Source organism: Solanum dulcamara, chromosome 7, assembly GCF_947179165.1.
Source record: "Solanum dulcamara chromosome 7, daSolDulc1.2, whole genome shotgun sequence".
Lineage (NCBI taxonomy): Eukaryota > Viridiplantae > Streptophyta > Magnoliopsida > Solanales > Solanaceae > Solanum > Solanum dulcamara.
This window is the reverse complement of record NC_077243.1, coordinates 14,770,368-14,838,319: the sequence shown is the minus strand read 5'-3', so window position 1 is coordinate 14,838,319 and position 67,952 is coordinate 14,770,368. Positions and strand designations below refer to the sequence as shown.

Here is a 67,952-nt window from a genome sequence, read left to right as displayed (position 1 = left end):
TTATAAAAAAAAACACTAAGAAATCAGATTAAAATAAATACAACAACAACAACCCAGTGAAATCCCACATCGTGGGGTCTGGGGAGGGTAGAGTGTACGCAGACCTGACTCCTACCAATGTAGGACGGCTGTTTCCGAAAGACCCTCGGCTCAATCAGATTAAAATAAATAAAGGATCAAATTTTCATAAACCCGATCAATTATCAAAAACAATATGCGAAATCAACCCCTAGAATCTGAAAGTCATAGTACCAAAATTTTAAATAGTCAAGAATGGGGATGCATCCTCGAAAACTAGAAATCATAAACTAATAGTCTAAAGTGTTTGTGTCCATATAGATGGACAAGGTAATAGAGAATCCATGGTAGGCTGAAAGAGTAGATCACCCTTGGATTCTAATGACCACGCGCCTCTCAACTGAGATCTCGTATCAGCCGCTTGAATATGTTTTGTGCTTAATAAAAAAAACAAGTGCAGAATCAGTACAGTGTACTAGTAGAATTACACGACCAGTTCTAAAACATGAATGTAAACAAGTAAGCACTCAATAGTAAAACAAGCCAACACGTATATCAATAATCACAATTTAATACAGATTCCCATCACAATATCTTGAATCAGACAATGCATGAAATATATCTCACATGATCATAAAATGCACATACTCGATCCTGTCATTGAACCCACACACAAATTGTTAGTGTATTAGTGTGGTACCCGAGCCAATTATATGGATATTTGTATCATGAGTTGTACCTGACCCAACCAACAATCACAAACACATACACATACATAATCACATTCACAATGAACAACCACACTTGAAGCCACAAGTAAAATAAATAGGTTCATTGCATGAGATTATCAACAAGGTGTCGTTTCATTTTCCTATAATCAACATGGTTTCATTTCATATTCCTCTCTTATATTTTCCCTACATGCATTACACAAGTAATACTAATAAGTAGTTAACACACAAATCTTGTTCTTGGCCTAAAACAATAACAATCAATGATAATGGCCTAATTAAATCTGGATTATACTCAAATCCTACCCCCAGGCCAATTCATAATCATTCTACCTAAATCAGGATTTTTTCCACCATCGAATCAAGTCACCCCCCCCCCCCCAAGAGTGTTATTCTAGATTCTTAGGCTTAATAATCAATTTGAAAGATTGAGGAGTAATGAACTTATTTTTATCAAAGAATTTGGTGGAAAAACGGATGGAAACTGCCCTAAATCGCCCTCTCAATTATAAGAACGGAGTTGCAAAAAATAAGATGTTTTTGAGATTTTTCTAAATAAAATCCGACGTTCCTCGCTGTGGTGATCCTACCCGTAGCGGCCTACCCCGCTATAGTGCTTGATTACCCGGTATAGCACCTAAATAATTGTCCCGCTATAGCAGGATGACACCCCCTATAGCGGCTTGCATGGGATCAGAGACTCGTAAACATCTCCAAAAGCCCCCATTTTGCAATATACCTTCAACCCTTGATGTTTCAAATCAATCCTTTCACGACAAGTTCGATTCCGGAAGTTTGCTCACCCAATTTGATTCTGAAAGGCCCTTTGAACTCCTTAATGTCTCAACTATTAGAAAATCCAACTCAAGCTTAAACATCATCACCAATCCATTCCAGGATTACCTTAGACCTCATCTTATTCAAATTGCGTTTGAGACTAGCCTAACCTAGAATTTTTAAGTCACTGTCCAAATATTTTTTGGCCTAATTCTTTCACCATTGGTCTACCATAACGACCGCAACAGGCTGTTACAAAATTGTAGAGTTAAAAATATAAACATCACTAAATTAAGCTATGAGCCTCTAAAAGTTAAATGCTAAATACAAAAGTATCTTTTTGATATTCCATAATACAAATAAAATCGAAAATAAATAAATAAATAAAAATAGAAATATCCTATCGAGAAAGGAGAGGGGAGTTGCACTAAAGTTAGGCTAAGTAGTGGTGTCTGAAATGTGATTTGTATCAAAGAAAATGAAAGTATATCCTAGCGGGCTAAGTATCATAGATAAAATACTAGTAAATTGGGATATTGATTGATAAAGGACTTTTGAGCTTTTAATATAAGTTTCAAATCTCAAGTCTTGATGAATAACTTGGTAGGAGGGACATTTTTTAAATTAGTACTAATGATAAAAATCGCCAATTTTTTTTTTTTTTACAAAAACTCCTCGCTCATCTACCATTTCAAATAATTAACAAAATCAATATATAATAATAAAGAAGGAACATAAATAAGGTGATGCGATATTTTTCTATGACCACTATTTTTATTTATCTATTTTCTCCTTTTTTTTGACATTTTTTTCATTTCTTCAATTATTTTATTTTGTAAAATCATCTTCTTAACTCATAGTTCTGTAATAAATAATTTTTACTCTTAACTAATATTAATAATAACTTTCAATTATTTAATGTATAAATTTGTAACACCTTAAAATTATATTAGTAGATATTTATTTTGAAGTAGGCCGAAGAAATATTGGGGAGAGGTGATCAGACAGGACATGACGCATTTACGACTTACCGAGGACATGACCTTAGATAGGAGAGTGTGGAGGACACATATCAGGGTAGAAGGCTAGTACATAGTGGCAGTATCCCCCCTTATCCGTAGGCGTATTAACGCACTATGATTTCTTGTACTCTGATTTATGTTATTTATAATATGTATGTTATGTTATCTTATGTTATTTATGGTAATTATGCTATTATTTGACGATATCTACTGTTTTTTTGATGTTTTGACTATACTATTGTTTGCAACTCTTCTGTTATCTACTCTCCTACTATTAATATTCTTGTCTGACCTTTTTTTCCTATGCTTCTATTGAGCCGAGGGTCTTTCGAAAACAGCCGTCCTACATTGGTAGGAGTCAGGTCTGCGTACACTTTACCCTCCCCAGACCCCACGATGTGGGATTTCACTGGGTTGTTGTTGTTGTACTATAATTGCCTTCTTTGTTAGAGTTTTAATATATATTCATATATTCTTTCACCTTCAATTTTTATAATTCTTAATTAAGTTTATTAATGTGGAAATAAAAATAAAGGAGGAACATAAACAAGGTAATATGGCACATCTCTATGACCTCCATTCTTATTTATCTATTTTCTCCTTCTTCTTTTTTTCATTTCTTCCATTATTTTATTTTGTAAAATCATCTCCTTAACTGGTAGTTCTTTAATAAATAATTTTTACTCTTAATTAATATTAATAATAACTTTCAAACTTTTCATATTCATAACTTTCAATTATTTAATGTATAAATTTGTAACACCTTAAAATCATATTAGTAGATATTTATTTTGAAGAATATTCACCTCTCACTCTAATTGCCTTCTTTATTGGGGTTTTAATATATATATTCATGTATTCTTCCACCTTTAATTTTTATAATTCTTGATTAACTTTATTAATGTGGAAATAATGTGTTAAAAATGGAAGATAAATTTATTTTTTTATTTTATTTTTTATAATTAAAAAATATTTGTTCAATTCATCAACTTTTCATCTTTCAATATAACTCTTCTTTATTAGATATTTTAATATATATTCGTGTATTCTTCCACCTTCAATCTTTATAATTCTTAATTATTTTTATTAATGTGGAGTAATGATATGTTAAAAGATGGGAGATAAAAAGACAAAAATTAACATATATATATTTCACTACCAAACTATTGCATACATGAATCACCATTTTAGTTTTAGTTGTGCTTAGGAAATGCTCCAACATAATTTTACTGTATTTTTTTAATAGTAGCAATTTATCTAATGAGATCATGTATTGATGAATATTTATCTTGATTACACTTACTTATATGTGTTTTATTCTTAGTAAAAAAATAATTATAGGCTTAGATTTCTTTTCTTATTGGTAGAAAATTTATATTTTTACATTTCATTGTTATTTATTGCTTATCATTTGCTAAATTTTTGTGATTCATACTATGCCATCTATATCGAGAAGCTTGATACATACAACAGATTTCTTCTAAGGTGATTTTGTGCACTCAATTTTTAAATTCATAAAAATAAATTATGCTCCTATTTTATTTCGTATAATTTTCTTAGATTAAATTTGTTCAAGAATATAATTAGTGATTGATACCGTGTAACATTGAAAACTATTTTGAAGTTTATAACTCAAAAATATAGGCGAAAGTTAATTTCATAACAAAAAATTAAAAAGAAAATAAAAAATAAAAGTCTACTATTACCAAAAAAAACCTTTTGTATTGGTTCATAAAACTAATAACAAACATTATACATTATATATGTTAGTGCATTTGAAATAGTTTCAGTAAGTAAGTGTAATCTTTAGATTTTTTATTAGTAAAGCTATCATTCAAGTAAATTAGTAACTTCTTTCTATATTAATGGTTGTTAGAAGTTGGATAATTTATTTCTTTTTTATCAAGTGCTTAAAAATGTAGATAATATCTTTTGTTTGGAAAAAAAGAAGAAGAAGAAAGTGCATTATCCATAAAAGTAGGAGTGTTCCATTTTATATTGATTTTATATAATAAATGACTCAATATTATTAATTGATGATCCATCAATTATTTTTATTTTCAAAAATATAGGCGAAAGTTAATTTCATAAGAAGAAAATAAAAAATCTACTATTACAAAAGAATTATTTGTATTGGTTGATAAAATTAATAACATACATTATACATTATATATGTTAGAGCATTTAAAATAATTGTTGTGAGTAGTGCAAGAGTCAAACTATTCACCAAGTAATTGTAATCTTTTGAGTTTTTATTAATAAAGATATTACTCAAGTTAATTCGTAACTTCTTTTTATATTAATAGTAGTTAGAAATTGAATAGTTCATTTCCTTTTTGCTTATAAACATAGATAATATCTTTTGTTTGGAAAAAAAATAAAAAAAATGCATTATCCATAAAAGTGGAAATGTTCCATTTTATGTTTATTCTATATAATAGATGACTCAATATTATTAATTGACTGTCTACCAATTAATTTTTCTTTTCCTATATTTTTTTTATCATCTATATTGTATATACACATAAAATTAAGCATATACAACATAATATGGTACTTTTCTATAACAAACATTCGTAATTTTTTTCTCATTTTCTACTGACATTTTCACTATTATTTTTATTTAATTACTTTAAAGAATCTAATATCCATTATTTATAAAAAAACAAATCAACTAAACAATCAAAAAGACACTACTAAAATTTATTACCATCTCTCTCACTCTCTCTCTCTTTATATAAAGTTGAAGGTAGACAAGATGAACAATTTGATGTGACACTTTTTATGACCAATATTTTTATTTATCTTCATATTTTTTTGGTCTTTTCTTCCTATTTCTTCCATTTACTTATTTTGTTAAAAATAATTATGTCATTTTTAATACCCATAACTAACACATAAATGTTAGAATTAAAGAGAAATAAATAATTATTTAAGAGAAAAAACAACTCTAGGCTCTAAAGCCTCTAACCAAAATAAAATTTGTCGCTTTATTTATAAAAAAAATCATTCTAAACTATTGTTATACCACGCAAAGCGCGGACAAATTTCTTGGTATTTAATAGTTTTGATTGTTTTAATTAAACAACCTGAGGATGTCTAAAATGTCTCTTTGGGTATTTGTCTAAAAAGTTAGATATCAATTTGTGATTGTTTAAATATTTTTTGATTATTTTTCGATGATCTGCAAATTTTTCTCACAATATTTGTCTGATAAATGTTTGATTACCATAACCATCAATATTCAAATTATTATTATTTTTGAAAAAATAGCAACAATTTTTTTACAAAACATATACAACCTCAAATAATAAATTCCATAAAATTAAGGATTGTTGTCTTCTCTTTCACATACACACTAGCCGTTGTTGTTAGGGTGAAAAAATCAAATCCAATTCGCCTAAGTTTGGATTGGTTATTCATTCATTTGCTCAATTCATTTCAACCCATAAAAAATTGGGTTGATATGTAACCTGAATTGACTTATGAGAAATTTTGTTAAAATATTTTTAATTTTTTTTTCAATTTGATATGTTATATATAGTCATAATAAAGAAAATAATAATTTTATTAGGTACTAAAATAGTTTAAAAGAACAAATAAAATAATTAAACTTGGTAAAAATTGGATTGAGTTGGGTCTTGACCCATTATATAACTCATTACCTAATCCATTTTGACACAAATTAATTTGAATTGAATTAGGTCTTGACTCAATTATTGTCTTAACCTATTATGACCCGTTCAAACTTGACCCAACTCGCTCAATTGCGACCTATAGTTGTTGTCCTCCATCCCAGTTGTATCCGTTGCTTTTTTCTTTTCCAGAGTTTTCCTCCCCTCAAAGTTTTCTCCCATGGCTTCAAATATTTCTTCTCTCCATGTGTAACTTGTATATCACTGTATTTTATGGTACATAATATATACGCTTGATATACATATGATATTCCATGGCATACACAATACATCTAACACATGCCTACAATATATAGTGATATACACAATTGTATGTCGTTGTACGTATAAAAACATCAAAGATAATTTAAGTTTTAGAGATGTTCCTTAAAAGTTTATATTTTACCAAACCTTAAGTTAACACTACAATTTCAATTTAATGTATAATTATATCATATTTAGTTTCTTGATGTACAAAATTTATTGACTAGTTGAAGCGTCTTGAAAAAAAAAAACTCGATTTACATACATAGATAATTTTAAGGCCAAACACATAACGGGACCTTCAACTTGCCATAATTTTTCATTTTGACATCTAAATTATGGCTTGTTCCAAGTAAACACTTCGCACAAATAAGTAATGTGGCAGTGTGTGCGCATCACATTTTTTTTAAGAGAGTGAAAGCCAAAAAAAGTATTTTTTTTTTTACAATCCTGTTTTATTTCTTCTTTTATCTCTTGCCATCATCAATATCACCAGTCACCACTCTTAGCCCGCGAGACCAGGCCTGTTGGAGTAAAAAAATAATAGAAAAGGATCTAAAATGTCCTCGAACTATTGAAAATTGTACAAAAATGTCCCTTATCCATCTATTGAGCCTAAAATGCCTTTGACATCCACCTTTAGGTCCAAAAATGACATTTTCTTTAACGGAAAAGAGCATAAGGGACATTTTTGTACCATTTCCAATAGTTCGAGGGCATTTTAGGCCCTTTTCCATAATTAAAATTCTGTTAAATAAATTTTGATTTATAATTAATTTTAAATAATTAAATTGTAACTAATAGATGACTGCCACGTGTTTAAAAAAATTATTCAAATTATTTAATTAAAATTCTATTAAATAAATTTTAATTTATAATTAATTTTAAATAATTAAATTATAACCAATCCACATTTAAACTTTAAAAAGTGCAATCCCTAGATGCAGTAAATGTTCAATATGTAGTGGCATATTGATGGACATTATATCATTTCACCGTAATTATTGGTAATTGATGAACAGCACTAATTTTAATATTAAATGTTAGTATTTTTTTAGACTCTCAAGGGATTAGTCATATTATGCTTCTATTTGGGAAAGTTTGTGATAATATTTGGACGTCAATGATTAGTCAATACATTGAATCATTCATAATTTAATTAGCTAAGGTCTCTGAAGGATGCATCAGCAACTACTCGCAAGGGTATTAGGTACAATAACAATAATAATAAAAAATTATTCAAAACGTACTCATGTTAAATTAATAAATGAATGACATGTTTTTAATCTTGTCCCCCCCTCCCCACCAATCCCCCATCCTGAAATACTTTTTATATTTCTTTTTATGAGAGTCAAATTATATAAATCTTGACCAATATTTTAAGATATATTTTTTCCATTCATTTTTTCTTATTTATTATATATTAAATGTATATTTTTATTTTTAGCCGATCAAGAGAAAATTAATATTGAAGAGGCTAGATGTATTATACAAATTAAAAGAAGCTAGAATAGTTTAGAACTTTTTTTTTCTTCTTGGTGAACGATATTATGTGGGGTGTAATTAGGATATATACATGTGATGCCATGAGAGTTGAACATCAGTCTGGGTGGCCTGCAAGGTCCACACCAACTGCTGTAGCACATAATGTCAACACTAAACCTGAGGCAGAGCTTCACACACAAAAACCCAATGACATAACATTTACTCTTTAATCATGAGCTTTTTGTCCCACAAGGGGTAGAGTCAAATATTAATTATATATATGGAAATTTCTTTTAAAAAAATATAAGAATATCACACATAGGATTCGAAAGTGCAACATGAAATAACTTTGAGCTTAGGAATAAATTCAATGAAAATTTAAGTTTCTGTTCGCAGAAATATATTATGTACCGTAATTATTTTTTTCACTAAGTTGTAGAACCATACTCATATTTCTAAATTGTTCAAATTTTCACTAAGTTGTAGAATCATACTCATATTTCTAAATTGTTCAAATATACGCTTGATATATTGAGAAAGTGCGAAATATAAGATTTGAAAGGTGTATTCAAGATGTTTGTGAGTGGAAATAAATAATTTAAGTTGGATTTAAAACGTTAATGAAATGTGATTATTTTTTTTGGTGCATTAATGCTATAGTTTGTGGTAGCACTAAAACCAATCTAAATAAATATAATCTGCTGGATTGAAAAATGTTCAACACTAGAATTAGTGCAAGTTGTTAATGACATTCCAACAACCGCCCGACGACTCACTCTACAAATTGTTATATTCCGGTTTTCTTAGTCAAATTTCATAAACGGAGAAATTTTTATATTTTCCAGTGGAGTACAAAATCAGAGTACAAAATTACGAGAATTCTAGTCTTTAAAATCTATATATAATAGAAGAGGCAAAAGTACCATGTGTCAACGTCATAATTATTCTTAAATTTTTTGTTTTTTTAAAAAAGCAATTAAATATATATAATTAAAAACTGATTAACAAAAAAATTGAAAATTTAACAATTCTAAAAATTTGTGTGAAGTTATCATATTTTTAATCTGAAACCGATTAACAAAAAAAAATAATACAATAAAAATGCCAATTGACAAAAAAAAAACGACAACTTTAAAGTTGAAAATTTAACAATTCTAATTTTTTTTGTGGGAAGTTATCATAATTTTAATCTGAAACTGGTTAACAGAAAAATAATACAATAAAAAAGGTCAATTGACAAAAAAAAATCGACAATTTTAAAATTAAAAATTTAACAATTCTAAATTTTTTTGTGGAAAGTTATCATATTTTTAAATAACAAATTTATCAGTTTTTAAAAAATAAACTTCATGTTCCTATCCCTAACTTACAAACTCACGTTATATTCTAATTTGAATTCAAAATTTAACCATAGCAGTTCAAACGGCCACTAACCCACATTTAATTATTTTTTTATTTTGACGTTTAAGGATTAAAGTTGTAAACTTTTCAATGTATCCAGATAATTAAAAGGTTCTTGGTGAGTAAATTTGTTGTTTTTGCTTTGTTTATGATTATCATATTTTGATTTTATATTTCGCAAAATTGATACATTAAGATGCGGGGAAGAAGGATTCTCATAATGTCTTCAGTGATGATACAATGTCTCTATTGTTATTCTATAATTTGTAGTAGTAACATAATCAAATTTGAAAACTTTTCTTCAATATTGCATAAATATTGATATCTAAAGCAGTGCTTAATCAGTTTATGCACTCCAAAAAAATCACAAGTTAATTATGATATTCTCCTCAAAATGTCGCATATTTCAATTGATATAATATTACTTGCCCTGATCTTTATCCTTAATTGTTAGCTGATTTCCAAATTAATTTCAGTGTGTTTGATTTGTTATTTAAGACAATTTTAATTTCAATTTAAAGTCGTTTGTAAGATTTATTAAAAAAAAAAATTGAACAAGTTAATTGACATGGACTTTGTCATTGCAAATCATGCCTCATTTTATGTGTTAAATCAATTTTGTATTTGTTCCATGTTATAAAAAATAGAGACTTATGTTGAAGAAGTTATGGCATAAAGAGAATGTTTGTGCACTTGAAGGTTTAGATGAAATAAATCTTTTAGGTAAATTTTATTTTTCGTGTCATATTTATTTTTATATAAAGAAGAGATAAATATTTCCTCGTGTCATCATCATACAAAAATAATACATTTTTTTATATCTCAGGATTGTATGTTATTTTCATTTAATTTTCGTGAAGTTAATCTAATACTTGCTTATTTTACTATTTTTCGGTTAATTTTTCACTCAATCATATATATTAACATGTTCTTTATTATTGAATTGTTGGTCATATCTTCATATATGTTAAAATGCTTATATGTGCAATTGAGAAAATTAAGTTATTATGATTTTACTAATTACTAATATAATAGTATAAATAAATGTGTAATATTATTTATTGTCCTAATTTATGCATATTACACCTCTTTCTTATATGTTTTTGGTAATAAACAGATAAGGTGGCTTTGTGTGAGAAAATATTACAATTAGAATATGAATAAAAAAATGAATTAAGACGTAAAAAGGAGAAATTAAAAAATGTCTAATCAATTAGTGATTAAAAATGATATTTTCTTACAAAAAGAGAGATGATAAATAAGAAGTCATGATATACAACTATTATACATAATGCACGTATTTCCTTGGGAAAAATTTCTCAATGAAAGAGTGCGTGATAGTCATGAATACTTATAAATAGTTTTTGATTTCTTAGTACTTATATATGTTTATCAACTTTGGTTAATTGAGATTTCTGTTGTGAAAGTGACATGCTAAATTTAGAGCCAAAAATATCGAGGTGCTGCTCAAGTTTTCTTGCTAATGTAATGAAAAGCTGTTAGAATACAATCCCGACTAGAGGATTGAAATCGACGGAGTAATATTTATGATAGAGACTATTGATACTTCAAAAGGAGGAGAAATCATTTCCAATGTAATCATCAAAACGATTAAATTAAGTATTTGAACAATTCTATTTAGAAACCATGTTGCATGCATTTTTCTCTTGATTAACTTTTGCGTTTACTCTTTTCTAATTTTTTTTATTTCTACACAGTATTTGTTTTTATGTTAGAGTCTAAAATATTAATTTAGTTGGACCAATATATTGTGTACGAAGTCCTAACATTGTGACTAATTTTATTGTACAAAAAAATAATTTGAAACAAAAGTACTTTTAGATTTTTTACATCATACATCTTATAATATATTATTTTTTTATAAAAATTTCCTCACATTTCACGCGAATACATATACTAATATAAGTAAATAATCACAAAAAATTTAGTCTCCCAATAATAAAAAGTAAGATGAATATAATAAAATGTTAACATAACGTTAAATATAATAAAATAAATTATCATCATATAATGACAACACTTTAAATTACGAAACTTCAACTAACTCAACAAACAGAGAAGCAAATCATAGAACTTTACTATTTTTGTTGTGAAAAAGAAAGATGCAAATCAAGAGTTGCACTGTTTTCCGATGTCTTTTCGTGAAACACTAGTACATTTTTTATTCACCACACAAATATCCTCCTATGAGATCCAAACTCTTCCATTTTAGTTTAGTTGTTTTTTCTTCACATGGTTGAGGAGGCACGATCCGGAGCTGAGAATTACACCCTAAATCTTATTCTTAACCATCAAGATTATCATTATATGAATTTTTGCTTTAGCAAGTTTAGTTGTACACTCTTGCCCCCCTCCTAAATCTGTCCCTGCCAACATGGGTCCCGACTATTTTTGTCACCACATCTCTTATATCAAAGATACATAACAATAAACTTAAAATAATTATATTTAAAATTCATATTTGATGTGTTACGGACCATGTAGGCCCACTTGATATTAATTATTAATTATTAATTATTCAGGGGCCAGAAGTCTCATGGGTTAGGACCCCACCTCGACAGGTTGGTATTACTTCAATATGGACAAGGCGCATTTATTTAGTTGCGTTTAGCCGTTGAAACCCTCTCTATCCTATAATTAAAATTTAAATGATTGTAAAAACGATTACTCCATTCATCTTTTTTTTTTTTTAATAGACTAGCCCCTACGCTAAGAACAAAACAACACACTATTCTTCTCACATAATTATTTAAAAAATAATGGGCAAACCCTCAAGCAAAGTAGAAGTACAGCAGAATCCAACATGTTAGAATGAGTGAACTTGTGGTATTCATTTTTTTTTGTGGCGTAGTTAGAGAGAGCACATTTTCATTACTGTACTTTTGATAAAGAATGACGGTGAGATTCGATCTCATAACCTTTTACCTGTTGAAAGGTGAATCAGCCAAATAGACTCTTTCTTCTCTGAAAATGAAATGAACATGTACATGAAGTATAAACTTTTTTCTTTTCTTATTGATTTGAAGAAATTGAATCATCATCCACAGTGATGCACATTACAAGGTTCAAAGTACAAATTTGTATATCGGAAAATTAAACAAAAAAATAAAATAAAATAGGAAGTGCCTCAACTAGGTATAACTTAAGAGTAAAATAGTTTGTATGTATATTACTAGAAGTATACAAGGAAAGAAGAAGAAGAATCTTGAATAACAGGGGAACGAAGGCTCTGTAAAAACAGAGGAACCTGTAAACGCCTTGGGAGAAACAGTTGCTCTCTCATTCTTGATATCACAATTCCATATTCTTCAAGTAATTCAACCATTTTCCCCACTTTTATCATCTCTTTTATAGCTCTTTCTTCTTGATTGGGAAATTGGAAAGAAGGTTGCTCTCAAATATCACAATGTTAGTTGAGAAACCAATTTGCCTGAAACAATAACCAGAAAATGAAAAAAAAGGAGAAGCGGGTGGATACTAATGATAGCTATAGCCCATTATATATATATACACATAATTATACCCTAAGTTTTTTGACTTATTATTATTATATGTTTTTTTTAATTTGCTTTGGGTTAGGTATTTTTGTTATTGTTACTAATCTTTTCTATATTATTCATAGCATCATTTTTTCATTAATGTATTGAATTTTCAAATTTGTTTTAAATATTTTTTTGAGCTGAGCATTTATAAGAAATAATTTCTTTTTTCTTTATCAGGTATGAATAAATTATAATTATATTCAATGCGTTGTTATTATTATGGTTAAATTTTTGACTTATTTTGGTGATAATTTGACAATACTCCATGTGGACTCAGCCCCGTAATGATGTTGGTATTATTGAAAAGTTGAAACTCTTACAAAATTTATAATGATTTGGTTTCTGAATAAAGGTTGGTGGCTTTGTTACGCGTTAGATTTAGATGAAATACACATCATTAGCCCTGAAAAGTGAAAAGAGTTACTGTACTTTTATTTAATTTGGAGATGGAAGCTGAAGTTGCGTGAAATATCAGATAAGTAGACTTGTTTTACATATGTAATCCATCTTTTTAGTTTTCATCAAAAAGACAAATTTCTAGATTGTTGTGTTACTTTCTTATTTAGAGTCGAACAAAATGTGAATGAGAACACTAGATAATTCTTTTAGGTGATGTGAAAATAATATTATAATAAAAGAACAGGGTCAATAGAACCTAGATTTATGCAGAGCCAATCTTGTACTGATTTGGTTTTTTCTTATTTTAAAATTAAAAAAAATTAAGAATTTGACCTTTCTTGATCATTTTGGTTTTGCTTAATGGACACAAAAATAGTGTTTTAAGCCACAAAAGAAAGAAAATAGATAATCACCATTAAAAAAGATTTGAGGGTAAGACGATAAATAGAATAAAAATGTGAATTACCATATGTAGATCTATTTAGTGATTCTCCGCTTTGTAATAAATAATCCCCTTCTTCATTTTTTTTTATCCCAGTTAATTTTATTTATTTATTTTTCAAAAAGGGAGATCGATTTAGTGATAGGAATTCTTATATATTCTAAATAATTATATGAGCTTAGATAAAAGAATAATATAAAGATATTGCTCATGCGAAATGAGGGTTATATATTTATATATGGATGTGACAACTCATCATATAGACATAAAGAGATTTCAAACAAATGTTACCTACTCAACCTACTAATAATACTACTAGTCTAGTCTTTTTCAACTAAAAAAAATCTATATTTCCAACATAATTCTTAAAAACATTTAATGACATTATTAAAAATCTTCTTAAAGATGAAATAAATCGAGATAGAAAATTTGTGATTAAAAAAAAGTAGTACTTAACAATTTTTTGGTTGGCCAAATCCTAGCCAGTTAAACCACTCATATCTTGATAAAGTCATAATGCCAGGACTTCCAGAAATCGTTTACAAGTTTACCAACTCTTTTTAGGTCTCTTTAATCTTCTATTTTCCATTTCAAATTCCTTAATAGAGTAAATTTTTGTCATATAATTGAAATATTATCGTTGTCAGGAAATTATTATGAGTATTAAAAAACATTTCTATAACAAAAAAATGTAATTGATCAGCGACTATATGTTCATACATTTACCTAAAATATGAAACTCAAATTTCATTTTGATTAAAGTAATTTCGCCTTCAAGATATACTTAACTACTATTATTGGGTCAATTAATTAAGACGTGGTTTTCTTGACTTAAATAGTGTTTGCTGTCGCTATCGTTTGTTGCTTATGAGCTACGCAATGAAATATATGAGCAGTCAATTTTCTTAACCAAATTGTTAAATTTTATATTATGATAAATCTTTTTGTTGATCAAGATGGAATGGAACTTCTACCGTTTTAGAGTAAATTTTAGTAATTAATACTCCTAAGTCCTGTGTGACATTTCAGTATCCTCTGAGTTCCACTTTCTTTTTAATTATTCTTGCAACTAACTTAGGTTTTTTCATGATAAAATGAGTTGGGATCGAATTCAAGTTCAATGTTTAAGAATTAATTGAATGCATTAAATTTGGTACAAAGTGATCATCTCAATTAATTAGGTCATAAATTTATATATACATGTAAATAAATATTGGGAACCGCAACACAACATTCCAGTTTAGACTCATGTTTTATGAAAAAACAATTTGAGATAAAAGAATTGACTAGAGCATGTCGGCACGTCCTTAGTTTTTGTGTGATAAAAAAAGAAAAAAATGATATCGTCCAAATGGGTAACAACGTAATATACATACACCCAGAAATATATATTTGTAACTCCTTCACTGATAAAATAGAAAAGCCGATACAATTAATGAAGATAAACAACAGTAATATAATAATTAATTACTATCATTATGGTGTTAAAGAACAATAGAAATTATTCTTAAAGATTGTGTTGTATAGGGAGGGTCAGTAGTGGCAGTGTGATGCGAGTTCTGTCTTAATCCACAACATTTCGATTAACCATGCCTCGCCTCACATAGCATTTTCATCCGCATTTACTCACCAGACCACACTAATTTATTTTTTTCTTTTCAATTTGTCCATTTTTATTAAATTTAAATTTGTCCTGCTCCATAGTCGTACCGTCCCATTGACATTCTTAGTGTTGCTGAAAATATATGGGAGGGCAACACACCACAAGTACACTCTTTAAAACGATGATTCGTACCCTTAGCTGATATTATTGAAGCAATATAAGGGTTTGGCGTGTCCACCTAAGGAGCACAAAAAAAGAGAAAAATAATTTATCAACTAATTAAGGTGAGGTCCTTACTATTAAGTATATAGAGGATAATTGAGTTAGAGTCGAGCTGAGCTGTCAATTCTATTAGGATGCATACAACCGTCACATAGTTAGTGATTGTTAGTAGATATTTTTCTGTTAATTAGTTAAAGAAAGTTAGTTAGGCACTAGTATAAGTACACTGTAATGTACAAGATTAATTCCAGTTTTTCTCTTTTTCAAGTCAAGGAAAATTCCTAATTCTCTCTGTTTCATATATGAAATTGTGTGAGTTTTAGATATTCTGAGATGGTATCAGAGCCAAACTGATTGAATCTAGGAATTCTTCTAGTGAATTCATCAAAGTATTGATAGATTCATAAAGCGATATACGTGATTCTGAAATCAACTTCAATGGCGGCTAGAAATGATCATAATCATCCTCTATTTTTGTCTTCTTTAGATGTTATTGGTGCTGTGCAAATTGAGATTCAATTAGTAGGCATGAAGAATTATACACTTTGCAGCCGAGTGATGTGCTTGAATCTGTTAACGAGGAACAAATTGGGTTTCATGGATGGTACAATAAAGCGAGATGATTTTACAGCTGAATCTGAGAAGAAGAACTGATATCGATGTAATGCGATGGTGATTTCGTAGATCGTAAACAATGTAAGTATGGAACTAGTCAGCGGCATACTTTTATGTTCTAATGCTAGCTTAGTTTAGAATGATTTGAAGGAGCGATTTGACAAGGTCAATATGTCAAGGATTTATCATCTCCATAAAGCAATTGCAATGTTGACACATGTTTTTCCCCTGTTATTTTGTATTACTCGAAGTTAAAGAATCTATGGGATGAATTTGATTCAATTACACTACCTCCTTGCTGTGACTGTCCAACGTCAAAGGATTATGCTGATGGTTTGCTGAGACAACGACTTCTACAATTTCTCACGAGACTTAACGATGGCTATAGTCAGGCTCATAGCCAAATCCTCATGATGAATTCTATTTTGACTGTAAATCAATGTTAGGCAATGATCATCCAAGATGAGAGTCAGAAAGTTTTATCTAGAGAACAACTTGGTGACAGCAGTTCAATTGACCACACAACCTATTTTCCAACAAAATTGAAGGTACAAATAATATGGATCATACAACATTGTTCTCTAGTAGAGTTAGAGGTGGTTATATAGGAAATACAGATGGAAACTATGCAGATGGATCTGATAATTATGGAGGAGGAGGATCTGGTAGCTCAAGAGCAAGCACTTCCCAACGACCTAGAAGGAATTCACCTCCCTATTGCGATGTGTGCAATATGAGATGGCACACTAAGAAGACTTGTTTCAAGATAATGCAATGCAACTATTGTAATATGAAAGGTCATATTAGGGATGCTTGCTATAAACTCATAGGATACCCTGATGATTACAAAGGAAAGAAGAAAGTGGCAGCTGCACATGTTCAATACAATAAAACTTCTTCATCCTATCCTATGTTGTAACCATACTTCACAATGGATCAATAAAATCATATACTGAGGTTGTTAAACAAATCATTGATAAATGAAGCATCTGCAAATATGGCAGGTATTTTTGCTAATATTATTCCACCTAGTTTGACTCAAGCACATCCACAGTGGATAGTTAATAGTGGAGATACTAATCACATGGTGAGTAATAGTTCTTTGTTTAATACTAGTGTAACAGTTCCTACACCAGGAAGAGTTCAATACCTAATGGTGACTTAGCTGTGATCACTTAATTTGGTTATTGCCAGTTAGAAGGAGGTGATGTAGTTAAAGATGTATTGTGTGTGTCTGAATTCAAATTCAATCTTTTGTTTGTAGCAAAATTGATAAAAGAGTTGCAGTGTTGTGCTTTATATGTCCCTGATTTCTTCATTATTCAAGACCTGTTCAATGGAAAGGTGAAGGGGATTGATGAATAACAAGATGACTTGTATATATTGAATATTTGAAGGGGATTGCTGAATAACAAGATGACTTGTATATATTGAATATCAAGATTAAGGATAAAACTATAAAAATAAGAGCTCTAAGTGTAGCAGGATGCATTGAAGAAGCTGAAATATGGCACAAGAGGCTAGGACATGTTCCTATGGCTGTAATAAAGAAAATTAGATATACTAAAAAATAAACATTCTCTTACTTTGAAGCATTGTTATGTGTGTCCAATTGCAAGACAAACTAAACTTCCTTTTCCTAATAATGATAGTAGAGCATCTCACTATTTTTACTTGATTCATATGGATATATGGGGACCTTATAAAATTGTTGCATATAATAACATGAGATTTTTTCTTACCTTGATTGATGATCATTCTAGATGGACTTGGACTTCTTTGATGCAAATCAAATCTGATATCTGATGTATGATCTTTGCTTAAGAATTTTCTAATCATGATAAAGAATCAATTTAGAAGGGGAGTGATGGTGCTCAAGTCTGATAATCGTGGAAAATTCTTCAATGCACAATGTAGAGAGTTATTTACTCATTATGGTATTGTCCATCAAAGCTCATACCCACACACTGCACAATAGAATGGAGTGGTAGAGAGAAAGCACAGACACATCCTTGAAACTGACAGGACAATCAGATTTTAAGGACATTTACCTGCTAAATTTTGGGGAAAGTTCATTACTGCAGCTGTATATCTACTCTCTTAGGAAATAAAACTCCATTCGTTATGATGTATCTAAGACAAGTAGATCTATCACATATGAAGGTCGTTGGTTGTTTATGTTATGCAACCAATTTGATTAAAAGAGATAAGTTTGGAGCTAAATCAATCAAAGCTGTCATGATAGGATATAATAGAATATTTTTTTATTAGTAGATATGTTTGTTTTTATGAACACATGTTTTCTTTTTACTCATGTCCTGTTGGTACTTTGAATAGTGATGCTTTTGTGACTCCGCATGTTCAATCTATTCCACATGTGAAGAGGTTACAATAGTAGTACCTCAAGTGATGGACACTGTAGGTGTAGAAGAGAACAACACACTTGTGTTAAATGAACTAATTTCAGCTGAAGAACCAACTATTATGGAGACAAGTTCACCTAATCATGTTGCCTAACTACCTGAAAGGAGAACTTTAGCAAGTACTAGCAGACCGCCCATCTGGCAGAAGGACTATATCACCAAGTCAAGTTCTAAATACATACATTATTGTCTATACCCTATTGCAAATAATGTTGATTACACCAACTTGAAAATCCCCTATCAGAATTTTATAGCTCAGATATCTGTAGAAACTGGGCCAAAGTCTTATCAACAAGCGATTTTGAAAGCAAGATGGGTTGCAGTAATGAAGTCTGAAATTAATGCTCTAGAAAGCAATGAGAATTGGAAGATAGTTTCCTTGCCACCTGGGGAAAAGGCCATTGATTGAAAATGGGTCTTCAAGATAAAATATAAAGCTGATGGTGAGCTAGAAAGTTTTAAATCTAGATTAATGGCAAAGGGGTATAATCAGAGAGAGGGTCATGATTATCAAGAGACTTTCTCTCTTATTGTCAAAATGGTAATAGTGAGAACTGTAATTTCCTTGGCTGCAACTAACAGGATAGTGCCAAACAAGTGTTGAAAAATAACTTCAAAATCAAAGATCTAGGAGATCTCAGGTATTTCCTTCGTATCGAATTTGCAAGGAGTTCGGAAGGCATACTCATGCACCAAAGGGAGTATGCTATGGAGCTCAAATCAGACTCTGGATTGAGTGGTTCAAAGCCTAGTGTTACACCAGTGGAGTTTAATCACAAGTTAGCTACATCAGACTATGATGATCATTTCAAGATTAATCATGACACTGCTTTATTGGATCCAGGAGGCTATCAAAACTTACTGGGAGACTATTGTACCTTACAATTACTAAGTCTGATATTGCTTCTACTATGTAGAATTTAAGTCAATTCATGCATGCTCCCAAACTGTCTCACATGGAAACAACTCTTAGAGTGGTGAGATATATCAAACAAGCACTTGGTTTTGGAGTTTTGTTGTCTGCTAAGCAATCTACTTCTATTTAGAAATTTTGTGATGATGACTGGGGATCTTGTATCAATACAAGAAAGTCCATCACTGGATATATGGTAACATTTGGTGATTCATTTATTTTTTCGAAGTCCAAAAAATAGGCTACGGTCTCTAGAAGTTCAGTAGAGGCTGAATATATGAGTCTGACATCCATCATAACTGAAATTGTTTAGTTAATTGGATTGTTCAAAGAATTGAATGTTGAGGTACAGATATCAGTAAGGTTACATTGTGATAGTACTCTGCAGATTGCAACCAACCCAGTATTCCACGAGAGAACCAAATATATCGACATTGATTGTCATTTCATTCGAGAGAAAATACAGAATAGACTTGTGGACACTGTACATCTGTCTACAGCTGAACAACCTGTAGATATACTTACCAAAGGCCTGAGTAAATTGCAACATTTTCATTTGGTTTCCAAGCTAGGGATTAAGAACATCTCCATACTACCTAGCTTGAAGGGGGTTATTAAGCATATAAAGGATAAGTGAATTAGAGTCGAGCTGAGCTGTCAAGTCTGTTATGACGCCTACAACTGTCACATAGTTAGTGGTAGTTAGTAGATATTTTTCTGTTAGGTAGTTAAAGGAAGTTAGTTAGGCATTAATATAAATACGCTACAATGTACAGGATCAATTCCAGTTTTTCTCTTCTTCAATTTGAGGAAAATTCTCAATTCTCTTTGTTTCATATATGAAATTGTGTAAGCTGAAGATATTCTGAGACTTACTACATATTAACAGCCCTATTATTTTATATATAAATTATCATGATTATATGACCAGTCAAAAAATTCTTTAAGTTCATTACTACAATTGTATAAGATGTCAAAGTAATTACATTTTATATTATCAGTGTAGTTTAAAAGTTAATTATAGTTTTTACTAAATTAACAATTCCTAATACATGTTATAACAATTCCCTTATTATTATTATATGCTATATGATTACATGAATATTTTTACAGGAACTCTTAAATATAAGACAACTTATGACCTCCACTAATATAAGAGGCTGGGCCAAACATAAAACAATGGAGTAACGTCTATGAAAAATTAAATTTTCAAAATAGGATAAGTAGATAATCTAAAATACAAACACAGTGATTGATTTTAGAACATTTGAAAAATTACATATTTATCTAAAACAGATTACTTATTATTTAGTCGTATTATGGTTTAATTTTGACCAAGAGCGCGAGCTATGGGGTGGGATAGATAATCTAAACGCTTGAATTGTATGTCAAAGTCGATACCGACATATTCCTAACTCGAAAACTATAAGCGCCATTTTTAAAAAAACAAAAGAAAGGCCACGCAAGTCACTGTCTAGAATTTGTTAGCGTGACATTTAATTTAATTTATGGTACCTCTCATGTCGAATGAATAGTACCTCAATCCTAGGCGTGAAAATGCATCAATCACCGCCTTTAGCTTTCTCAACCGCCTTTAACAAAAGACCATTGTGTCGTGGCTACGTATATAGTCACTGGTTCAAAATTTTAGTTCTATGAATTCAAGATTTGAGTTTAAATTGTTGAGTCAATAACCTTGTTAGAATTATCGGTTCATAATTCAATATTTTAAATGATTTCATATAATAAATCCAAATCTACGCTAAAAGATAGAAGAAATAACCTAAATAATTGCCTACTCAATTATTGCTTAAATAAAAAAAATAGCTAGCAAATGTATAATTAATATAGAATTCATGTATACGGTTTGAAAAAATAAATGATATATTCAACCGGCTAAAAGTTATACGCTTTTATGTACGTGCAAATTGGTACCCATATTGTGAATCGTCCCTCATTGACTACAATGACAATGAGTAATGGTAATGAATTTATAGATTAAGATAAATTAGGTTTGATCTATAATGATTGCTATTAAAGCTAGTTCCTCGAAGCTTAATGTCTTGATTTAAAAAATAAAATGACTTATTTTTTGTTTTCATAACAAATAATTTTCTCGTGGGGCATAAATTTATATATCGATGTCATAATATCTTACAAGTTATGCCTAAACATGACTTCAATTTCGAAAAGAATCACAAGTTTGATTGCTTAAGGGTACAATTAAAGATTGGACCCTTTGAAAAACAAATTTAAAAACCAGATCATTAGAAGGGTGAAAGGTATAATTTTATGGTAAAACTTTATAACGATCATAGGCATAATCAAACATAAACGAAGTATTTATCCCTCGAAAAAGCAAAGATAGGAAGCAATTGAAGATGGGGATAATTAATCGCCGGCATAAGTGGCAGCTATATAATACAAAGTTACAATCATGCTCATATTTAGGCCTTATGTTTTAATTAGAATGAATATGATCTTGTGAAGGCCTTTTTCAAAGCTAATTTCCAGCTTAGAGATCGAGCCCTAATGAGAGCTAAAGGTGGTGCTCTGGGCCTAATTCGATAACGAGATGCTGGTGGTGAATCTGTTTCTGATTCTTGCATGTTGTTGTCTTCTGCATTCCAAAAACGAGCGGCTTTTCGTTTGCTCCTAACTGTGGCTAACACATCATACTTGTTGCATATTCCCCATACCGTCACCTTTTGTTCTTCAAAATCTACATTCACTGAATATATCCCTTCAATATTCACATAAAATTATAGGTATTAATACAAGTTTTCAACGGATAAATTGATTTCGTATGACAATGATTGCATAGATTTTTGTCAAAAATTTTAACTCGAAGAAAGAAAAAACAGTAAGTATTGGATTAAAAACTTACGTAAATGTATTCTTTGGTCATCTAGTTTTAAAACATGACCCGAGTATACACTTTGATTGTATGTATATGTAGAATAAAATATATATTACCTATACACTGTGTAAACTACATGGCCCAAACTACAGTGACAAACACAGAAATTATAGACAGATCCTATAATGTAAGCCCATTTTTCTAGGCCCTAGCTTGTTGGGCTTATTTGCTTAAATCTACTGTCTGTTGACTTGAGCATTATCGTCTTGGCCCGTGCACTTGGGGAAGGCTTCATTGCACATTGTAAACGGAGTAACAGACACTTAAAAATAGGAAAAATTAGGCGATATGACAAACATTACTATTATATTATGTATTTAGAGTATAATTTTAAAATAATTACGGTTCGAAACAAACATATCTATTTACGCGGTATGACAAATCTCGCTTGCAAGATATACAAATATATATGTATATCAATTACCATTAAACAATTTTTCTGACAAATATACATATACAATTTGACATATATAAATATACAATTCGCCTCTCTCCTCCCTCTCTCGATGTCACTCGCCTCTGTCCTCTCTCTCAATCTCGCTTGCCAGATATACAAATACATATTTATACCAGTGTTTGTATATTTCACTATATAAATAATTCGTAGGTCTAACGTTTATATAATTCGCTACAGCGTTTATATAAGGACAAATTTATGTTTGTCATTATAAGTAATTAGAAAAACTATATCCATATGGAGAATTATGCTTAAAAGGTTTGCCATATTTGAAAATCCTCCTTAAAATTACACAACTTAGACCTCTACAAAAAAAAATGATGACACTATAAGATCATTAAAATTTATTTTATGAATTTCAATACACATGCTAAAGCACATAATTTACCTTTGATATGGGAAAGTGCCTTGTTAACTTTTCTCTCACAACCATAAGAGTATAGAGGCACCATCATTTCCACATACTGAGGTTCTACATTAATATTTCTGCCTGCCGGAACTATTTGCATGTTCGCCATATATATATATATATATATATATATATATATCCCCAAATTTGAACCTTCAACGCGCAACTATCTACTTAATAAGAGTTGTGTCACCTTAAGTTGAGTTACGTTATATATATAGGTAGTGCTTAGCATATTGAGTATTATTATTATGACATTGATGACGATCTAAAATCAAAAGAAGCAGACAAGATACAAAAGTTTCTTTCTAAAAAGTTGGATGAAATTAAAGAGCTAGCTAGCACCCCTTTTTTACTTTTCGCTTTCAATTTCTTAATTCATGATCTATTATGTACAAATTAATAAAACCTACTATTTCTTAACATTTTGCTTGCTGCTGAAAAAGTCATATAAATTGTACGTAGCATCTAGAGGCTTCTACTAATGTGGGTTCTCTGAATCGAGTATTTAAAAAAGAGAGGTGGGATTATGACTAGGACGAGTGTAAAAAGACCAGTCTCATCATTCAAACGAGAAAGGTTTTTCTTCACAACCCATGTGCCCTGCATTGCTTAGCTTGTAAGTTGCCTTTTATAAATGCTAAGGATTGGATATTGTTAAGGATTTCAACTGTTTTTACAAACTTTAACTACCAAAGTTATTATTAATTTCTTCATACTTCCTAGTTTAGATTGGATCATGCACAATAATTAATTGTATTGGTGCAATGTGAAGTTAGAATAGTTGGACTGAAATTTTATCTATACTACAACAAACATGCATGTGGTTGGAATCTGATGTGATGCAGATTCACAATTTAAATTTTATGGGTTCCATCTCATTGTTACTAATATTGATTTCATCATATTTTTAAGATTATCAGTTTATATTTACTTTTTGGTTAGTACCATTTTAATGGATTTATGCACAAAAGTCTATGTATGCTCAACATTGAAAATACTAAGTTCATATGAACTCTATATTAAACGGTAGGTCTGCCCCTGGTTGGAGCAAAGGCAGACTTAGAATGTGTAATTATTGGATTCTTTCAAACTAGGTAATTCTGGTTCATTACGATGACATATACTAAAATTTCACTAAATAAAATATTTAAGTAATTTTAAATTTAATAAGTTAAATGCATTATTTTCTGAATTCAAAGCTCTCCATCCGCCTTCAAATTAAAGGTAATTGAGCGGCAGCCTAAAGTATTGGAAATTTGAAGGAATATGTTTTCTGTAGTTTCAAAAAGTGATAAACCTAAAAGAATTGGCGTAGTTCCTTTTACTATCATGGGAAAGGTGGTTGCGCTTTTGCGTAGCTCATGGCCTTATATGACGCCAAAGTTAGCTTATCCTATATATAAAATATATTCCTCAGTGATTCTAAAGCTTAAGGAATAAGGCTGCACTTACACTTTACACTGACCCCGTTCTCAATTTCTATGTAAGAATATGTTTTTACTGACTTATTTTTAGTGCTTTTAAACATTACTAATATAATGTCATAAAAATAAAGTAAAAGTCATAAATTAATATACGACTCATATTAGTAAAATTTGTTCTTAAGGTCACATGTACGACACCAGCTAAGGCCAGATTTTATCCCCCCAAAAAAGGGCGTATGTGCACTTCCAAGTTCCACCCTCATCCTTCATCCACACATCACCCTCCCCAAACTCCTCTAATTACATTAGGTCTGTTATTATTGTAATTGGAATTAAACAGCAAAAAGATACTAGCATGCAGCAGCTACCATAGACAGAATGCAAACATGGGCATACGACAAAACTGAAGCCTATTATGATTTATGAGAAATGAGAAACTGCTTGTTTTAAAGTAGCAGTAACATTTGATCAGAAACATAACAGGACAATTAACCCCTGCATAATTAATTTAGAATAAATGACAAAGAGGGTGTATAGTGACAAGATTTTGAGTTAATAAAGTATGTTTTTCTTTTAATGAAATAAGAGCTGATCGACTTCTCATAGATTTCCTTCACTTGATCGATCCCCCTATCATCATCTTGATCAGCAATAATTGTACCTGCTGATTGTGACCCTAATTACTTCTAGCTTTTCCTATTGCCTTCATCTTAATTAAGTCCGTTACTCATATTATAAACAATGTTAAAAGGATGTTTATGAAAATCCAAACATTTTCTTTTATATTTTCAATGCGGTCCATTTTTATAGCGATTCACTTAATAAAAATTTTATTATTCTCCAAAATAGAATCACAAATTTAAAACCTCTAATTAAGTCTGAATCATTCCATCAAAACCCGTGTATCAATTGTTCCAACTATAAACATGGATTGTCGCTACGTCGCGATACAATAGAGAGCCGAGAAATGAAATTACGTAGACAAAAGGAGACGACCGCATGGGCCACGGAATCCTAAGACCCCATGTTAGATAAAGGGGCCCACGGGCACTAAAGATACAGGTCGGTAGATGACTCAGATCCGCGTAAATCCCAAATGGTGGACCCCAACCACGTGGAACCCATGCATTTGTCTCTGCTGAGTACTATCCAACACTTTCTAACACGCTTCATGTCTCACTTTGTATTTCTTGGAGTATTTCTCCACCGTTTTTAATTTATATGATTTAATTTGATTAGATATGAATTTTTTTATAATGTTTCAAAATTACTTTTGAACACAGAATATATTTTATAGATCTTTTATTAAATAAGTGAAATTTAGTATTATTTTTTCTATCTCAATTTAAAAAATTTAATTTAAAGATGTATGCTGTTATTTAAATCTTCTTATTTCTTTAAATTTTATGATGTGAAATTTATCAAATAGAATGTTTGAAATTGAAAAGCTTAGTAAATATAAAAAAATACTCTTTTTGAGGCACACTCAAAAAATAAAAATAAAGATACTTAGGACCCATTTTACCATGAATGTTTTTTAAAAGATTATCCTTTTCACTTTATTTGCAAACCAATGTTTGGACCTTAAAATTTTCAAATAGTAAATTTGGAAAACATCCAAATCCTGTTTTCACTTTTAGAAAAAATATTTTGAAATTTTAAATATTTATTGTAAAGATACAATCAAACACAACATCTATTTTAAAATTTTAAATAAAATGATTTTTTTAAAAAAAAAATCATGCTAAACACCCATACAAATTAAAGTATTTTCGTTTCGAGCCCTGCTATGGTCTCTAGTTTGATTGTATGAACTAAAAATCCATCTCTTTTCATTTCGTCCCAGTAACATAGCTTGTCCAGTTGAAACATATTTATATGATAGTTGAAAATTAAAGAAAAATTGAACAAGTCAAAACTTATATAAAGTTCATTTAAGGAAAAAGTAAGAATTGATGAACTTATAATTAATAGCATGACCATCAAATATTTTTAGCATATACTCAACTCTTAGTATTTAGAACGAGCAATTAAATAGATGTGCTAAGAAGCAACGACGTTAATTCTGTCTATGTTATTGTTAATTTACTTACGAACTAAGTTGTTTCAAGACTTTTGTACAACTATCTAAAGAAAAAGTATTCAACCTACGAAATACTACTAAACTCTGGAACATTTTTTAAAAAAATGCTTATTCAATATAAGTTACTAAAATTTTGTACTATTCAATTATATATATGCTTGTTCTTTGTCTTATCAATTCGTTGGAAGTTGCTCAATCTTAATTTGTTTTCATGTTATCGATTAAATATAGTTTCGTAATATAGTCCATCGAGCATATTATAGAATATAATAATCTAAGGTAGACAACTTTACATAAACATCTGCGTAAAAATTAATATTGTAACATTAACAAAGATGGTAATTAATATATATACATAACAAAAAACAATAATGATGTTACATTTTTATATCTACTCTTGAATACTATATCCAAGATTAGATATATATTACACGATAAATATTGGTATTTATCATTATTCATCTAGAGATAGAATAATCCCCTTCACATGATGACCATCCATACAACAAATTAAATACTCCTACGTGTTTAATCATCACCCCCACAATATCATAAAAACTTAGTGTGAGGATTGATTAAGTACTATAGTTTGTTGCATGTTTATTAATTATGTAATGCAACACGCATTAGGGTTTTCATCTGAGAAGAGCTGCGGAGGTGGAATTCTTTCAATAACGTAAAGTGGCTGATACTGATAGTAATACATCATCTTATTAATGGTATGCTCATCATCATGTTCTCCAATTGGAACGATCATCTCTTCTCCTCCTCCGCCGCCACCTTCTTCTTTTTTTTCTTCCTCCGGTGGTTTTTCAGCGTATCCCTGGCCCCCGTCTTTCTTCTCGGGGGCGGCTCCATCATCGTCTTTCTTGTCTTCAGGCTTTGGTTCTTCAACGGGCTTTGCCTCATCGGGCTTTGTCTCTTCAACGGGCTTTTGGGGCTCGGGTTCGGGCTGAGGGACAATTTTGGCTTGCTTTTTGGTGCGTCGATAGACGTAGTCGACGAGTTTGTTACCGTCCATAGTGCCTGTCACCGTAACTTTGCCTGTGCTGGCTTCTGTTTCCGCACTTCTCACTCCTAAATTCAACAAGACAAATACTTATTGATTAAATGTGTTACACCTGTAAACAAGTGTTTTATTATTGAGATTATAATTCCGAAGGTATTCGTAGGTAAATTTTCGTAATAAATAATACGGAGCAAGTATAATTTGAAGTGACTATACTGTTATATGAGTTAAATTATTATATTAATAGGGTAAGAACAATTTAAATTCTACTTATATTATAATTTACATTAATGTGTGATAAGTCTCGATAAAACAGTTTGTTTTGGTGTAACGTCAACTTTAAAATAGTTTCCAACTATACCTTTATAGTCTTTTCAATCATATTCAATTCGCAAAAAATATTTTTTAAATAGGCGTAATTTAGTAAATTATATATTTTATCTATTGTTTTCCTTAATTTATGACGGACGGAATACTATACTCGCAAAGAACATAAAGATGTATTAGATGAATCCTGAATCGCTAAATTCTATTGGGTCAAAGGCAACGGTATCATGTGCAAATTATTCAAATAATTTGTAAATGCTTTTGCAGCTTATATATATGGATAACATTCGTGCACCTGCCCATTGTCCCACCTCCACCTAAAATATGGGGACAGAGGTGGATAAAATCTCACGATCACTCTTGGTAAAAACTTATTTTTATACCAAATCAGTAAGTATATATATGACATTTATTTGAATATAGAACGGTTTTACCCAACCGTGATTAAGTAACATGTACTTTTACTTCATATTAACCATGGTAAATTCATATTTGTTTGGCCTAAACATTTCTCTTGAAATTTCGTACTTGTTCTTGCCTTGGTCTCTCTTCAAAAAATAAAGCAAAGTTCATAGGAAAGGAGCAGTCAGCTCACTGTCCCCTTCCACTCGGTCTTTTTTCGTGGTACTATCGCAAAGTCTCATTATTGATAATTTGATTATTAATTTATTTTGGACCACGAGGATTCCAATCCTCTTTCGCAATACTTGGGTTTTTACTTCCTTTGCTAGGTTTCACTTCTTCGCTATATCTTCCCAGTAGTTTGTTTATATAGGAATTGAAATTATGATTAATTAGACCCTTGTGGTCGGATTCTTCCCCGAATCCTGTGAATAACGGAAACTTTAGTGAACCGGGCTGCCCCTTTGTCTATCTATACTGATAATGTTAAAAAGAATCACCATTAATATAATTTTAACATGTTATTTTACCTCTCATTCTCAGAATCTTCTTTTTAAGCTGCTCGGCGCAGGCCTCACAATGCATGTTGACATTAAGCTCCACAGTAGTCAATCCACTTACCTGAAATATATAAAAACAACGATCCAATGTTTACATTATAATCCTTTAAGCATATATAGTTTACCATTAATCACTTGAAAAAAGCAATAATACCTGTGAAGCAACAACTTGAGGAATTGGTTCACCCTCAGCAGCCGGCAGGGGTGACAATACTTTTGCAACTCTCTTAGTTTTCTTCGTAATCCTCTCGCACACTGCTTGTGGCTCTATTACACCCTTTATTGTCACTTGATTTTTCGCCATGTCTGTTACTACTCCTTCAACCCCTGCTCCAAATTCAACGTTAATTAAAAAAAAAAGAGGCGAGTCTATAATGAATTCTGTGTAAGTTCAATCGAATTCATTAAGAGTGTAGATTTTGAATTCCCCTCTATTAAAACATACACATTCAGTGCAGAGCTAAGGTATCACCCGAAACCCTTTTGTCCAAATATAACACTATTCCACATGGTCTAAATTATTATTTTTTATGTTTACAAACTAGATATTGAACCCTCTTAGCTTTTTTATATGTTTAATTCTTTATATTATGAAAATTCTAGTTCCGCTAATAGAATGTAAACAAACCTCTAATCTTTGAAATGGACCTCTCAATTTTCTTGGCACATCCTACACAATGCAAGTCCACATATAAAACAAAAGGTGAAGGTGGTTGTGGCTCTTCTTTTTTCTCCTCTTCTTCTACTTTCTCCTCTGTTTTCACTTCTTCCTTTGCTGGCTCCTGTAGTACGTACATTTCATTCACAATGTCATAAATTAAATAAACACACAAAATTTCATTCATTCATTCAAGAAACAGAAAAAAACAGGAGACTAACCTGTTTCATTTCTTCTCCCATTGTGCCTATGATTATAATGTCAAAAACAGAGTGATAGCTTTTATATAGTTCAAAGAGGCTGTGAAGAGAATCAAATTGGAGTTATATGACAAAATAAGATTGTAAGGAGAGAAATGGGCGGTGCGATTATTACTCTAAAAAGCAGACTCTGTGCGATGGCAGAGCACATGCAGGGCAACTAACTGCCTACAATTAAACGAAATTTATTCCTTCTTTTTGTATATTAGTAAAGGGAAGAACATTAAGAGAGAAGGGGGGGATTTCCAAAGAGTAGGGGCAAACCAAATTTATAGACATAAAGTGGACTCAATTCAATTTTAAAAAAATTAAAAGGAATGAATAGGAGAGAGAATACATACAAAAGAGAATATTGTGCTTTGTGAGAATACTAATTTAATTCAAATTATGTATTGTACTCTCTCCCGGTTTTTATTTTTTTCTTGTTCAGTTTTGTTTTTTCGGAGTCAAATTATATGAAATTTATTTTTTTTGAAAGTTAAATTACTTAAATTTTAATTTTGAAAATTAATCAAAGTAAAATCACTCATCTCATTACTTATTAATTTATAACTTTTTTTTCATTCTTTAACACTTCATCTCATGTTTAGAGTTGAACATTGATTCGTGATCAAATTTAATTTTGAAGCTCAACGTCGAGTGAGATGAATTCTATTTTATTACCATATAAAATTATGTCTTGAGTTTAATTCATATTTCAAAAATTAATTATATAAAAAAAGAATTATTCATGTCTTATAAGAAGATCACCATCTCATTAAGTATCGATATTAGATTTTTTTTCATTCTTAAGCGGAGCTAAGTATGTTGCTTAGGTTTCGAGAACTATTGTCTCCTGATTGAGTGGGTCCCATCATAATTAATCATCTAGCTAATCACATAATTTTGTCTTAATACATTCATACAGGAACACATTAATTAGCTAAACCATCAATATTTGCGTTGATGAGACCTTTAATTAATTCGCAATTTTCCTAATCTTTCTTTTAATTGTAGAAAATTGTAGAACAAGAGATGATAATTAAACATGGGTGCCTCGTATAGAGACGGTTAATGGATCAGTAAACAATACTCCTACTATTTGCTATGCTTGACAATGAAATACCAAACTCCATTATTTGAACCTTTTGTTCCTTTCATCTGATCATCAATTTCAAAGGTAGTAGCTTTTTCCCCTGCATAAATTTATCAACTTTCTGTGGCAGATGAGTCTGGCAAAGAAAAAGTATATATCCTTAAACTTTAATTGCTGCGATACAACTTGATAACTTCAACAAAATTTGGGGATGCTAAATTTCTAATGATTTGCGTGTAAAGTTATTCGTGTTTCAAAGTTGGTATCACATGGGTTGTTCCACTTCTACATCTCAAACTCCCGGGCAAGTTTAGAGGTAGTTTGGATTGACTTGTAAGTTTTTTTTAATTTTTTTAAGCACTTGATTGTTTAATTTAAAATTATTTTATGCTTAAAATAAATTTCAAAAATAATTAAGTTTGTTTGACTTAACTTATCTAAAAGAACTTATAAGCTTATCTAAAAACAACTTATAAGTCAAAAAAAATAAGTTGAGTTATCCTAATTTTTTTTTAATTTATAATAAACAGTTTTTAGCTTATGAGCAGCTTAAAAAAAAGTTATCCAAACAAACTCTTAGTTCATTATTTTAAACGCGAAACATAATTATATATATTATAAGTTCAATAATTAAAATTCATCTGCCTCCTCTCTAGATCCGAGTTTTATTTAGGTCCAATGTATATGTAAAATCATACTTCAATGTATTTAAAAAATTATTAATTGAATTGAAGTTTTTGTACAAAATTAATTATGACCAAATAATAAAACTGTATAAAATCAATAAATATTGTTCTTACTCAACCATGAAACTCTAGCAACAACCAAAACAGAAATAATAGCAGAAACAGAAAAAGAAAAGAGACCCAACAAAAAGGAAAACAGAAACAGGTAAAGTAAGGAAAATAGATGAAATGTTGCGGACTTAATTACTATTTTTCGTTTGTAGTTCATGTGATATTTTTATGTTACACAATCGATTAATTATAAAATCCATACTTATGTTAATTCTTTCACTACACCTACCTTACCAAACAAGTCCACACAATGAAATTGATAGCTAACCACTATACTTTAACATCTGTCCATCAAATCCAAACAAATATAAGTTACTATCTCTGTCCCAAATTATTTATAGTGATTTTTCAAAAAGATTTATCTCAAATTATTTATTATTTTAAAATTTTAAAATAAAATTAGTTATCCTTTTTCTGATTTACTCATAATAGTAAGTATTCTGAAAGACTACAATTGTCTATAAATAAGAATGAGATGATCGAAATATCTTTTGATTAATATTTTATGAAGGAGCATGTAAAAAGGAAAAGAGACAAATAATTTAAGACGGATGAAGTACTAATAATGCTGTAATAAGTAATTTGAAAAAGGAGTTTCAATGTGGAGTTAATTAATTGGGTAATTAAATGACTTTTGAGATGAAAAATTGTCAATATGTCCCTACTGTGACACAGCATGGACGCTAGGTTTACGTGGAAATGACTCAGCACTAATCAGTAATTTTCTTGCATTAATTACAAGTTTACAACTTACCCCACTCCACCGAACAGAAAAGGTCAGCTTGAATTATTTTGACATATTGCCAACCAAAGAAAAGTTTCAGATAGTAGTATATAACGACAACATTTTTCAAGTTTGGTTTAGGATCTAGTTGGATTGATAAAATATTTCTTTAAATAGTGATGTTTTTCATTAAATTTCTTACGTGTTTGAAATTTGTGATTTGTTCGTTAATCAGTTAGGGTATTTTATTTTATTGTTTGTGTAGTTGATGAAGAGTTTTTTTAAGGTGTGGAATTGTGGGTCACTAAATCTGGAATTTTGAATAGTATTTGGTAAAAGTGGAATGGAAAGGTTGGTAACATGCAGACACCTCATATGCATATTGCATCATTAGCAGCAAAAAGGCAATCAAAACTCAACCACCCATTACCTTTCAAACACCTTTCTGGTTACAATTCAACCAGCAGAATATACTTCCCGATTTTGTTCCTTAATTAAACAAATGGAATTTAGCTAAATGCACTTAAAGATTCTGCCTAGTAATTAATGATTGATGAAAATCACAAAATCAATGGCGACTTCAAGATTTTTATTACGGAGGTTTGTAAATAAAAATTTAGTGTCTAGTATTTGAACTTGACACATTAAGGTCGATATTCAATTTCCTAAATCTCTCGTCTTGTGTTTAAGATATTATAAATCTAGAGATAAGTGTCAAAAACACACCTAAACTATCCTTCTTTTTAGAGTTTCATACCTAAACTATCACTTCTTAATTTGAGAAACACACCTCAGTGGTGTGTGTAATACACTTATATATAGAGTATAATTTTTTACCGATAAGGTTAGGGTGAACACCCTCGTCCACTCCTAGATCTGTCCCAGCACATGATGTATGGTCAAAATCATTTTATAATAGTTATTTTTCATAAAAATATTTCATTATAACCATCAGTTTATTACTTTTTAGAATTTCTTTTCATGTTATTTTAATATTATAGATTTTTATAACAATATTTTGCTACAGCACTAATAAGAAAAATATGAGGACGACAAACAAAGTCATGATCAAAGAAGTTGTATGTGATTATTTTTCTTATATATACATGAGGTCTTGAGCAATTGTATCGATACTACTTGTGATGATAGATAACAATTTTTCATTGGCTAACATAATGAGACATCAAATAAAATAAAATTTAGTTTAGTTCAGTTTATTGTGTGGGTGCGATATGTGTTGTCTTAATTGTTTCCTTGATGCAGTCAAAAAGCATTGGAATATAGAGTCAAAGCCAGAAAGATAGGTGCTATCTAAATTAGAAATTAATCTAGTGAAGAAATGAATTAACTTAGGCAAAAAGAGCATGTAGTCCACTATTAGTTTATTTTATATCTAATTAATTAATTGTTACTCAACATCACTATTCATTGAATCACCACTAAATTATCGTTTCGATTAGTCTAAAGGATGCATCTTGGATGTATGAAAAATCTATTGGCGCATTATCCCTATAACTTTTGTGCTCTATATCCTATTAACAAGCTTGCTTAAGAACTAATTAAACCAACAACTGAATATAGTATATATATCTTCATTGTTTAATTAATTAATTCAAACTCCAATGTCCAATACTTGATTTACGAAGAATGATCATATTTCCATATATAGCAAGCAAATTAACAGAATTAAACCGTAGAAAATAATTAAGTGAAGTAAAAATTACGATTAGTTTCTTGAAATTTGGCACAGCGCACAGATTAGCCCTGTATGTATGTATATAATATTTGCTACTTCCTTTAGTTCATATTTAGTGAATTATCAAAAAAAAATCACAGTTCAAAATAAGTGATCAATTATTCAAAGACTCTTTTTTTTATGAAATAAGATTCTTAATTATTTTACCTTTTTTAGAAGAATAATTTAGGAACAATCAAAGGATATGCTCAATGTCCTTCAAGATATTGATCCTACTGCATTTTCTGAAACTTCTGACATTCCATCGTCTTCTGCTCTACCTTCAAACCCTTATGCGAATGAAGTGTCAGAGAACCCTGTTCTTGATTCCCCCATTCAAGCCAGTGAACAAGAGTTTCCTATCATTTCTTCTACTCTAAACTTGAATGTACCCCAAAACCTATCACCCGATGAGCTTATTCAACCCAAATCCTCCTTTGAAACAGAGTTATCATTATCTCTATCGGGTATGTCTTCGAATGAGATTACAGAGCAACATTTCGAAGGAGATCTTCCATAAATAAGAGGAACATAGTCCAACATTCTTGCTATGAGTGAAAAGTTGGAAGTTGAAAACTTGGCTGCAGAAAGCCTTGCAACCATGAAGAACAAAATTGTACCTTCCTTCTTAGAAGAAAAATCAGGTAATGCTAATCCTTCTCTTTGTGAGGAACTATCTCCTAGAGTGAACAAAACTCCTGAAACTGCTCTATCAGTTGTAAATGCACCTGATGATGAAGATGATTATTTCAATAAGTCCTTGTCTTGGGGTTTGAAAAGAAGAATGGTGCCAGTTTCAAGCAAACGTAAGGAGAAAGTAGTGGATTGTGCAGGCTTGAAACCAAAATCTCACCCATTACAAGAAGTTCTTCTAAAAAATTGATGAGTCTGTTATACCTGAGGAAGATGAAATTGTTAAATTGTCAAAAGGAAAAGATCATGAAGAAACTGAGTCAAACAGGGGTGAGAAAAAGGTTGAAGGAAGTTCAAAGAAGATTGATTCTAAAGGTAAAAGGGCCACAAAGCCCAGAACAAGGAAAAGTTCTGCAAAAACACCAGCAAGCAGGAAGAGGAAAACAAAAGCTGAGAAGGTGAAGGAAGAAAAGAAACAAAGCAAAAGAAAGAGGGAGATATCTCCTAAACAGTCTAGAGAAGGAGATACTAATAAATTATTTGTTGCATTTGATCCTGAACCTGAAAAAGGACTAGGTTCAAGCAATAAAAGAATAAAGATTGAGAAGGAATTTTTCAAAGAAGAAAGAGTTGAAATTCTGAGTACTCAAAAGGTTCTAAATGGAAGAATACTTGACACTGATATCCTAGATAAGTCAGGAATGCGCGATTTGGTTGAAGCTGTGGAGATTTAAGACTGGTCGCACTTGTTCAGATATCATATTCCTATACTGTATGAACAACAGGTTCGTGACTTTTATTATAATGCTGAGTATAGAAATAATGGGTATTTATACACTAATGTTGGAGAAATAGATGTGTGTTTGAATAAATTTGTGCTTGATAGAATATTGACCGTAAAAACTGAAGTAATCAAATTTGTTGTAGGGATGGGGTGCTCTAAAAATTTTGTTCAAGAGTGTGGCAAACTCTAAAAATTGAATACAGTGAGCATTCCCAAGAAATTTCTCAAGAGAACATATCAACTGTATTTTGAATTTGTGAACAAAGTAATGCTTACAAGAGCAGAGAAAATAACAGTGGCTTATGCCTTTGATTTGTTTATCACGGAAGCCTTGAGCAAGTTTGAGTTTATCAACTTACCTGTCATTATTGTGGAGCATATGCATAAGATTGTCTATGCCAAGGACTATAAGCATGGAGTGGGGTATCGATATTTTCTCACTAAAGTGTTCAACCATTTTAAAGTTCCTCTTGGTGCTAGTGTGAGAGGAACTCTCAAGCAAACATTTTTCACGAACAGTTTGGTTGAGTGTGAATGTGTTGAGGGAAAAACTAGGCAAGTAAGTAAGATGTCTGAATTGTTGTTCGAGCAGGAGCAGTTGAAGCGTGAGTTGGAATATATGACAACAATCTTAAGAGCTAAAGATGCTGAGATTGCAAGGCTTAAGACACAACTAGCCACTGCACAATAAGAGGGACCAGGTTCTTCTGAATTGCGAACACTCAAAGAAGAAAATACTAGTCTGGCAGCACAAGTCGTCAGTCTCAAAGACAAACTGTTTCTACATCATGAAAATCATGCTGATCAGATGTCTCTTCTCTTCAAATCCCTCACCCAAAAACCCTCATCCACCTAGTGTTGTGTTCCTTTCTTGAACTAATCACAATGGTTTACTTTTCAGTTAGTTTGTAATGTTTTGAATATTATCTCTTAGTTGTGATGAATGAATATTTTTGTTTCTCTAGTTTAATCTCCTGATTCATTGCTTCTTGGCTTGTGCTTGTGTTTCCCTCAGTGGCTTTGACTTTTCTATAATATTGTATGCTTAGATTTTAGTTTACTGTTTTCCTTTTTAATGATGTCAAAAGGAAAAATATTGTAAGCTGATAAGATGTTAAGGAAGAGCTTGGTGAAAGAGGGAACATTGATTTTTTATAGGGGGAACATTGATTTCTTTTGTGACTTTTTGGCTAGAGAAATCTGCTCTGATTCTGCTCTCAGGTTGTAAAGGGAGAATGTTGTAAAGGAGTTAGCCATCATCAAAAAGAGGGAAATTGATAATGCTCTTGAAGTAGGTTTTGATGATTTGACAAACTCAGGGAATAGGTAGAGGACTTGGTCCCTTTGAGGACTTCTTGTTGATAACGACAACAGACAAATAGTACCTAACAGATCCTGCAAAGTCTGCATGTCTGTATGTACGCGGCCGAGTCCTTAGGCAGAAGGCCAGTTGTCTGACCAATACAAATCGTCCAGCACATGGTATATCAGTGACATATACATTCTTACAACATTTTCTCATTGGGCTTTCGGAATCTCAAAAAGGGAATATCTATTAAAGCTTATTCTCTCAAGTATCAAAAATTTGCTCTTGAAGAAGATCGATTATTTGATAGAGTTATTAGTGTTTTGTTCTTGTTTTTAGATTGATAATTTCTTGTTCTTAATCTTGTAAGGTCTACTTCCTATTCTGTAAAGGAAGTTAGATCAGTTCTCATTTCTTATCTCCTTTGTTTATCTTGTCGAAGTAACTAGAGCTAGTTATGGAAACCCCCTGAACTCTAAATCATCTAAGAAGTTGGTGATTTAGGAAGCAATAGAGTTATTGTTTCAAAGTCTGTAATAGAGTTGTTACAAGGAGTGGAGAGGGATTGTGAGTACAATTTCTAGATTACAATAGCTTGTAATCTGAATCTTTGGCTCAGTTTTTCTAGTGAAGATTTGAGCTGAAATTCTGTGGGACAGGTCATGGTTTTTCTTTTTTGAGAAAAGAGTTTTCACGTAAAACTCTTGTGTCTATTTTATCTTTCTGTTCTTTAAGTTTCTGCACTAATTTCTGGTAAAGGACTCGGTCCTTATTATTCAGGTGAAAGCATTCATTCTAACTGTGTAGGTGTACCAAATTTCCACACTTCACTTAATACGGACTAGAGGGAGTATAATACTCCCCCTATTTCATATTAAGTGAATTTTTGTGGAATTTTTCATCGTTCAAAATAGTTGTTTTAAACTTTTTTCATATTTGTCCTTTCATTTATTGAAGTTTTATATTTTTTAGGAGATAAATCACACTACTTGCTAAGTTATATTTATGATTTATAAAGGATAATAGTGGAAAGTATGGTTCAAATTATGTCCTTCAATATTTTTTTAATATGTGTGTATTGACTCACAGATTGACTTAATATGGAATAGAGGGAGTAGTAGTAAATGCTGTTAAGAATGCAGAACAACAAGTGTGTGATTTCAGGCAAATTTTGGATTTCTAGACTCTACTGCATGCACTCTCCCTCATTAATTTCTTCCTTTTCATCCTGAATATCCTACCCATTCAATGCTTCTGTTTCAACCTTGTATGACAACAAAAAGTAATTAAATTACCAAAAGGCCTTTGAAGAAAAAGGTTGCACCACTATTAGTTTAAGGGCTGTACATGGTACATGGTACATGATATGTTTTCAAGAATGCAAGATCCTTGACCATGTTTTGTTAGCTGTTTGGCCTAATTTTGTTACCAAAGTTGAATTGTTTTTCTTTTAATTTTATTGAAGGACAAAACATTTACTCGCTCAGTTGATTTGTTTTAAAATAAGTGATATATTTAGCTTGAACACATTTTTTAAGAAATTAATCATTTCTAAAAAATAAGGAGTGCTTTTCTTACTAGTCTACCCCCAATTAAATGCCTCGAAGAAAAATTGATTTTTAATGGTGTAAAACTTTATTACACCTTCCATTTCAAAAAATTTGAACTAATTTTTTTTTTAATTGGAGCAATTTTTTTCTCAACTAACAAGATCCACAAGAGTTTTGTTTATGGAAAATTTTCTCTCGATTTTCTTGTACTTTTTATTTATTAATGAATAATCCATACAAAGGTCAATAGATTCAACAATATTAACTTATTAGGTTTTTATTGATAGATTTGTCGTTATTGTCTTGTTTATCATCGTTCAAGATTTTCCTCCTTAATTTGGATTCTGAAATTTTATAGTACAACTAACAGGTAATAGTTTTATCTACTGGGAAGTAGGGTGTGCATTCGGTTTTTCGGTTCGATTTTGTATTATTCGATTTTAATTTTTCGATTTTGAAAAAGTGTGATTTAATTCAAACTAAAAAAATGATTTGATTAGGTTTTTCTCTTTTCGGTTCGGTTTTATTCATTTTATTCAGTTCAGCTATTCAGTTATGTCAATAATTAATAGCAAAACCAATGTTATATTTGCATGCTTAAAAAATAAAAATTACATACAATAAGAAGTAATAATATTGAACTCTTAAACTTACTTTCTAATATAAGTTACTTTCTAATATAAGTTACTTTCTAATATAAGTCACAAATAAAACGTTCTTGTCTCGTTTTGGTGTTTTCAAGTGAAAGGAGAAGGGTAGGGGATTCAACAGGGTGAGAGTCAAAATCCAAATTTAAAATAAATTGGGTAGAATCTGGAAAGGCAAACTCAATACTAAGATCCTACTCTAAAAGAAACATGTACAAAACGAGCAAGTCCTTCAAAATATACACTAGCAATCTCTAATGTCTCAAGTCAAGTTCCTGCTGCAATAAACATACGAGGTAAATTCAAAAAAGAGGACTGCCTCTTCATGCTACCCTGAACACATACCCATCATATATTGGGAATTTATAAATACAAGCACGGCAGCCGACGCATACTATACTATACATACAGTCTAAAGCAACCCCAGATACCTATAAAGACCACAAGCAGACTGGCAACCACAACAACCTTGGACATGTAAACATGTGATGAACTTGAGAGCTTTGTGGTGGTCTTCAAGGACACATCAAGACTTTCTTCAACTGAAGAATCATCTGTATCTTTCACTCGAGTGCTCAAGTCACCAGCCTCCCCACTAACTCCCTCAAATTCTTCGTGTGTTGTATCACTGGTGGTAGAACTATGTTCATCAGAGGCTTTCTCACCCTACACAATCCCAACATGATAGTTTGTGTTTTAATGTCTCTGAGGGTAAATATCTTTTCTAATTTAAAAAAGAAGCTAATAACTTTAGGAGGAAAAAAGGGATTGGAGAGGCTTACCTCAACTACTGCTTGATGACTTTCTGCCCCCTGACTAGAATCAGTACGCATGCGATACTCAACTGATCCAGCTTGCATTTTCACCTGGAAACGTATTCTTCTGTGAGCAGTTCCTTGTGGTCTAGACTGCATGTCATCAGGTTGATTATGCATTTGCCTGGTCCTGAATTTTATTCCAGTTCCTGAACCAGATTCACTGCATACCACATTATTGCAAACACCGGATTGTGCTACTTTTAGGAAGTCCGGGACCTGATTTCCATCAAAACTAGCAGGATAACCATAATGTCCAGGGTAGGTATTTTGAACATAATGTCCAGGGTAGGTATTTTGAAGGAAACCTAGATTTCCAAAAGTATGATCATTGCTAACATAAGGTGCACCTAGTGCACACTGAGCCTCTGCCTCTATCATTGTAGCTTCGAGGGAATTGACCTCTCTCTTAACTGCAGCCTCTCGATCAAAATTGTCCCACAGCACCTCAGGATCAAAGAAATCTGGCTCAACCTGGGATAAAAAGAAAAGCAGCATAAGATCAACTATTTAAGAGAACTTTCAAACAAGTGGCACGGATTAATTGATGCAATACATGGTTCCACTCACCAGACTTTGGTGGGTAACTTCTTCTTCTGACTCACTACATGATCCAGAGTCCTTAATCATCGGGCCAGTTATGCTGCAATTTTTTGTGTTAATATGATGTGATGCCAATTCTTGTCCAGAATCTTCACATGAAAATTCATCTGAGTTGATGAGTATCGAGTCCAAAAAGTCATTAATCTCATGAGCATTTGTTCCATACTGAAACTGGACATCTTTTTGATAACCACATATGTCATTATTCAAGGGGGCTTGCAAATAAGAAGATCCAAGTTCCACCTGCATCTGTGAGTGCAATGGGGAGAAGATCTTCCAATCTGGCTGTGATGACGGGTCACAAAAATTTCCCAACTCTTTTTCTAGATCCTGAACAGGCTAAACATGAAGCAGAAAAAGAAAATAATCACTTCACCCAATTTAATCAACGATAAAAAGCATGCCGTTCAATCAAAAAGTAGAATCCTGATGTAGGTTAACTTACCGGTATGGAGGTTATGTCCAACATTTGATCTTCAGTATCATCAGCAATACAGCTGTTGCTGTGACTCTCAATGGGTATTTGTTTGCCATACATCTCGCCTTTGGAAAGCTTTGCTGCATTGCTTTTATCACAATCACTTAAAGGTTGTATGACCATTACTGGGGGGGCTGCCTCTGATAATTCATCTTCAGTAGGTGATTTGGCAACTGAAGCATTCTGTTCAGCATCTAAATTGGAAATTTCAACATGCTCATCCTGCTTCAAATCATTCTTCCTAAACAGACGACAAAGCACAAAGGCACCCTGCAACAGGCAAATCACATTTCCCAGTATGAACTAATTTTCATTGTTTCACCACTAATAACAATAGAAATATAAGTGTCCTCTTAAGTCAATTTCAGAAGTAAACCGCAGATACAAAGTTTTTCAATTTATTTTTGATAGGTAGATGCTTCTGATCCAAACTCATTTAACTGGGACATCTAATAAACTAAAGAATTGGCATTAATTATGAGAGCACTTGCAGCATATTTCAGTAACACGCTGCCACTAAATGTAAGGCACTTCACGTGTCTATACTAATTAGGGAAGAACTAAAAAAAATAAACTTCTTACAAAAGGAGTTATCTATAAAATGTCTTCTAAAGAAGAAAGCTAGAAAAATCCAACATCTAGATAGGCTATTATTGTTACAATTCCAAAGCCCCATGAAAATCCTCATGTGGATGTAACTGAGGATCTTCAATTTTGCAACGAATAATTACAATTCATGTTGGCTGAAGATATTATCCACCAAAATAACCAAGCGCAAACAAGAGTTCATATAATAAATATTTTGCTTTTTGTAGCAATATATAATATCAGGAATCTTGTTCCCCTCTAGTGAAACAGAATCCTTACATGCCCAGTCCGTGGAATTAATAATATAATCCCATGAAAATGGACTACTATAGTTATAAAATTAGCAAGTATATGCATTATTTTGTGACTCCTGAAAAACAGATAAGAACCAAATAGGTTAGAACTAACCAAACCATGTATGTTCAAGTAACCCATTACATGAATATGCAGTGTATTACATAAGGCATGATTTACGTACCAACTTAGGTATATAATTAAATCGTAGAATCTGATCAAAGCAGCCAATAATTGCACCATGATGCAATCAATCTTTTATACAGAAGATAGAAATACAAATTCAAGGCACAAGATGGATAAAGGATGTGCAGACCTGGCCAGGGTGTGATCCATCCAACGACTTTTCAGTTGCACGATATTCATGAATCACCCAATGAGTCCTCTTACCTTCAGGGGCTCGGCCAATGTAGTATACCAAGGTCTTCTTCATCCCAATTTTGGTGCCCTTCTTAGTAACAATGTTCCTATCTTTACCAGTAGCTTTCCAGTAGCCTCGTTCTGTTGCTCGGTTCAGTCGCTGTCCATTTTGGTACTTACGATCCTTTGGGCAGAAGAAGAACCACTCGTTGTCATGTGACTCTACCACAGACAAATCTGCAACCATTCAAACCAATCCACTCCATCATTTTCTTTCTAAATCTTAACTTCAGCATTCCAAAAATAAAGGGGGTTTTGGGATCTGGCCTATGATAAAACCAAAAGACAGTCAAAAGTGTTTTGTGTGTTGCAGTTTTCGGGGGATTTTTGGGGAAGAGATGCTACACACTCCAAATGAAAAATTAATATAGCAAAGAAACTGTCACAACATATAGTTTACTCTCTTGTCTTTCGTCTTTCCTTCCTTCTACTATAACAAATGACAAATTTTGAGGTCAAGAGCAATACCATCCCACAGCTAATCAGTACACTACTTCCCCTACGGTAGAGACCAATTCTTAATCGAATAGTTCCCCTAGACCACTTCCATCAGTTATTCAATCAAATCCACTTACTTCTCTTCCATTTTCTTCGCGAAAAATATAGTTTGTAACATACTTAGGAATGGGCTATTGGCCAAACTCCTCAAAATTTCATCCTTCAAAGACAATCCAAGTGGTCTCAATAATGAACTGCCCACTGTTTGAGTATAAAACATACATCTAACTTAATTATTGGTGTGATTCTCACAAACAAAAGTCCTAGAGAGTGCTATGCAAATGAACTCCTAAAGCTAAAATTTATGCTATGTGCCCAGGGAAGTGTGATCTTTTTAAAGCCAAAAGCATAAGACTTTAGAAATGAAATCAAGAACTACTCCAGCATGAACTTCCGGAAATTGTAAAAAAGGGAAAATTAGGGTTCAACACAGCTCCAATTAGGGGGTTTTCATGAAATTGATGAACTAAAAAATTAAAGCAGGGAAAGTTACCAGGTAAGTCCCAGGGCTCGAGTTTACAGATATCAACTTCTCGAATAACGCTGACCTGACTATCAGCACCGTTGATTTTCAACCTCAGATAATGATTGACCAGCTCCTCATCCGTCGGCCGGAAACGGTATCCCACCGGAAGAGAGTGTAACGGCGGTATACCCATCTGTTTATCGACCGGAAGTACGGTGATCGGGTTTTCTCCAGGAAGTACGGCCATCATTTACAGCAGAAAAAAAATGCAAAGTTTTGAGATGTGCTTTAAAAAAAAAAGGTGAAAAAAAGTAGATGAACTGAGGAAATATTATATAATAGAAAAAGTAAAAGTATTGAAGGGAGATCTGAAAAATTCTTTGGAATTAGAGAAGATATTCTGAAGTGAAGTTTTTCATAGAGGAAAATAACTCCATTGTTAGAAACATCTAAGAAAGTGAGTTTCGTTAGAATTCTTTCATATGCTGACTTGGAAGAAAGAGAAAATACCGCGTTTTTACAATTCTTTGTGTATATACCGCGTAAAATTGTTAGGACGTAGTTTTGCTTAGAATTACAGTAATGACATTGGGTTCTCAGAATTCCGTTTATGCCCATGGTTGATTGGTGCTAAAAGGTAAAGGGATGGAAGGGGTAAATAAGGAAACTGGGGAAACGTAGCTACTAAGAATAAGCCACGGAAGTCATAAAACGAATGAAATATTGACACGTGGAGTTATGATCTTCGAACAAGGAAAACAAACATTAATGACGTAAAACATGTTTATTGAACTTAGTTAAAACATTAAAAACAGATAAATTCCCAGACCAAATCCACCGAGAATTTTTTGACAATAAAGAGAAAAAAGGTAGCTTCGAGGACCAACTTTTATTTTTACTTTTACCTTCATTGAATTTATAGTAATTTTAGCTCATATAAATTATTCAAAGAAATTAAAACGATAATTAATTTGAAACATCCTCTTCCTTTTTTTTTCTTTTACACAGTGATATTAACACCTACAAGAAATACTTTTAAGATCTATAATTCAACAAACCATAAATCATAATATCTATATAATTATATATATAAAAATATTACATATAAAAGGTGTCAGTTTAAAGATGAAGAAAAGTCGCATAAAATAAATATAAAAAAGAAAATGAATAAGAAGCAAAAGGGAACAGAAACAATGTTCAAGTTCCATTTGGTTTTTTAGCATAGTTGGGAGTTTTGACCAACATGCGATTTTATTATGAATAATAATAATATTATGAATAATAATAATATTATGATTAATATATCTAACTTTTAAAGGTGTAAATTATATAATTTTTTATTATTATGTTGGTGATACTTATATCTTCGTGAACTCAGATGATTAATGTTAGGTATAGAGTTATTTGTGTGTAATCTTTCACGTGTAATAGTACAAATAAAGATATGAGAAGTCATATATATATATATATATATATATATATATATATATGTGTGTGTGGAATATCTGAAAAAATAAGTAGAGTTTTGTTGTTAATGTAATATCATGCTTATAGTAAGGTCTACAAGGGAATTGAGGTGGTTCTGACTGAAATTATGATTGAACATGACACTTATTTAGTGGATTTAATTAAGAAATAAAACAGTATTTTTGTTATTAACTATAATTTTGTGACTTGAAGTAGGAGAACTACTCTTGTTTTTTTTTTTTTGGTTTCTTTTAAAAAGTGAATTATATAGTGTTTGTTTTCTAGACAACCACTCTTTTCTTTTGTTTATTTGTAATATATAAACATCTTCATTTGCCTCATTTTAATCATTGTGGACGAAAAGACATAGGTCGAGGTAGTTTTATTTGTTCATTTCTTGTGAGAATCCAATTGAATAATGGGGTTTCAAAAGCCAATTGGTTTAGCCCAAGGTTTTCTGACTTAAACCTTTTTCAACAACAATTAATGTTAAAAGTAGTAATGGTTCTTTATAGTAATGGTAACTAGTCTTTGAGAAAGAAAAAAAATATGCACCTTACTTTCTATAATTGCATCATGTGTTTCTTTTTGAATCCCTAGAAATCATGTAGCCGCTGATCTGATGCTAGATATATTTGATATGATGAGATTGATTAAAAAAGCTATTGGTAGAAAAATGGATCACAAAAATTCTAGAATTGAGTTTATCACAAAATACTAGTTATAATTTGACAAGTTCACAAACCAAAAGAGTGGTCGTCAGTCGTCACTCATTATAGCCAACGTAAATTTTTCTTCTTTTACTTTTTTTTTTCTTTTGGTTACGTGTGGATTTCCATTGGATAAGACCGGTTCTTTTCTTATTTGTCATTTTGCCCTTCTCTTTCGGTTTTCCTAGTTTTTTTTTGTGTGTCTTTTTCTGTTTGTTTATTCTTCATTCACTATTCTTGTATTTTTGTAAGTATTTGCTTTTTTCAGATTAATTTGCTTTTAACAATGAACTTGGTTGTTACAGCAATGGACTAATTTATTGTTGTAAACTCCAACTAAATTTAGTTACTCACCCCATCATTTTTTACCCTTTTAAATAAAATTCAAAATAAGTGATTTTTAAGAAATCAAGAAGATACTTTTTTCCTTCTCCTCAAAATTACTCTTATAAATATCGAACAAACTTTTAACAAGTCTTTACAATTTTTCATAAGTAACTTTGAGAAGAAATAAATGTAATATAGTCAATATTCCCTCTGATCTTATATTATTTTGGTATTTTTAGTTTTATTTTGATTCAAAATAAGTGATGTTTTATAAAATTAAGAAGATATTAATTATTTTTTCAAATTCTTTGTTTACGTATTCCGAAGATTTTTTTCTCAATCACAATTTCTTATGAATACATTAGCTCCTTTTTAATTATAGCCCATTGAAGGACTGCACTCGAAGGAAGTGATAATGCTATGGTGAGAGACAGATGTTAAAAAAGGAATAAGATCATAATATAGAGTTATCCCTAGCTTTATAATATGAGAACTTTGGAGAAGGAGGAATAGAATGAAACATGAGGGGAAAAAAGACATCAATTCAGAGAGTTATTCATAATATTACCAGAAATATTTTCATGATGACACCAATGAGGAAGCCTAATATGAAATGTCCTAGTAATTGGTCAGATATGAATAAAGAATGGGAAGGTTACAGTCCAAAGATGAAGGTAACAAGAGTATTGTGGAATTTTCCACCAGTAGGCTGGCTAAAATATAATACAGATGAAGCTTCGAGGGGAAATCCAGGTATAAGCTCCTATGCCTTTTGTTTGAGGAATGAAAAAGGGGATTTACTATATGCAGAGGGAGCTACTATTGAAAACACCACTAACACTGTAGCAGAGGCTGAGGCGATTCTAGAAGTATGTAAACATAGCAGGCAGGAACAACACAATAATATAATCATTCAAACAAACTCTATGCTACTGTACAAGATTTTAGAAAGAAAATGATCATGTCCCTAGATAATCACAAAGATGGTGACAGAAATCAAAACATCATTACAGGACAAACAACATACATTCCAGCACATTCTCAGGGAAGAAAATCAACTAACAGACTACTTGACAAATATTGCAATCGAGGTGGTGCAACTATCAAGATTTCAGCAGTTTGGAAGTAACAGGAAGAAAAATCATTAACAGTGATAAACTAAAATATCCCTATTTGAGAGTAACTCTAGCAAAGGGATAGAGGGGACATGGAGGTTCAAAGTGTTAGATGTTTTATTTTTGTTTGTTTGTTTATTTATTTCCTAGTTGATTGGGCGATGTAGGGAATGGGCTTTGTCCGAGGTGGTGTAAGAAGGTGTTTATACTCATTACTTCATCAATAAAATATCGAAATTTAATCAAAAAAAATCCTATTTAATTATAGCCCTTGAAGTTGTATTTAAACATGTATGTTTTATTTTAATTTTTTTAAAGTTTCGTGAGTGAAAGTTACAAAGATTGGCTCGAACTTTAAAATATTTGAAGATTGAATTTTTAAAATATAATCAAATTTTATGAATAAATAAATATTTGAAGATAAAGTTTCAAAAATACTCTCAAAATTATGATCAAACGCTAGCTAAATAGGTACTCTTGCTATTTCTTTTGGTATGACCATAATATTATGTCGTATTGCTTTCACTACTATACATCCATGCACCTCAAATCCTATGCTTTGGTTACTTATATGAACTTAGAATGAGGAGTTGTTTGGTTTGCAAAAGTAGTTATTTCGGAATCATAGTTTTAAAATTATAATTTTGAAATTAATTTATTTTATCTATGAGATGGGATAAAAATAATACTAAGTTGAATGAGTTAAAATGAAATTTAATATTTTCAATCAAACGAAATATAATTTGAGTTTCAAACTTAATTTTGAAATATCACATTTTATTTGTTATTGGACCTTCCTCTAGTCTATTTGACTTATATTCCTTGCTAAAAATAAATGCGAGTATAAAATAGTTGTCAAAAATCAGGGTATAATTAATTATTATTTTCACTTTTGTCCTTAGTTAATAAATGTGGCTAAAGATAGAGTACTAGTATTAAATTGAGATCAAATATTAAATAAAAATTTAGTCAAATTATCCTTTTAATTAATACTGTCTTTATTTTATATTATGTGAATTTGTGAGACAATGCACGTTCATTAAAAATAACATTTAAGGACATAATTTAAATCATATTTCCACTATTGCCCTTTTGTGAAATTATAAATATAACTTTATAAGTAGTGCAATTTATTTTCTAGATAATATAAAACTTCATTAAAGTAAAGGATAAATATATGATAAATTTCAAATATTTAGCTTAAACTTTGAACAATTTAATTATTTTGAACGATAAAAAAATTTTAAAAATTCATATAATTCACTTAATATGAAATAGAATGAGTAACACTTACGGAAAAAAAAGAGTGAAATGGATCTGAGTGAATACTTCTTTTGTTCCTTTTTGTATTGATTTTTAGTCTTTTTCATAAGAAAGCTATTTTGGAACTTAAATTATGAATGTTATGGACTACTCTATTAACTCGTAAAAACTTCTTAAAAGTTTATTCAATCATTAATTAGAGAAGGGTATTTTTTAAAGAAGAAAATTGCATACCTTCTTAATTAAATTTTTTTAAATCATCTATATTCGAGACTAAATTAATAAGACTAGAAAATTACTTAAAAGATAACAGAGGGAGTATTTCACAACCAGATGTTAAAGAATGTTTCTAGGAAGAAAGTCTAGTATTCCTTATTTATTTGTTTCCTATGCTTACTGTCCATCTGTGTAATAGAGATTCATTGCCCAATAATTGCAGTTTAAATGCTATATTTTAAACGAAGCAACTCTTATCATGTGGTGTAATGGATGAAACTACGTTTTCTTTAATTATAGGTCTAACTTTTCAGTCCTAAATATGAAAAAAAAATTGTGGTAAAGAAGTGTCTTCTCTGAATTAGGATTAGTGATCAAACTCTAATACGGAAATAGAATACCGAATAAGAAAAAAAATGGAAGAGGATGTGGAAACGTGAAAAAGAAAAGGAAAAAATTACGCCATATATGTATTTGAGAGTCAGTATTTCAAGTTTTAAATATAGTTTTAAGTATGTTCAACTTATAATATTTTATTCTTAGATCTTAACATATCACTATTTATTTAAAATTAGTTTAAATTAAATTCTTTATAATTTTTTTATTTAGATCATAATTAATAAGAGATAATTATGTGGAGAGAGATGAATATAATCTGACAGTGCATTAATGGGATCAAATCAAATCACTGTAATCTCGGGTAATCACCCACCCACGCCTAAAATTTTCACCCTTTTCGTGTGCTTTCAAAAAAATTTTCTCTTTCTACTTTACCTTCTCTCTTCAAACTAATTCTAAACACTTTCTAATCCAAATCCTACAGCAAATCATTGTTCTGTCACATGGATTACTTCACTCGTGGAATTATTTCCTATGTTTCCAATGACTTTGATTGACCCACCAAAAACAATTGATTGTGTGAATATTGAGCATGATGTGTTCATCACAGGTCATCAATTGACCTTCACCTGTAGTGCCACCAACAATTATATCCTCGACGCTATTTTTGATTTGCAAATTTACTAAGGCGTCATAAGCCTCAAAATCGAATTTTCCATCTGGTAGATATGAGGTTTTGATTGTAGTAATCATTCAAAGTGCTTTTATGTCCTCGGCAATCATCCTATTTTTAATTTCATTATTGTGCATTCGAAGGTGGAAACTTGGAATTACTGCTGCTCTTGATATAATTTTTGTATGAATACCCTGTTATCAAAGTTAATATGAAATTATTATGAATTTGATATATTCTAATTTTCTTGGTCGAAACTTATGTATTGGCATGAAAATGGTATTTTTATTTAATTCTTACTACTTTGTGTATGTAATATTTTTCAAAATTAAAATTTCGATATGAATACCAGTTTTAATTAAGATTTCATAGTATTATCTCCTTATTGAAACAAGATTGAATGAATGTTATCATATTTCATACTGGAAAAAAATTATTTTACTTCACAGAATTTATATAAAAAAAAAAATTTAAAATTATGGATAAAAACATAAAATTTGTATTGAAAATACATAGGGAAGAAAAAAAAAATGTGCATGATAAAGTTAAAGAAAAAATAACTAATGTGGGTATATTAAGGAAGAAAATTGTGTGAGAATATTAAGGAGAGATTAAAAAATAAAACAGATTTAAGAAATAAGAATACTAAATTAAAAACACGATTTCAAATTAAAAAAACCAAACAATGATATCAATTTTCAAAACAATAAAAAAATGTCGAGGGAGGAAAGAGAAACTAAAATAAGAGATTGATACTATTAATTAGGAGATTGATAACAACCAAAATAGAGTCCAACTAAATAGAGAAAATAAAGGATTGATATATCTGGCCATTTATAAATCTCTACATTTAAGAAAATATATATTGTTATTTAATTACTTAATAAAATATAATCAATTAATTTATAAATTAAAATAAGAGTCCTGATTGAATGAACATTAAATTATCAGAAATGAATATATCTAACCACATCAACTTATTAAATAATTCAAGGACATTAAATTCATTTTACAGTTACAACAAATCAACTGATTGAGAAAATTGAGGCTTTTAATGTTGAGGATTGATGAGAATCTCAATTTTTATGGTAATTAAATATAATGCCTTCTTTTTTCGTTATTTATATTTTATTTTTAATATTTTAATTAATGCATATTATTTTTAAATATGTTATAACTTGAAAGTTTTTTTAATTGCTACACCCTAAAATTTAGAAATTACTGTTAGAATTCAAAATTTCTTATATTTAATATAACATTTATAAAATTTTCACAAAAGAAAATTGATGTTGGGTGGCAGGAGGAATCTTTCATTCTCAGTATTCACTACGAGCAGCAAAGGAACTAGCAAGTATCACATCACTTAGAAAAAATAGTACAGGTACTTTTAATATTTATTTTTATTTGTTTAGCTCTTACCAATAAGAAATATTTTTTAAATTTTTATATCTTTTTACCTTTATTATTAAGTGCTTCCTTTGTTTTAATTTACTTATTTCATGTTGATTTAATACTACTCTTAAAATAAATAAATTGCAGGGTGCATATTTCTACTTGTTTGATTTTATACAACAATTTGCTTATGCACACTCAAAATTAAAGAACATAAATATCAATTAAAATCAAATTCGATGATACATTTATATATTAGGTCAATTAAAAGATATTTATAAGTTTGTTTGAAGAGATGTATCAAGAATTGGACAAGGGACGATGAAAGTGTTGAATAGAAGTTAGTTAATGACTGAGTGACAACTCAGCCAAGTTGTTAGAGTCAGTTGTCAGAGTTAGTTATTAAGCATGTGAGTTTGTTAGGTGTGATCAGAATAGTCAGTACATCTATGTATATATATAAGACTTGTATCAGTGATGAAGTTATGGAGAATAGAATAAAGTTTCTGCATCTCTCTTGTGTTTCTTTTCTCTCCTTTCATTTCTCTCAATCTGTAAGTGTACTCACATGGTAAAGATCAAGGATCTTATCATGATATCAGAGCTTGTGTAATCAATTGTGATCTTCATCGTCATCCTGTCAGTATTCTCCAAACAAATTCAATAGCATAGTCAACAATGGTGAATGAATTAGGTAATACAGCGATGCAAATTGATCAGCATCATCCTTTGTTCCTTCAGTCAAATGATACTCCAGATAGCTCTTTAATCTCGATTAAACTAACAGATCATGAGAACTATGCACTTTGGAGTAGTTCGATGAAAATTAGTTTGTTAGGTAAAAGCAAATTAGAATTTATAAATGGTCGATATCATAAAAAGAAGTTTGATGTCTCCCTACATGATTTATGGGGAAAATGCAATGCTATAGTCCTTTCATGGATTATGAATTCTGTGTCCACTAAACTACTGAGTGGCATTGTGTATGCTACCAATGCCTACAAAGTGTGGTTACATCTACATGAGAGATTTGACAAAGTAAATGGATCTAGAATTTTCTTTCTTCACAAATAAATTGCTACACTAACTCAACGAATCTCCTCAGTTTCTAGCTATTTCTCTAAGTTGAGAGAACTCTGGGCAGATTTTGATGCATTAATATCTTGTCCTGAGTATAATTGTGCTGAATCAAAGAAGTATGTTGAACACTTTGAGTATCAAAGACTCCTACAGTTTTTATTGGGCTTAAACGAGTCATACTCACAGTCAAGTAGTCAGATTATGATGATGACTCCTACTCCCTGCATTAACAAAGCCTATGCTATGATCATCTTAGAAGAAAGTAGAAGAGTTATTACTTCCTCTTCTCCCAGTCCAGAGATCACTGAAGGCACAACTTTATTTAGTGGAAAAGGCAATTCTCAGTTGAGAACCAACTACTCAGGAGAAAACATACCTCCTAGGAAGAGTGATCTCTACTTTGAATACTGTCATTTTACAGGACACACTAGGGCAATCTCTACAGGCTTGTAGGTTATCCTCCAGACTATAAGTTCAAGAAGAAAACTGGTTCATATAATGCAGGTGCCACAGAAAATGACACTCGCAAATCCAACTCAGGACATACATGTAACCATAGTTTTGTAGGCCATGGCAATATAGGCAACTACAGTAAGGGATATCTCAACAATAACACAGAACCAGGTAACCACAAGCCTGGAAGTACTAGCAATAGCACTCTTGGTCCTTCTTAAGTCAATTTTACAGTAACATCTCAGATGTATGAAGGACAATACCCTTTTATTGATGCCTTTGATTCTATTCCCCAATTTACTCCACAGCATTACAATCAAATCATGACTATTATCAGCTCAGACAATGATGAATCTCATTCAGCTTTAGCAGCAGGTATGATACCTTGTACTATAGTAACTGAGAAAGAGATTAGGTGGATAATGGATTCAAAAGCTTCTAGTCACATAGTTTAATCTGTTAGTTTATTGTCTGATCTTAAAGTAGTGGACAACAGTAGATGGGGAGGGAAAGTGCATCTACCTACTAGAGGCATGGCTACTGTGAGTCATATAGGGCCTTCTTGTCTTTTCTCTGGTCAGGAGATTACTAATGTCTTGCATATACCTGAGTTCAAATACAACCTGTTATATGTCTCCAAGCTAACCAAGGAGCTTAAGTGGGCAGTGCTCTTTTATCCTAATTTCTTTATTTTTCAGGATCTCTTAAATGGAAAGGTAAAGGAGATTGGTAGAGAAGAAAGTGGCTTATATATGTTCACTTCAGGCCCCAAAAGATCACAAGGTGTTACTACAGCTGCAGTCACTGATGGTCCTTTTCCTGCTACCACACCAACAAGCACTGATAGTACTAGTGTGAGTTTGTGGCATAAGAAATTAAGCCACACTTCTTCTACCTCTATGAGAAAGTTACTATGTTTTCCTTCTGCACAATGTGAGAAATCTATTAGTAGATGTACTATTTGTCCCTTAGCTAAGCAAATCAGACTTTCCTTTTCTTTAAGCAACACTACAACTGATTCTAGTTTTCAAATTATTCATGGTGATGTTTGGGGACCATATAAAGTTCCTACTTATAATGGAAAAAGATATTTTCTCAATCTTGTTGATGATTTCTCTAGATATACTTGGTTGTTCTTATTACCATCTAAAGCTAAAGTATTTGTTGTAAATAAGCACTTTCTACTCATGGTGAGGACTGTTTACTCCACAACTGTGAAGTTCCTTAGAATTGATAATGGATGTGAGTTTTTTTAACTCATCCATGACTGCTTTATTGAATTCTTTGGGGATTGTTCATCAAAGTTCCTGTGTACACACTCCACAACAGAATGGTGTGGCTGAGAGAAAACACAGACATATTCTTGAGGTAGCAAAGGCTCTCAAATTTTAGGCTAGTGTACCACTAAAGTTTTGGGGTGAATGTGTGACTACAACTATTTACATTATCAACAGGTTACCCTCCTCAGTTCTTCAGGATCAATCTCCTTTTGAGAAATTGCATAAACACTCACCTAATCTGTCTCACTTGAAGGTCTTTGGGTGATTGGGTTATGTTACTCAAGTAAGAAAGGTTGAAAAATTCTCTCCAAGAGCTACTCAGAAAGGATATATTATGTATGATATACACTCAAAGGTGTTTTTGGTTAGTAGGAATGTCTCATTTCAAGAGGTCCCTTCTATATCTACTGACATCAGTACTCCTGTAGCTCATACTACTCCTACAACTCACAGTGAGCATTTTTATCATTTACCTCTTATTATTCTTGTTACTAGAAGATCCTCTAGGCCTACTAAGCCTCTAATCTGGCTGAGTGACTATGTCAGTAAAAGTCATGGCAATGCTAATTGTAGTTATCCTGTCTCTCAAGTGGTTAGTTATGATCATGTATCTCTTATGTTTGATGCTGCTCTTTCCTCTTATTCTGCTATTAGGGAACCAACTTTCTATTCTGAAGTTGTTAAAGATCCACACTGGGTTGTAGCCATGAAATCTTAAATACAGGCACTGCAGGACAACAACACTTGGAGCCTTGTGGAATTACCTCCTGGCAAGAAACTTATTGTGTGTAAGTGGGTATTCAAGGTGAAATGCACTGCAGCTGGTACTGTGGAGAGATACAAGGCTAGGCTTGTTGCTAAGGGTTATAGCCAGCGAGAAGGGTTGGACTACATTGAGACTTTTTCTCCAGTGGCTAAGATGGTGACTGTGAGATCTGTAGTAGCTGTGGCAGCAATCAAACATTGGCCTATTTTTCAAATGGATGTCCATAATGCATTCCTGCAAGGTGACTCACTGGAGGAGGTTTATTTTAGAGGTTCCTGCTAGGTTTGCTAGCCAGGGAGGGAAACATGTTATCTTCAAACTCCATAAGTCCCTCTATTGTCTCAAACAAGCTCCTAGGCAATGGAACAAGAAGCTTATAGATGCCTTGGTACAATTTGGATTCTCACAAAGTCATCTCGACTACTCTCTATTCACCAAGACCATTCAAGAAGAATTAGTGGTTGTCCTGGTATATGTAAATGATTTGCTCATCACAAGAAGTAATACAGATCTGATCCTACAAACCAGAAATGATCTTAAGCTAAAATTTAAAATGAAAGACCTTAGGGAGCTGAAGTTCTTTCTAGGGATTGAATTTGCTAGATCAGAGAAGGGTATAGTCACGAGTTAAAGGAAATATGCATTAGAATTAATCAGTGAACTGGGATTGAGTGGTACTAAACCATTCCGCACACCACTGGAGACTAACTTGAAGCTTACTTCCACTGAATATGATGCATTCCTTAATGATGTTAAGAGAGAGGGTCCTAAAAGTGAAAACATGCCCCTTACTGATCCCACTCAGTATCAAAGGTTGGTAGGAAGGTTGCTATATCTCACTATGACCAGAATTGATATTGCATATGTAGTACACGTGTTGAGCCAATTCATGCATAATCCCAAGCAATCGCATATAGATGCTGCCCTGAGGGTTATGAAGTACATCAAACAAGCACCGGGTCTTGGTCTCTTAATGCCTTTAGATGGCTCAGGAAAGCTTGAAGCCTATTGTGACTATGACTGGGGTGGATGCCCGCAGACTAGAAGGTCATTCACAGGATACTTAGTTAAGTTTGGTAATGTTGTGGTGTACTGAAAGTCTAAGAAGCAGGAGACAGTGGCCAGAAGCTCTGCTGAAGCAGAATTCAGGAGTATGGCTTCTGTAGTAGCTGAGGTAACCTGGCTAGTTGATTTATGCAAAGAGCTAGGAATCAATATAGAAGCTCCTATATATTTGTATTGTGATAGTCAAGCTGTAATTCAGATAGCAGTTAATCCGATATTTCATGAAAGAACAAAGTATATAGATATTGACTGTCACTTTGTGAGGGACAAGATTATGCAAGGCATCATCAAAACCTATCATGTGTCAACCAAAGAGCAGCTGGCAGACCTTTTAACAAAGAGTCTTGGTAGACAACAACATGACTATCTGATGTCCAAACTGAGCTTGAAAAATATATTTCAATCATCCATTTGAGGGAGGGTGTTGAATAGAAGTTAGTTAGTGACTGAGTGACAGCTCAGCCAAGTTGTTAGAGTCAATTGTCAGAGTTAGTTATTAAGCATGTGAGTTTGTTAGGTGTGATCAGAATAGTCAGTACATCTATGTATATATAGGACATGTATCAGTGATGAAGTTATGGAGAATATAATAAAATTTCTGTATCTCTCTTGTGCTTATTTTCTCTCCTTTCATTTCTCTCAATCTGTAAGTGTACTCACATGGTGAAGATCAAGGATCTTATCAGAAAGCAGTAGGTGTTGTCATTTTCAATCCTTTTTCTTCGTTTTTTAGCACCTCTTCTATTTCATTATATGGCTGCTAGCTTAGTGCTACATAAGCAAAGAAAAGGATGCCCGTTTTTGGCTGAAGACGGGCTATTTCGTTTTCTTTTATTTTTTTTCAAAAGAAGACACCCTTATTTTATGTAAACATCTTTTTATAAATGTGGTATTGGATTAGCCTATAAGTATCTCGATTAAATTTACACATTCCAACTTACGAAGATGAATAGAAATCACTTTGAAATAATTTTTTTGCCTCCACAAAATTTTGAACACGGGACATTTCTTCCCCCACCCCGCCAAGAGGATCAATAGTGTTTCTAGTTCCCTTAGGATTGTGTATCGATCGGTTCAGTTTGATTTTAAAATTTATCGATTTGATTTATCCATATCAAACCGTTATAGAACCATTAAAATATCAGCTTATCGATTATTAATCATTATAGATTTAACCGTTAAGATTTGATAAAAAAACCCATTGAAAATCATTTAGAAACAAGGTGACAAACCAAATGAACCATGCAAATGAGTTGATAAATTGCATCTTCCTCAAAAACAAATGTAAAACACTAATTGTATAACAACCAAGAGTTTGAGACAACAAGAAATAAAAGTGTGAAAACTAAACCATAAATGAAGGACTTTATATATCAAGTGGTAATAAATATAAATTATTAAGTTATTATTGGATTAATTATCGGTTAATCCGTTAAGAAAAAAGTTTAAACCATTAAGAATCGATAATTTGATAATAAAAAAAATTCAAACCATTACCGAAATCGCTAAAACCAATAACCCATTACGATAAACCAATAACTTTTTTTCTATTCAATTTATTGGTTTGGATTCGATTTTGAACGACCCTACTCCTTGCAAAGAAAAAGAAAAAAAAAGTAGAATTCTATAGGTTTAGCTAAGACGATTTCGAAAATTTAACTCTCAAACAACAAATATAAAAAGATTGTTATATATGAATTATTTACCTTTAAAAAATCTTTTTTAACTCTCAAACAACAAATATAAAAAGATTGTTATATATGAATTATTTACCTTTAAAAAATCTTTTTATTTTTAAATATTTTATCCCTGCATTGTTAATCGCCATCAACTATATTGCCCGTATAACTTGATGTCACTATTGTTTAATACCATCAACTAAACATTGCATTAGTTATGCGGCGATTACTTCTTAATCAAGGGTACTAACTGCATCATTCAATGAGGCTTTTTTGTGTTCTTGCTCTCTTAAAAATCAATACTAGTAATTTTCTACTGAGCACCAGCCATCCTAGATATTATTTCCTGTCTTCCAGCATTTCTATTATTTTTGGCTAGGGTGGGCATTCGGTTCGATTTTGTTAAAGTTCGATTTGATTCTTTAATATTTGGTTTTGAAAAAGTGTACATCATATTTCGAATCAAACTAGATCGATTTGGTTCATTTATTTTGGTGTTTCTAAAATGATTTTTCGATGCAAATGAAAAATAAAAAGAACATAAGGTAGCTCATAATTCACATTCTATTTTTTAAGTTATAACTTATATTAGTTTTTGTTCACGCTTCATAGTCCAAATAGCCATTGACTAATAAGTAATAATACCAATTAGTTGTTCACACTTCAAAGTAAAAACTAACAACATAAAGTAATACATCGTGGAATTGGGTCAAAATATATAAGTAATAAAATTTTAAATATTATTTTTTATTTATTTAATAAAACTTCAATTCTTCGATACACCGTTGAATTGTGATCCTAACACCGAATACCAAATCAAAGAACCAAAAATTTCTAGAAAAAAAGCCGACATCAAACCAAAAAATCGACACCAAAATATCAAATTGATTCAATTCGATTTGATTCTTCAATTTTTTGATATTTATGCCTACCGTATTTTCGGCTAAAAGTGGATGTGCAATGAAATGATCTTTTATAACTTTAATTAAGTCTAGAAATGAGAAATTATTTTATTATTGAACTTTTTGTCCTTAATGTTATTTTTTAACGTATGAGAAAGTAACATGTAATTGTAGGCCAATGGGTCTTTAGTCAAAAGTTCAAAGTATTAAAAGGTGTGACAAGCCCCAAACTTTACTACTCTTTTAAAAAGATTCTCCACCGGCCTTCGTACTATATGTTGGGGGCTCAATGATTGTACGTAGACTATGATAATTGATAATCACTCTTTTCTTTTCATAATATCTTTACCAATACGATCGATACACAAACGCTTCTCTATTTTTCATCATCATCTTCTTTTTAGTCAGCTGCTTTTCATATGGTAATTATTTTCAATTAAAGAAAAAGAGTGATACAATAGTAAATCAGTTGTTGTTTTGTAATTAGGAGGTCGCGGTTTAAGTTGTATGAATAGCCTCTTGTGGTTGCATGATAATAGTGCATCAGGCTGCATAGTATTTTCGAATACAAGTCACTTGTTAAACTGGAAAGTAGAATATCCAAAGATATGATCACTTTTGATTAAATGCATATTTTTTGACTTCACATATATCTAGAGAATGATTAATTGACATTTAATAGAGTATTAGTTTCATGTCCTGCTTGATGACTATTCTTCTCCAAAAGTTAGATTAATGTACACAAATTCGGATTAGTTAAAATAATACTAGAAAGATCAAGATGCAGAAGGCAAGCTCATTTGTTCGAAAGAGTTTTAGATTAGATTCAACACCGTAAGACATTCTATTTCGATCCTTACTAACTCTTTGTTGTACAAAGAGCATGCTCAAGGGGGTTAGACAAGAGGTATAGCTTGTTTCCAAGCTGGTCCGGCCGTGAGGAATCAAGAGATCTTTGCTCGTGGTGACTTGGATCTCAGGTGACGAATTAAAGCAGTAAACTCACATGCCACTCAAAACGTATAATGAGCTAATGAATTCATCAATCAAATGGTTCCCCAACTGAAGATCTGTCAATTCAAGAGACAGAATAATCCCCATTGATTTGTCATGACCAGAATTACATTTCAAAAATATGCTACTTATGTGCACAAGTAAACTTTCTTCTACGAAGGAAATACATCAATAAAAACAAACCCAGTGCACAAACATCATTTTACTTAGAAAATATTTAAGCAACTTCAATAGTTGTTACAACTGGTAATATATTACACGACGATATTATCAGACTGAACATTGCAGCAGTCAAAATGCCCAGTCGACGACTACAAAGAGGATCGTCTCTAAGGCCTAAGCTACTACATCTTTCATTAAAACTAAATATTTACATTTCCTACTTGCTCTATATACTTCCACCTATACCATTATACACGAGCATGGAATATGTAGAGAGTAAGAAGAGGAAATGACGACATGAACCCCACTATGACATTATACTTGAACGCTAGAGTAGATCTTGATCGACATGGATAGCCACTTTGAATGAACTCGAAGATACAGGCATCAGTCATACTCTTCTGAAGGAGTGGGCACCTTCTTGTACTATAATACTTAGCAACCCTATGTGTGCCTCAAGATGTTCTTATTATCTTCAGCAGAGCTCAGTTGGAAGCAAGCATAAGTTCTCCCAGTTCGAGAACTCAGGCAGCAGTTTGAGAATGTCGTAGTCTGGCTACAACCCTCAAGTCTTTTTTACTTAAAATTCAGTTCCAAGGCAATCAACATTAAAGAAACTATCGGGACAATTGACAGCATCGCATTCTTACAGGTGAAAATACCACAGTAAGTTTGGCGTGATCAGAAAGTGAATAATCTTCGGGCCATGTTCCTTTCTCAGCTTCGGTGGGAAAGAGAACTGCATTCTTGACACTAAAACCAATTGTTTCTTCTGTATCACTAACAATGCCGTCCCATGACTCATCGCTTATACAATCTCTTTGCTCTGACCGTGAGGGATTCCATACCCGATGCTGCTATTTGATAACAGAAATATGATTCAATTGTAAATTTTTGATAGTCATTTGGATCCAGATACATTTTATTCCTATGTGAAGTTAAATTGCTTCTACATCTAATATAATAGACAGTTAAGTCAAATGTAGACTGTTTGATGCTACGACAAATATACATTACATTAATAAATCAAATACAGTAACTAGTAGGATTGCTATGCTCTTAATAAATCATGATATCAGCCAAAGCGCCTTCAAGTTAAAAACATTCTCATTGCAGTTTTACAAAAAATCAACTTGTGAATTATGTGAGTAGATGGACAGTTAAGAAATAACTCAATCACAGAAGAAAACAGTAGAAATTCTCTAAATCACTGAGCATCAATACCTGAAATTCATTGTAATCAAGAACTCCATTTCCATCTATATCTGCTTGCAACCACAAGTCGTTTATCTCCTCAGCACTCAGCCCATAGCATTGTCCAATCAAATTAAGCTGTGAGTCAGGGTACAAATGTTTAGCACCGTTTCACAAGATAGAATAGGAGAATGAACAGAAAATCCTCTGGAAGTTCAATCCACATGTGTGCAGACTGCAGCACATGTACACAGGTAGAGATGTATGAGTTTATGACATGAAAGTACCTGCCGGAGTGCTTCACAAAACCCAGAATATGTGATGTAATCACCACCACTGTCAGCTTTAAGAAAAGCAAATGCATCTTTCTCAGTTAATGAGGCTCGACGAAGTTGATACTGAAATTGAAGCAATAGTTAGATACAGTACCCTCTAAACAGAAATTTTCATTCTTACTATGCGGAACAAACTAAAACATGTCATACACAAGTTCATGCGCAAAATAAAGTGGACCAAGGGCCAGGAACTAATTCAGAGAAAGATTCAAAGCCTTCACAACAATATTTCACATAAAATTGGAATTACTACGGAATAGCATATATGTCATCATAGTAATTGTAAGCAACAACTAAACAAAAACAAAATCTCAAAATTGGCAACTGCCTTAGCAACATCATAGAGCAACAAGTCTGAATATAAGGAATCTGTATCAAGTTTCAGCTTCCTATTGTGACCGGAGTGGAATGCTTTGCAATTATGATTTTAACATAGAGTCAGAGAATGCACAACACAACCAGCTACTAAAGGAAAAGAGCATATTATCTTTACCTTGAACATACTGAAAATTGCATTTCTCCAACTTGTTTTCAGCAATTTCCTGTAGCTATTTGGATTTAAAAGCCATATAAAATCCACACCACAGATGTTTCCGCGGTGATTACGGTGGCTAACCCACTGCAAAATAGAAAAGGCATCACCATCAGAGGATGTTTGCAATGTCGGGGGTCAAGAGTAGCATAAACATTGAATGGTAAGGGACCTTTTGAGCATCAGTATCAGTGTACTGGTGAGCAGTATCATATGATGATACAAATCCTTGAGATCTGAGGAATTTGTAAATATGGCCACGCTTGCTCCCGTTCCAGTCACTTCAAAATTACAAAAGATTTAGCAAAATCTACCAGTGACGTAGATATCCAAAAACGAACAAAAGAAAAGGTAGTTGAAGAATTACCCGCACAGAATGATTGGCAAGGGGTTAAGCTTATTTTCTTTCTGGTATGATTCCACATATTGCAATATCTTGTAGACCTGTGCAAGTGCACCATGATTGAGACAAAGGTATCAGTATAATTTGCAGGAGATTTTCGCTCTGCTGCTAAGCAAGATGACCATATTAAAGATTGATGTACCTGTCGCAGTCGTTCCATAGAGAAACTTGAATCATGAGGAAACAAAAGGTGTGTGTTCACTATCAACATTTCTTGCCGAACGCTATTGGTTCGACATTGTGCGAAAGGTGCAATTAGTTCAACATGCAATAGCTGAGCAACACGGTCTCCAAAATCATTGAAAAGCAACTCTCTGTGGGCTATAACCCTGAAGTAGTCCTTATGAACAGCGGTCAGCAGACCTATATCAGGTGAGATATGAAGCAATTCAATGATGAATCATTATGAATTAAGAAACCACCCAACATAGCTAAGACCTAAGGCAATACTGTGCACTTTGCATAGAGATCAGCAAAAAATTGTATCAACAAATGAGCAAGCAGCCTCCCTACTTAAAAAGTATTGATTTAATTTAGAGAAAAAATCAGAGATAGCTTCTACTGCTTTCTTTCAGGTAAACCATAAACTCACTCATCTGATATCAAGTTTCCTTTCAGAACACAGCAGACTTAAAGACGTCTTTCAATATTCGCAAATGCATCAATAACATTATTTCAGGCAATTCAACAAATTCTGACTTTTTCATGACATTATTGACAACAACTTAACTACAATTTATTTCTTTAACAGAAGCTCTTTCATTTCCTTGCTTGGTCTGGGAAGGCAATTAAAATGTAGGAGAAAAGATATATTAGATAATTCCACTTATCCATCAAGGAACAAGGAATACCATCAATGCCACCAAAGATACAAGTTCCAAAACTTCAGTATAACCTTACCTACTCTATTTACTATTCCTTCTTTCCTATTTCCCTTAAATTAGTTAAAGCTAGTAAGTAAAAGGTATCATATATGCAGGGGCGGGCCAAGGGTACAGTCCGCGGGTTTTCGGGAACCCAATAACTTTTGTGCAAATCTTGTATTTATATTAAAAATCTATTAAATATATAAGAAGTATATGTTGTGAACCCAATAACAAAACAATCACTTAGGCAGTGAAGGAACCGGCTTAAGCTTAGCTTTGCCTTTTGTACGGGGGTTTCACCCCCCTTGGCCACATATAAAAGAGTACTTTTTTTTTAATTTTGAGAGAGATTACTGAGAACCCATAAACTTGAAATTCTAGATTAGCCCGTCATATATGGGGCTATAACAAACTACGGCTTATTAACTGATTTTACAGGGTTTTAGTCAAAAGGGGTTGGAGGTGGCTAAACTGAATGGGTAAAAAAAAGAACTTTTCTACTTCCTAGTCAATAAAATAGAATAAAAGGGAAGGAACAAAGAATAAGGCGTACCATCGCCACGATTATTGGTTCGTGCAAGCTTGAAATTATTATATCCTGCATCTCCTAGCCTCTTGTCATACATACCAACAAGTTCTTCATTTCCAACCCAGAATTCCTATAAACAAAATTTAAGAATCTTCAATAAATATACTTCACCTTATAAACATATTAAAAGCCAATTTCATAAACAAAAAAAAATGATTAAAACTTGTAACCTGAAGACAAATAATGGAAGACCTCTCAAACAACAACCAATCCAATATCCTATTGTTCCTGCTCAACCAATTCGCTTTGTAATCGCTTTCTCTGCAACTTTGGTCCTAAAATCCCCATAAAACAAACAAACAGAAAAATTGTCATTTACTAGATGGTTAAAACAATAGCAGACGATAATGGGAATTGAAACGAACCGAACCTCACCTCATGATTGAGTCTTTTATAAATTGGTGCGAGAATATTGAACGTTGTACAAGAAATTGAATTGGGTTCATCGATTGACGAAGCAATCGCATAACTTCCAATTCTTGAGACTCTCCCTTTCGTTGTTCCTCTATTCTTCCTTCCCATAATTCAATTCAATTCAACAATACAACATACAATGTATAACCTTTGATTAAACCCAACACAAACAGCCTGCCTGATAAACAATGACTTTTATGAAAAAATTTACAACAAATGCAAGAAAGAAAATTATTGGCGTTAGAGAGATTTTTAGAGAGATATATAGAAGCGAATGGGTATTATTGTTATGAATGGAAGAGAAGTGGGGAAGTTGAAACATATAAATTGGTTTTTTTATGGGTGCCAGTGAATGTTTCTCCTCCTCTCTACTTTATTTAAAATTGTTTTCTTTTTTTTTCTTTTTTTCTTTTTCGAAATAAAAATACAATATTCTCCAACCTTTTAATTTGGTGGGTTATAAAATGAAGTGTATGATGTTCTTACAGGGGTCCCACTTATGCAAATATACTAAAATCTGCCCAATAAAAAATATGAGAAGAATTAAATCATCATGAGTGTAGCTTTTTTGATCCTCCACTGATAAATTCTACTTTTAATTCTTACGTTATTTGATATTTTGATTAAGCTTATTTAATATTTAATTATTTGAATTATACATTTTTGGATCTTTTTGCTTATGAATATTTATAATCTTTAGGATTATGAACCGTCTTACTATTTAATTACTCATGCTTTTTTTTTAATAATTATTATACTATGCGAGTTAATTTGCGCGCATGATTAATTCCATGAGATATTTGTCAATGTTATCACCTTCCACCAACAATTGGTATCAGATAAATCTGTCAATCATAGCTAAAACAAATAAATTATTAATTACTCGCATGCTATGTTAAACTTATATTGCTACTAATATACTTCTAAAATAATCTAAGATATAACATATTTTCTATGTTAAAGTACCAAAAAAATATTTTTTAATTAATTAAAATTAAATATATTAAATCATATATTACCAGGATCAAAATTAAAATTCACTAAATAACCAAAAGACTAGAAGTGTTATTCTCCTATATATATATCATTAACTATATAATAGTAAGTAAAAGGAATTAGAGTGAACGGAGAAAAATTGTTCCACCATTATGGATGTTTTTTTTTCATCACCAATAATATGGATTAATTTTTTTTAATCGGGAGTCTATCAAAAATATATAATTTCGTCTTATAAAGATAATAATAAAATCTGCATATAATTATTCTTTTTGGATTATATTTATAAAAATATACCGAATATATTGTTATTGTAATATGAAATAATATATAATGTGCAAATTGTTTGCTAGTCTCTCGTAAATATAGAAATAGATGATGTGGGTTTGGTCCCTACACCTGGAGAACTATAAGAAGATCATGACTTATTGTGAAAATGAACTAATGATAAAAATAGCATGTTCTGAGAATATCTCTCTCTCTCTTTTGTTCTTTGCATAAATTTGGTGTCTCTTTAAATTATTTTTTCCCTGTATTCTACAATTACACTATTTATAAAATAAAAATAAAAAGAGGCAATAGTAAAATGCATTCCTCAAGACATATGATAGGATTGAATTAAACTCTGTTATATTATATCATTATTACAATCAAAAGCTAAGTTGCTCTCTTCAATTTACTCCACACATTTTTGAGTTCTCGTCCTTGATAAGAAATTTCGATTTTGATAAAATTCATACTTGTGAGTTTTGCACCTTAAACTTTCGAACACATTTTTTTGTTCTTCCAATTGTAACGACCTGAGTCATCGTTAATCATGATTAAAAAAGAAATTCACAAGAATTTAGCGTGAGTGGGTCCTATCACCACGCGAGAGCGGAATGGACCCGTCGGGGCGGCGCCGCCACAGCGGAATAAGGCCGCTAGAGTGGAAAGTCGTGGAACAAAACTGAAGTCGCTAATTTTTTTATTTTTCTACTTCTCCCAAGTGGAGGTTAGAGGCGAGGATTTCTGCAAAAACCTCCAAAAAGGCTGTTCTTGACTTGGGGAGAAGAGGGAAGGGAATCTCTGCATTCGGAAGGCTTCAACCGGTGGAATTCAATCCGCTCTTACCGTAGGACGTTGAGGACCAATGGTTTCAACAGCACTATCTCTCCTCGGATTGTTTGGCGCCCAGATAGGCTAGGTTTCTCTTTTTTAAGTAGTAAGTCTATACCTACTGCGTAGTGTAGAAAGGAATTTAATGAGAAATCATAAAACTAAGCTGTGGGTCACGAGTCACGAATAGAAATTTGATCGTGTGGGTGTCTGATTCGAATGTGACCTTGTAAAAAGATGCTGCAAATGCTTTGAAAAAGTATTTTAGTGATGACATTATTGCATATAAACGGTTATTTGATGACTGCATAGTGTTGTATACGGGACAATAAATTAAGTAGAGATTGTTGATAAACCTTAAAGGTTTGATAGTATAGGTGATGGTCTAATTTCCTGTATGTGTTCATATACTTGTTAACCACATCCACATGTATAGAAGTTAACTGCTACTATTAGAGTATAGTGTAATTAGCTGTTAACTGAATATATTAGAAGTAATAGTTGATAGTAGTTAACAGTTGGTTAGATATTAGCCGCTTTGTAAAAATTTCCTCCGTTAACTTTTACTAGTCACATTTTATATCAAAATGAAAATGCTTGCAATTTATAGTATTTTTATATAGTTTTTGAATAACAAAAATTTAAATTTAAAATATTAAATGAATCTAATTCAATTTAACTTAAAAAATTAATCAAATTGACTCTAATGAAGTGATATGTGAACGGAGAGAATATAATATAACCATTGATTTATCATTTACCTCTCTAGACATTGAGCTAAGACGTTCTTGATCTAACAGAGTTCTTGCCAAATTAACATATTGAATTTTTATTTTTTGGGGGCTAATAATTGCATTGTCATCTTAAAATCACCAAGAAAGGCACAGAGAAAAGAAAAAAGAAAGAAGTTGGGATAAGATCAAAAGTGTCTGTAGCATTCATTAGCGAAAGATCAACATAAGGTGGGCCTGCACGCCAGAATAATTTGTCTTCGCCGAAAGTTGTAATGTTGATCAAAAATATCGTGTGTAATGTGTATCTATTCAGTGGCGGATCTAGATTATTGTGTGCCAAGTTCATTTTTTCTTCAAATCTTGAATATATTAAAATATTTATTAAATATATTTAATTGTGAATTCAATTATTATTATATGTTAATATTAATTTGAAATCTTTGTAAAAATTTATAAATTTTGAATTTTGAATTGAATTTTTGTGTATCATGTATTTAGATAGCTAAGTGGTCAGGTTAGGAGCGTCAAAATGAGCCCAAATATAAGTTAATTCGTCCAAATTTTTATTGGTTGGATTGAAGATAATTTGCATTGGGTTCAATCTCAACCAATTCAAGCCTTAACTCATTTTAAAAGAAGGAAAAATTATTAGGAAAAAACACTTTTTAATAAATAATTATTGATTCTAGTGATACTTTTTATTTATTACCATTTATAGCAATATATAGCAATATTATAATATATTTGTCATGTATTAAAAGTGAATTATGCATGCAATATAAATATATTATAAGTGTTTTAAAATATATTATACTTGTTTGGTAATAATTTGACACAATGTATTATAAGTGTATTAAAGTATGTGATAAATATATTATCCATGAATAAAACTTGTATTATATGAGTTTTATAAATTATTTTCGATAATATGTATTATAATTGTATTATAAGTGTTAAAAAAATATTATTGCTATAAATGTTAAATATTTTCTTAATGTAGTACATTTATGTAAATTTCCCTTAAAAGAATTTTCAATTGAGTTCAATTTAATCTCTAATTTCAATTCAACACGCTCATTTGACACCTCTAGACAGCTCATCGAAAACCACTGGCTCAAATATTGTTCCGTGCGTAACGTCAACGCGGAAAATAATGCATGAACTAACGGTAGATTGATTTTCATGAATGAATTCGAAGTTACTCTACGTATTAATTTAAAATTTAAAAAATAATAATTTAAGATAGTGATAATTTGATTTAAATTATACAAATATAATAAAAATTGAAAGTTCTTGTTTGTTTAATCATGCGAATAATTCAAAAAGAAAATTACTATTATAGATTGAGATATTTTTAGATAAATTACACAAAACTCATGTAATACTAATATATATGATGTAATTGCAACAA

The 67,952-nt window shown here is 31.4% G+C and overlaps 4 protein-coding genes across 6 annotated transcripts; all 4 read right to left on the bottom strand.

Moving 5' to 3' along the window:
- Nucleotides 1-21,835: 21,835 nt before the first annotated feature.
- On the bottom strand, nt 21,836-23,459 carry LOC129895653 (copper transport protein ATX1). The gene is made up of 2 exons (XM_055971383.1): nt 23,318-23,459; nt 21,836-22,295 (listed from the first exon to the last, which is right to left on the bottom strand). Exons 1-2 carry the CDS (start codon nt 23,445-23,447, stop codon nt 22,018-22,020), a joined length of 408 nt encoding a protein of 135 aa, XP_055827358.1. The 5' UTR covers nt 23,448-23,459; the 3' UTR covers nt 21,836-22,017.
- Nucleotides 23,460-27,182: 3,723 nt separating this feature from the next.
- LOC129896630 (heavy metal-associated isoprenylated plant protein 9-like) lies at nt 27,183-30,319 on the bottom strand. Its single transcript, XM_055972563.1, has 5 exons — nt 30,026-30,319; nt 29,775-29,928; nt 29,301-29,473; nt 29,117-29,207; nt 27,183-27,925 (listed from the first exon to the last, which is right to left on the bottom strand). Exons 1-5 carry the CDS (start codon nt 30,044-30,046, stop codon nt 27,456-27,458), a joined length of 909 nt encoding a protein of 302 aa, XP_055828538.1. The 5' UTR covers nt 30,047-30,319; the 3' UTR covers nt 27,183-27,455.
- Nucleotides 30,320-39,482: 9,163 nt separating this feature from the next.
- Nucleotides 39,483-43,910, bottom strand: LOC129894105 (protein NTM1-like 9). Of its 2 annotated transcripts, none has more exons than XM_055969626.1 (6): nt 43,505-43,910; nt 42,410-42,690; nt 41,179-41,481; nt 40,701-41,072; nt 40,098-40,604; nt 39,483-39,981 (listed from the first exon to the last, which is right to left on the bottom strand). In XM_055969626.1, the coding sequence occupies exons 1-6, from the start codon at nt 43,725-43,727 to the stop codon at nt 39,715-39,717; spliced, it is 1,953 nt and encodes a 650-aa protein (XP_055825601.1). In that variant the 5' UTR covers nt 43,728-43,910; the 3' UTR covers nt 39,483-39,714. The 2 variants fall into 2 exon arrangements, with proteins under 2 accessions (XP_055825601.1, XP_055825602.1); XM_055969627.1 differs by having other exon boundaries at nt 40,701-41,063.
- A 15,495-nt stretch (nt 43,911-59,405) lies between these two features.
- On the bottom strand, nt 59,406-64,096 carry LOC129895232 (uncharacterized calcium-binding protein At1g02270). 2 transcript variants are annotated; one of them, XM_055970914.1, is made up of 10 exons: nt 63,675-64,096; nt 63,470-63,574; nt 63,264-63,369; nt 61,987-62,207; nt 61,809-61,885; nt 61,614-61,722; nt 61,403-61,528; nt 60,862-60,972; nt 60,605-60,712; nt 59,406-60,237 (listed from the first exon to the last, which is right to left on the bottom strand). In XM_055970914.1, exons 1-10 carry the CDS (start codon nt 63,819-63,821, stop codon nt 59,998-60,000), a joined length of 1,350 nt encoding a protein of 449 aa, XP_055826889.1. In that variant the 5' UTR covers nt 63,822-64,096; the 3' UTR covers nt 59,406-59,997. The 2 variants fall into 2 exon arrangements, with proteins under 2 accessions (XP_055826889.1, XP_055826890.1); XM_055970915.1 differs by having other exon boundaries at nt 59,406-60,234; nt 63,675-64,092.
- Between the last annotated feature and the right edge of the window lie 3,856 nt (nt 64,097-67,952).

Bases quoted from the DNA above. Each gene is read 5' to 3' on its own strand.
- LOC129895653 (XM_055971383.1), bottom strand. From the start codon at position 23,447: ATGGCGAACATGCAAATAGTTCCGGCAGGCAGAAATATTAATGTAGAA. The intron at 22,296-23,317 runs GTAAATTATGTG...TGAATATTGAAG, and splicing joins GGCACTTTCCCATATCAAAG to GGATATATTCAGTGAATGTA.
- LOC129896630 (XM_055972563.1), bottom strand. From the start codon at position 30,046: ATGGGAGAAGAAATGAAACAG. The intron at 29,208-29,300 runs GTATTATTGCTT...TATATATTTCAG, and splicing joins CTCAAGTTGTTGCTTCACAG to GTAAGTGGATTGACTACTGT. The intron at 27,926-29,116 runs GTAAAATAACAT...TGTTGAATTTAG, and splicing joins GAAGATTCTGAGAATGAGAG to GAGTGAGAAGTGCGGAAACA.
- LOC129894105 (XM_055969626.1), bottom strand. From the start codon at position 43,727: ATGATGGCCGTACTTCCTGGAGAAAACCCGATCACCGTACTTCCGGTC. The intron at 42,691-43,504 runs GTAACTTTCCCT...GAATGGTTGCAG, and splicing joins CGAGCCCTGGGACTTACCTG to ATTTGTCTGTGGTAGAGTCA. The intron at 41,073-41,178 runs GTAAGTTAACCT...CTTCATGTTTAG, and splicing joins TGGACATAACCTCCATACCG to CCTGTTCAGGATCTAGAAAA.
- LOC129895232 (XM_055970914.1), bottom strand. From the start codon at position 63,821: ATGGGAAGGAAGAATAGAGGAACAACGAAAGGGAGAGTCTCAAGAATT. The intron at 61,723-61,808 runs GTAATTCTTCAA...GTAATTTTGAAG, and splicing joins TTGCCAATCATTCTGTGCGG to TGACTGGAACGGGAGCAAGC. The intron at 60,713-60,861 runs GTACTTTCATGT...CCTGACTCACAG, and splicing joins TTTGTGAAGCACTCCGGCAG to CTTAATTTGATTGGACAATG.